This window comes from Juglans regia, chromosome 6 (genome assembly GCF_001411555.2).
Source record: "Juglans regia cultivar Chandler chromosome 6, Walnut 2.0, whole genome shotgun sequence".
Classification (NCBI taxonomy): Eukaryota; Viridiplantae; Streptophyta; class Magnoliopsida; order Fagales; family Juglandaceae; genus Juglans; species Juglans regia.
In genome coordinates, this window is record NC_049906.1 from 15,128,151 (window position 1) to 15,200,239 (window position 72,089).

The 72,089-nt window shown below is 36.2% G+C and overlaps 3 protein-coding genes across 4 annotated transcripts; 1 reads left to right on the forward strand and 2 right to left on the reverse strand.

Annotated features, from left to right (window-relative positions):
• The first annotated feature begins 10,112 nt into the window (after window positions 1-10,112).
• LOC108994555 (dihydrolipoyllysine-residue acetyltransferase component 4 of pyruvate dehydrogenase complex, chloroplastic-like) lies at window positions 10,113-17,980 on the forward strand. Its single transcript, XM_018969802.2, has 6 exons — window positions 10,113-11,227; window positions 11,318-11,509; window positions 11,628-11,715; window positions 11,818-11,888; window positions 12,003-12,086; window positions 17,533-17,980. The coding sequence occupies exons 1-6, from the start codon at window positions 10,301-10,303 to the stop codon at window positions 17,635-17,637; spliced, it is 1,467 nt and encodes a 488-aa protein (XP_018825347.1). The 5' UTR covers window positions 10,113-10,300; the 3' UTR covers window positions 17,638-17,980.
• A 605-nt stretch (window positions 17,981-18,585) lies between these two features.
• On the reverse strand, window positions 18,586-22,612 carry LOC108994525 (ACD11 homolog protein). Of its 2 annotated transcripts, none has more exons than XM_018969772.2 (4): window positions 22,172-22,612; window positions 20,608-20,783; window positions 19,707-19,852; window positions 18,586-18,983 (listed from the first exon to the last, which is right to left on the reverse strand). In XM_018969772.2, exons 1-4 carry the CDS (start codon window positions 22,388-22,390, stop codon window positions 18,877-18,879), a joined length of 648 nt encoding a protein of 215 aa, XP_018825317.2. In that variant the 5' UTR covers window positions 22,391-22,612; the 3' UTR covers window positions 18,586-18,876. The 2 variants fall into 2 exon arrangements, with proteins under 2 accessions (XP_018825317.2, XP_018825319.2); XM_018969774.2 differs by having other exon boundaries at window positions 18,660-18,978.
• A 9,848-nt stretch (window positions 22,613-32,460) lies between these two features.
• Window positions 32,461-37,874, reverse strand: LOC108994541 (protein NRT1/ PTR FAMILY 3.1). The gene is made up of 4 exons (XM_018969785.2): window positions 37,775-37,874; window positions 37,405-37,622; window positions 36,295-36,857; window positions 32,461-33,538 (listed from the first exon to the last, which is right to left on the reverse strand). Exons 1-4 carry the CDS (start codon window positions 37,842-37,844, stop codon window positions 32,641-32,643), a joined length of 1,749 nt encoding a protein of 582 aa, XP_018825330.1. The 5' UTR covers window positions 37,845-37,874; the 3' UTR covers window positions 32,461-32,640.
• Window positions 37,875-72,089: the final 34,215 nt, after the last annotated feature.

The window sequence follows — 72,089 nt, forward strand, 5'->3', positions numbered from 1 at the left end:
GGTGGTGCTGAGAGGTAACAAAGTCAAATGCAACATTTTCACCAGGTTTTGCAGGATTGTAATTTGTGTGATTTGGATTTTGGTTTGGAGTTTTTTACTTGGTCCAATAATAGACAGGATGCTACTTTTACTAAAGAAAAATTGGACAGAGCAGTGGCTTCAAAACAATGGTGCGAAGTTTTTAAAGATGGAAACATTTAAGTCCTACCTATACTATCATCAGATCACTGTCCTATCATGATTTCCATAATGCCACGACTGCAGCAGCAAGTGCCTCACTGCAGAATTGCAAGATATGAAACAAATTGGTATTCTTATGATGATTGTGGAGATGTGATTAAAAGGATGTGGCAAGGTTCTAATAAATATCAAGTTTTCTTTTCTTCAATAATGCACAAGCTCAAATGAGGCATGTCTACTCTGAGAAGGTGGAGCAAAGGCAAGGAGACTCTTATTGATTCCTTTTTGTAGGCCAAATTGGACAGATTACATTTCTTGCAGTAGTCTATGACTGCTGCTTCTATTGGAGAAATTAATCAATTGTAGAGAGAGATTAATGACTTATTGGAGAGAATCAACTTTAGATGGAAACAAAGAACAAATGTGCATTTGCTTCAGAAGGGAGATCAAAATACAAAATATTTTCACTTTTGTGCTACACAAAGGAAGAGAATGAATCATATTCTGAGTATTACTGATGAGAGAGGGGATGTGTATACCAAATCTGAGGATATTGGGCAAGTTTTCACTATCTATTATCAGTCACTTTTCACTTCATCTAATCCATCTAACATTCACTTATGTCTTGCTCATTTAACATAGAAGGTTTCTGCTGAGATGAATGCCAAGTTAAATCAGCCTTTTATTGCAGAAGAAGTTGAAAGTGCTCTTTTTCAAATGGGTCTTCATAAGGCCCCTAGTCCTTATGAATATGGTGTATGTTTTCTTCAAGATCATTGGCCAACAGTAAAAGAGGAGGTTTGTCATGCAATTTTATATTTTCTAAACTTAAAGCAATCAATAGCTGAAGTTAATTTCACATATATTGTTATGATATCAAAGAAGTTCAACCCTCAATTTTTAACTAAATATCGACCAATTAGTCCTTGTAATGTGATTTGCAAGATGATTGCAAAGGTTTTAGCTAACAAATTGAAGTGTATTCTGCTAAGCATAATCTCTCCAACTCAATGTGCTTTTGTGCATGGACGTTTAGTCTCTGACAATATATTAGTAGCATATGAAACCCTTCATACAATGAATAGTAAAATGTATGGCAAGAAGGGTTATATGGCATTGAAGCTTGACATGAGTAAAGCTTATGATTGTGTGGAATGAGTATTTCTTAAGACTGTTTTGACTAAGCTAGGCTTTGCACAAAATTGGATTCAATTGATCATGGAATGTGTATCATCTTCTAGTTTTTCAATATTAGTGAATGGCTCCCCTCAACAAATTTCCAAACCATCAAGAGGTTTAAGACAAGGCTGCCCTCTCTCACCATACCTCTTCATTCTATGTGCTAAATCTTTAAGTTCTCAACTCTATGCTACTGAAAATCAGGGATTAATTTCTGGTGTGCCTATTGCTAAGGGTGTGTTTTCCATGAATCATCTGTTCTTTGCAGATGATAGTTTGATGTTTTGTCAAGCAAATATGGTGGAATGGGAAAGACTGAATCACATTTTAAGCATATATGAAAAGGCCTCTGGGTAGCTGCTTAACAGAGATAAGATTTCTCTATTTTTTAGTAGAAATACAAAATTCTCAATAAGGGAATATATTAAGGAGATTGCTGGTTTAAATGACTCATCCAACGTGGAAAAATACTTGGAACTTCCTAGTTTGGTGGGTAAATCTTGATTTAGGGCTTTTCAGGATATTGTGAGCAAAGTTCAAGGCAAGATTAGAAATTGAAAAATTAGATTTCTATCTCAAGCTGGAAGGGAAGTTCTTATTAAGGTAGTGCTCCAATTAGTCCCAACATATTGCATGAGTGTGTTTCTTTTGCCTAAAACCTTATGTCAGAAGTCAAACTCCTTAATTTCAAATTTCTGGTGGAGTGGCATGGAAGATGGAAATAAAATGCATTTTGGAAATCTTGACATGTATTATGTACTGGTAAGTAGAAAAGAGGGTGTGGATTTAGGGATCTGGCTGGTTTTAATATGACCTTATTAGCTAAACAGGCACAGAGATTTCTTACAGCTCCAAATTCCCTATCTAGCAGAATTTTTAAGGCTAAGTGCTTTCCATCATCCTCAGTGCTGCAAGCCAACTTAGGGTCAAGACCATCTTTTGTATGGAGAAGTATATGGCAAGCTATAAGGCTTCTTAAGGATGGTCTTATTTGGAGAGTGGGTAATGGTAGATAGATTCATATCTGGCAGGACAGATGGATTCTAAGGGAGAGTTCGTGTATGATTCAATCTCCAATGCGGACTTTGGGGTCTAATGCTTTGGTTGAGGACTTAATTGATAAATAGATTGCTTGGTGGAATGTTCAATTGGTTCAATTTGTTTTTAATGAAGCTGACTTTGCTGCAATATTACATATACCTGTTAATGTGTTGGGTAGCCCTGATAAACTGGTTTGGAAAGGGACTCATAATGACATCTTTTATGTTAGAAGTGCCTATCACATGTATATGGAGACAATCTGGAGTCTTAGTGGTGAGACATCTAAAAGAGCCAAGTATGATTTCTGTTGGAAATAATTGTAGGCTCTACCTGTTGCTAATTCTGTTAAGAATTTTATGTGAAGAGCATGTTCAAATTCCTTCCCAACTAAACTGAATCTTTACAAGAGAAATGTGACTGCTGATGCTTTATGTCCTATCTATTTGCTGGAACTTGAATCTACTGAGCATATCCTATGGTCATGTCCTGCTGCTATGGATGTTTGGATGATAGGAGATAAGAATATGTAGAAATTGACAATTACTAATCTTGATTTTGCTTAGATTTTTAAACAGATGATTGACAGGTTGCAAGGAAGGGAGTTAGCATGTTTTGCTTATGTGGCTCAATCTTTATGGCACAAAAGGAATTCCTTAATTCATGAACAATAGTTTACTCATCTCTCATTTTTATTTCAGCATGTTGTCAATGAATGTAATTCATATCAGCAAGCTATGGAGGCCATTTCTCATCAACATAATTCAGTTCCAAATGTTGCAGTTAAATGAGAGTTTCCACCATATGGATATATAAAAATCAATTGGGATATTGCTGTACAAAAATAAGCAAATAGGATTGGAATTGGCATTGTGCTTTGAGATTGGGAAGGGGTTGTGTTAATGAGTTTGATGAAACCCATGCGTTTTTGTTCAAATGCTTATACGGTTGAAGCAAGGGGCTTATTTGAAGCTGTAAAGTTGTGTAAAGATCTTGGCCTACTTAACTGCATGTTTGAAGGTGACTCTTCGCATGTTGTGATCGTGATACATAATTAGAAAGAAGAAGTGGACAACTACAATCCTATTATTGCAGACATCAAACAGATGATGCATGGAACCGACTAGAGGATAAGACATGTCAAAAGGGATGCAAACTGAGTTGAACATGGGCTTACAAGTATTTATACTTCAAAAAAATAATAATGCAAATGATGATGAAAAGTTAGGGTTAATGTTTAATTTGATAAATCATGGATTTTATTTAAGATTTTGTGATGTTATGAGGTGTATTAAGTTAGATTAATCATTTACTAATGATGAAAATTGAGGAAAAATGGAGTTAGGGTTTTGGTTTAGAGCTTGTAGGGTAAGATTACTAATTGAATGTATTGTGTTTTGACAAATATATTATGTGATTTAAGGTTAATTAAGTAGATTGAACATGATTTGATGAAGAAACCGAGAAATAAAAAGCAGGTCTCATTTGGTTACATAGATGAGATGAGATGAGAAATTTGTGAATAGTAGTGAGATAATTTGTTAATAGTAGTGGAGTGGTTTGAGTTATGATTTTTATGGAGTTTTGAGAAATGAGAGATAAAAAATTGAATAAAAAATTAAAAGTTAAACGAGGGTTGGAATATAGTTTTTAATATAATTTGTATTTTATTTGGAAGTTTGGAAAAATTGTAATAATGATTAGGTAATAACTAGATGAAAAAGTTAAAAATTTAAAAATTTGAAATTGAATTTTTTTTTATTTGAAAGGTATTTGGATGTTGAAATGAGATAGTTTGAAAGGTTTGTGAAATCAAATCAGGCCTAAAGGTTCAATTTTGAGCTTAAAGTTTAGGGTAACGTATTAACTTTATAAGATTATGTAGAGTGATGAGATTTATGCCTCGATTTAGAGTGAATTGTGAAAATTGATCTTGAATTGTGCTATTAGACATTTGGGTTCAAGAAGGGAAGCAAAGAATTTGAATATAATTGGTTTCTGTTAGGGTATTAGACAATACCTAAATTATGGAAAATACCAAGATTGAGTGGACTAAGTGAAGTTGTTGATGAACTTCTGAAGATTGAGTGGTGATAGGACTCGGCCATTATAGATTTTGAAGGGTTAAATGTATTAAATAAAAATAAGAGATAACCTTAAGGTCGGTCGGGTGTGAAGATTAATTTCGCACCGGCCAATCAACAAATGCCATGTAGGCATCCTAAAAATAATTGAAATGGACTAGCATACACCTGAAACCTCTCCCTCTCCTTCTCTCTCTCCCTCCCCCATCTGCACTCAAGACGCCGACTATCCCTCTCCTTCTTTCTCTCCCTCTCTCTCCCCCATCTGCACTCAAGATGTGGCTAGCAGATATTTCTACCACCATTACCATATTCTTCTCCAACCTTTTCTCGCTGATTCATTTTTTCCTCAATGTCCATGATTCATTTTACTCTGATTACTTTGATCTGCTTTGTCCTTGGATTCAGATTATGTATAATAGAAGGGCCAGAAATAGAGCAAGACTTTGTCGCAATGGAATTACAGGGGATCCAGGATTGTATTCGGTGTCATTGAAACAAAATTTTCTTGCATATGGAAGAGGTGAGTGAGAATCCAATAGATACTCTCTATCTCTCTCCCAAGGCTTATTGGTTTGACACATAAGTTTGAATGGTTGTTTGAGCTCTCAATTTTGCACAGTAGCAAAATTCTTGGATAATATTTATGTTCCTTGTGTACTGGTTAAGAAATCTATTTGATCCAACCGACTTTATACTGGGTGGAGAGGGAGAGATAGAAGGAGAGGGACAGTTGGTGTCTTGGTGCAGATGGGGGAGGGAGAGGGAGAGAAAGAAGGAGAGGGAGAGGTTTCGGGTGTATGTAGGTCCATTTCAATTCTTTTTGGGATGCCTACGTGGCACTTGTTGATTGGCAGGTGTGAAATTAATCTTCACACCCAACCGGCCTGGAGCGCCACTCTAAAAATAAATATATGAATAGGTAAGAAATGGAAAGAAAATGAAGCGTAAGAAAATTGGTAGAAAATAGAGTCACAATGCATTTTTTATAAAGTTTAGGGGTCAAAATCTAAATAATACAAGTTTAATGGAAAAATCATAAATAATAAAAAAAGAAGGGTCGAATTTTAATTTAAAAGAAGTTATAAGGTTTAGAAAGTAAATATTAAATTAAATTGTATACAAAGAAATCACACATTGAATGGAACTGATAAATGAAACCGAGAATATAAGGCTAAAGGGGTTATCTAAGTAAAACTTTTAAATTAGACATGATTTTTTTTTTTTTTTTAACATGAGGACTTATGGCCTTAAAAATGATTGCATTCGGAATGTTTGTTTCCTTACAATTTATGAAATGATTTTGGAATACATACTGTGTCTTTCTGAGAAATGATGAATTGAGTTATAAAAAAGAAAAAGGAAAATTTTGGTTGACCCTATATGTTGGGAAGGAAAGAATCCCAGTAAAAATCTCTTTGAATAATCTGGGATCAATAAGATTGGAGTTGTTGATGTCAAAAAAATGGCATACCAAGTCGGAGGGAGAGAAAGAGTCATTCCCTGCCTGCTATGACGACTCGGGCCTTGATCAATGTGGTCTAGAGTTGGGGTGCTCATCCGGGTTCCAACTCGGGAACCCGGGTACACTAGGGCCGGAACCTGGGTTTCAAGCCCGGGCCGGAGCCCAGACCAGGTTAGTCAGGGTCAAACTCAAGCCGAAACCCGGGTGGATCTGGGTTTCTGAAACTAGAAGATCTGGGTTGTACCCGGTGTGTGCGTGTGTGTGTGTGTGTTTTTTTTTTTTTAAGCAAGTAAAAAAGTCTTTATTTTATTAAATTTTTTTTCTAAGAAATCAAGTTCATGAAACGTTCTAAAAATACTAAATGCATGTAAAACAAAAGAAACAAACCCAATGTTCATCTATGCATACATCACAATGCTGTCCACTACATATTACAATATTTATAAATTATATTACCAAACACAAAATTACAAGAAATGAGTTACAAAATCAACAGCACAGTATTCTCATCAATGATTTAATCTCATACTAAATAATAAACTATTGTCAATTCCTGCAGCCAAGAAATCAAAAAGCTCATTAACTAGTTTTGCATATTATGTTCAAATAGAATATTAAAAGAGAGTAAAGAAAATGAGTATAAAAATTGATGGTTTTATGGCCATGAGATCTGACACTGTTTTAAAAGCTTCAATTGGATTAATTATGATTTTTCTTCTTGAAAGACAGAAAATGGCACACGCAAGTTTCAAGAATTTTGTGCAAAAGCTGGAATAGATTTGAAAAAGCAGAAGGCAAAATTAACTGCACTGGGAACAAAACAAAAAGAAGAGTTTCACAATAAAAACGATATTTTTTAGAAAATGCAGGCATGGACTCGAATCAGCAGCATATAGATAAGTATAAAAATTAAACATAACCAAAACATAAATGATAAAGAAAAAAAATGAAAAAACAGAGTTCTTGGACAAAAATCGTTGAACCCTTGAATCTACACATAAGTATCATAATCAAAATGTGGCAACACAGAACAAAACAGACCCAAATAAACAAAGTATTGCCGAAATAAATTTTTCTTCCATTGTTCTCAAAACTTTTGTCATTCTTTTTCCTCCAAATCACCGAACCAGGTAGAGAGGCACAGTTCTAAAAGCTCCAAAACTAAATACTCTCTTCACTACCTTATTAATATGATCTACACCATCTCCAAAAATCTAAACTTTAAGCTTAAAAGCAACTTATAAGACCCATATGCAGTCTGGGCACAGAGAATGAGAAGCAAGCACACAAAATTCATCTAAATAAATATTGAATGTCACCAATATCTCTCATGTGTAGGTATAATTTTCTCCATAAACGCCCAATCCACACTGAGAAATAAAAATAACAAGATACACATGCAATAGCGCAAGGATAAAAACTAACCGATTCAGTCATAGAGCAAGCAAAATAATACGCAATAATATGAGGGTAGGAAATGGGGAGTACCCTTTCTTTGCGTGCGGCTTTATTTTGCTCCAACTCTTTGAGGGCGAGGGCGAGGGCGAGGGCGAGGGCGAGGGCTAGGGCACGGTGGGCTTCGAGGGCCTTTGGCTTTAGTTGTGCTTAAGGGAGAGCTTTTTGGCTTCCTTGGCCCTCTTCTTGTGGTGCTCCTTCACCTTCTTTACAATATTGTATTCAGCGGTACCATTTTGCTCTTGCTCTCTCTCACAAACAAAAATAAAACCATCTCTATGGATGATAGCGGTACCATTTTACCAGGTCTAGAAGGCTCGGATGGATGTCGGTGAGAGATGGGTTTGAGAGCTTGATGGGTATGAGTGTATTGGTGGGCGAAGAGATGTACTGTGATCTTGGGTTGGCTAGTTTGGCCGAGGAAGAGATGATTCTCAAAGCTAAGCAGCTGAGCTTCTGCAAGCCATTAGTGAGAGAGTGTACTTGAATCAGCTACTCCTCTCCATCAAGTAACCATTGAGATCATCACGACGACGGCTAGGGTTTCGTAGAATCGTTGCTAGGGTTGAGAGAGGAGGGGAGAGGGGAGGTCCACACAAAATATAATAATAATTCAACTTTTTCAAATCTCAAAATAATAATAATATTAAAAAATAATATTTTAACAATATTTTATTTAAAACTATTTCATCTCATCTCACTATTCAAACTGCACCTCAGCCTCTCCTACCCTTAATACTCAAAAACAAAAAAATTCACATTTTTTTTTTAAGCAAAGCCATCTTTTTTTTTTTTAAAAAAAAAAAAAAATTTATGAAAACATACTCATTTCATTAATGAACCGAAGTTACATATGTTGACTTATCAATACATGGAGAATCCAGACTATAAGCCAAACTACGCATCAACTCTAGGGCTTTTCCACACACAAATTCTTTTGTGACGAACATTGTCTTAACTTCTAAAAAACTCTCTCCTAATAGAAAAAATGCTCTGTAAAATAGAACTTAAAGGCCCCCTCTGTCCTCCCAGGAAGGAAAAGTATGGGACATTGCTATGGACACCAAATCCAATAGCCTATTTCCATTTTATTAATAACTAAAATAACAAAAACACTACAAATAAAGTACATTAACAACTACAGAGCCACAAACACTGGCGTGAACCCGAATGTCACGCCCATCGTAAGCATTGGCATCTCGAGCTCGGACGGCACGAGCACCAAGCTCATGTACAGACAAACAGCCTCCACTGCACATGCGGCACCTACATACGAGCACTAGTCGTACGACCATCAACCGTAGCATCACCTGTCTCTCTCGAACTGCTCTTGCCCTAGATTGCGTCCCATCCAAAGGCTCAACACCTCACTCAGATCAAAATGAAGAAACCAAATAACAGAAAAATAAAAACACTGAAACGAAACAGATGAACAGTGCACAAAGCGTTGGCAGTGGAACGTGCAGGACACTGGTCACTCTGGGAGGAAAGCCGACGGTCAATTTTGGAAGTCCAAGAGTCAAGGATTCCGGAGAAGCTGAGCACAGCGTCGGCAGAAGGCTCCTCGGTGGCGCATGATGGCCACATGCAGACGAGATCCGAAACTTCATCTCGTGCGTGGGGGCTACGCTCCACTTCGATGGATGTCGGATTCGGTGGTTTTGAAGATCGGCGGCTGGGCATCATCTCGGTGGGGCTCGTGTTGAATGGTGATGGTTGGATAGATCCTAACGACAATCTTCCTTTTATTTTGCCTGAAAAACACAAAAATAAAATCAAAAATTACTATACAAAAAATAAAATAGATAACGGAGAAGGGAGGTAGAAGGAAAAAGAGGGGGAAGGAGCGAAGATCCAACCCCCTTTCGCTAGATCTGAGTTTGGGAGAATTTAGGCTGCGTTTGGTTCCTCAACTCATCTCAACTCATCATTACAACTTTTTCAAATCTCAACACAAAATATAATAAACAATTTAATTTTTTCAAATCTCAAAATAATAATAATATTAAAAAATAATATTCTAACAATATTTTATTATCTCAACTCAACTCAACTCAACTCAACTCACTTCAACATCTAAACACAACCTTAAAGAGAATGGAGAGAGTTTTTTTTCTAGAGAGGGAGAGGCCCATCCATTGTTTTTAATTTCGTACCGTACCGGCCGGTACGGCCGAAATTTTTCGTTTCGGCTGTCCGGCCGGTACAGGTACTAGATATATACCGTACCGGCCAAAATACCGGCCGTATCGGCCGGTACCGGCCGTTTCGGCCTAAATTTCGGCCTGTACCGACCTATATTTCGGCCGGTACCGGCCGATATTTCGGCCTGTGTTTTTTTTTTTTTTTTTTCGTTTTTTCAAACTACAAGTTTATTTTTTGACCCCCAATTTTGGATTAGACTTTTTATAATTTATATGTATGTATGTATTTATATATAATTTATTCATATATAAACTATTATTTTAGAATATAATTGTTATATATATTTATATATATAATTTATTCATATATCGACTATCCGAAACGGTACACGAAACGGTACCGGTATCGAAATATTTCGTTCCAGTGTCTTGACCGGTACGCCATCCGGTACGGTATTCAAAATATTGGGCTATCTCCTTGATAGGTAGGTACAAATTTAAAAAAAAAAAAAGAGTTCAAAAATCATAAGAATACATAAATATGGGGATTGAATTCTTTATAACGAACTTTGAAAACATTGGGCGATGTTACCACAGTGGAAAGGACAGGTTAGCTCCGACGCTCCCAACATCCCCAACCAACTCCTCACCTCGTCTTCTCCGTCCTCCCCCTACTCTTATTTCCTGTCTCTCTTCCCCTCAGTCCTCGCCACTCCAAAGCACAGGCATTTTCTGATTCTCTTTCTCTTCCGGCAATGGCCTCCTCCTCCTCCTTCCTCTCTCGGCCTCCTCTCTCCAAGGCCTCCATTTCCTTCTCCTCCTCTCTCTCCTCTGGCTCCCTCCCACAGTTGTTTCTACCCTCCTCCTCCTCCTACTCGCCCTTTCCCTCCAATAATTCTGCGCGGAGGATTCTCACTGTCCGTTCCAAGATCAGGGAAATCTTCATGCCGGCCCTCAGCTCTACTATGACGGAGGGCAAGATCGTCTCCTGGGTCAAGTCCGAGGGCGACCGGCTCTCCAAGGGCGAGAGCGTCGTCGTCGTCGAGTCCGACAAGGCTGACATGGACGTGGAGACCTTCTATGACGGAATCCTCGCCGCCATCGTCGTCCCCGAGGGTGAGTCCGCCCCCGTCGGTGCCCCCATCGGCCTGTTAGCCGAAACCGAGGAAGAAATTGCTGAAGCAAGAGCCAAAGCCGCCTCCAAGTCCCCTCCTTCTACTCCCAAAGCCGTTACTCCCAGCCCCCCGCCTCCCATTTCCAGTCCAGCTCCTGCAATTGCTCAGCCTCCGCCTTCGCCAGCTAAGCCAGTCTCGGACGGCCCGATGAAGATCGTAGCAACGCCGTTTGCGAAGAAGCTGGCTAAGCAGCACAAGGTCGACATCGACTCGGTGGTGGGGACTGGGCCGTTCGGCCGAATCACACCGGCTGATGTGGAGGCCGCTGCGGGAATTACGCCTTCGAAGAGTATTGGAACCAATGCAGGTTCGAAAATCGCCGAGCCTGTTCCATCGAAACCCGCCTCGCCTGTGACCACTCCGCCTCCGATTCCCGGCTCTACGGTCGTGCCCTTCACGACGATGCAAGCGGCAGTGTCGAAGAACATGGTGGACAGCCTCTCCGTACCAACTTTCCGCGTCGGTTATCCAGTGACGACCGATGCTCTCGATGCTCTATATGAGAAGGTACTTTGGGTCCCAATCATTATTTGATTCAATTGCGTGATCGGTGTCGGAAATTAATTTTGAATTGAGGACATGAGATTCAATTTTCAGGTGAAACCAAAAGGTGTGACCATGACTGCGCTGTTGGCCAAGGCTGCAGCAATGGCACTGGTTCAGCACCCAGTTGTCAATGCGACCTGTAAAGAAGGAAAGAGTTTTGCGTACAATAGTCGCATAAACATTGCGGTTGCTGTGGCTATCGATGGTGGGTTGATAACCCCTGTTCTTCAGGACGCAGATAAGGTAGGTGATGGGCGTCTCAGGTGTTTAATAAATCTGATTAGCTTAATTGGTATTAGCTTTCAGGCTTTTTCAAGTTTGGGTTAGTGTGTTTGTTGATTTCATTTGTTTGATTTGGCAGTTGGATTTGTATCTGTTATCTGAAAAATGGAAAGAGCTGCTGAAGAAGACCAGAGCGAAGCAACTTCAGCCTAATGAGTATAATTCAGGTAGGTACTTCTTGTCATTTTTTTCATAGAATCTTGACTTTAGGTTGTTCTTAATAATTTTAAGAAGCAAATACCACAAATTTATACTCGAATGCCATGCAGGGACTTTCACTTTATCGAATTTGGGCATGTTTGGAGTGGACAGGTTTGATGCTATTCTTCCTCCAGGCCAGGTGGGTGATGACAAATCACAGCTAGACTATTTTGTTTGGCCTCCATGAAATGATGAGAAATTTCTACCTATTATAATTATTTTTCTTTTACTCAATATTTGGAATGATGTTCAGGGGGCTATCATGGCTGTTGGAGCATCGAAGCCAACTGTCGTGGCCGATGCAGATGGATTTTTCAGCGTAAAAAGTAAAATGCTGGTGAGTTTACTCCTCGTATATTTCTAAGTTACAGAATAATTTGTTTCATACTCAGAAGCTTATCATTTGGAAGGCTATATGAGGATTGAAGTCAGATGTCTATCACTTAACCCTCTGCAATGGAAGTTTTAATAAAGGGAAACATACACATTCTACCCTCCTACTGCCAGACATTTTTCACTTTATGTATCCCAAACTACTAAAACTTACACATTTTTCCTTCTAGAGAAAGTTGCAATATTCACCCTATGTTAACATTCAGCAGTCAAGATTGTAGCAAATCATCATTTTTTCATCCATCTCAATTGCTAGAATTGGTAGTTTGTTGTGACATATCAGTTTTGATAGTTTGGTGTGCACAAAGGTTAAAATGCACAAAGTAATATATAGGATATCATGATCTTAATGGTCAGATCTTAACAGAGGGAGTAAAGTGTAACATTTGTTTCAACTATGTGACAACTCTAGTTTAGAGGTTATGTTGCCATTAGGGCTGCAAACGGGCCGGTCCGGTCCGGTCCGGCGATAGACCGAAAATTTTCGGTCCATTATTTTTCCGGACCGGACCGGACCGAACACCCAAAGGGACCGGACCGGACCGATACCGGTCCAGTCGGTCCGCCCTCTTTTTTTTTTTTTTTTTTAATAATTAATAAAAAAATTTATTTAAAATACTAAATTAAATTAAGTGACTTATTAATGTGGATTATGTAACAAACTCAATAAAAAAATATTTTATATGGTTAATGATAATAAATTAGATGAAAATTATATTATTAATTTATATAATTACTATATAATTAACTAATTGATATTATATATTTATTAATTCATAGAATATTAACAAGTGTTAATAGTATATTTAAAATTTTATATTGTTAATAGTGATAGGTTAAATGAAGATATATATAAAATATTGTTAATTTATAGAATATTAACAAGTATTAATAATATATTTAAAAATTTATATTGTTAATTGTACAATTATTATACTTATAAAAAAAAAAATTGTACAATTATTATATATAAAAAATATATTTTTTTAAAATTTTTCATTCGGTCCGGTCCGGTCCGAAAAAACTGTGGACCGTGGACCGGACCGAATGATTTCGGTTCTCTAAAATATGGACCGGACCGGACCGGTCTAAGTCTCGGTCCGGTCCGGTCCGGACCGAAACGGTCGGTCCGGTCGGTCCGTTCGGTCCGACCGGACCGTTAATCACCCCTAGTTGCCATAGTAACCATAGTTTGGGGGTTAAAGTATGTTCATATAGATTTCTCTCGTTCAAAGTTCCAACAAATATCTTGAGCATCCTTCATAAATTCAGTAGAAAAAAGAGAAGGATTAGTATTAAGGCTGGCCCCTCTTCTTATCACTCTCCTTTCTCTGTTTTGAACCTTGAGTTTAGCTTTACATCGATGGGGCTCAGTTAATTTTGGAGCCTTTTCAAGCTAAAAACCACTTGAAAACCGACCGCCCATATTAGGCTAAAACGCCTCTTGAAGCAAGAATACAGTATTGGCACCCATTCTTTGTGAGGTCCAGTTTAAAGAAGTAGCTGTTGGGCCTAGGCTCAAGTGGTAATGGGTGGGCCAGCTGAGTTTTGGGTAAAACCATACCAACACCGAAAATTGTCCAATGTAAAGAAGAAATATGTGTGCTACTGTGATTCTTTTTTTTCTGACAAGTCTACTGTGATTCTAATACTGAAACGTGGCAAAAACCAGTTTGTGAGCATACTCCCAATAATTTATACCATGATAAGAACATGTACCTGTTAGAAATCTTTGTAGTGGTAAGTTGTACCATGATTCATGTTACGGAAACAGTATCCAGTTCTGGACTACCAGAGCAATTGGTGTAATATAGATACATCTTTTGCAGTTTACAATGCTAATTGTTTTTTTTCTTAATTTGGTCTAATCCGTCTTGTGAAATTTCAAAAATATGTTTTATAAGTAATGAAAATTTTATTGAAGAACACGAGGCATAGCCAAAGTACACTAGAGGTATACTAGAGAAACACCTAATTGGAAATAGTTGGAAAAAAAAAAAATCTACCAGATGCATTGCCTATCCTGTCTTGCTTGTGAGACTGAAATAATGGAAGAGAGCGTGTTCTTGAAGATATGCCATTTTCATCTTCCTGCATTTCAGAAAAGAAGGTGATTTTTTTCGAAACCCCTATCTTTTATAAGAGAACAGCAGACAGACAAGTGATAACCATTTCATATTGGAACCTTGCTCAGCATATTAGGAGAAGTAGCTTCATCTTTTTCTGTTTGGAGCATGTCACTAGCATGCTGATCTAAATTAGGTGTTGAACAAAATAGGTCATCACTGTAGAAATATTACATGAATTTCTTGTATCACTAGGTCATCAAGCATAGGCTATGCTCTTGTATATGTCCTGTGTACTTGGGCTATTGCTTATCCCTATAATCAATAAAATTTTGTTTACCGATAAAAAAAAAAAAAAGATCTTTCACAAATAATTTCTTAAATAGAATAACCCATTGCATCAAGAGTCTATTCATCTTCCATTAGGACTCGAAGGGAAAGTAAACAACTCGGAGAATTTAGGGGATGCGGGTTTTGGGAATATCTTTCTCATTCGTGTTATGTTAGGACTACATTCACTTTAGTCAATGGTTTTTTTTTTTTTTTTATTAATTTAGAAAGAAACCAGAGGAACTAATGAAGAGCTTGCCACGGGAATCGAAGGCAAAACAATATTGTAAATCATTTGATAAACAAGGAAAATCATTTTTGCTATATTTTTGCGAGTAAAATAAGTTTTATTAGTGATTAATAAAAGATTAAATATATAATAAGTATACAGGGGAGGGGGTATAAAACAGATACACCTAGTGGAAGAAAGAGGATATCAAGAAAACTCTGGAAAGTAAAACTAAAGGCGGCAATTTTGCTGCCACTCATTGGTAAAGTACATTGAAGAAGAAAGTCTTGATGTCTTTGGTGATTCTAGAAATATTTTTGAAGCTTTGGATGTTTCTTTCCCTTTACATACAGCACATTGAGCAACTGGAATAATTTTCCACAAGGTCTTCCTATGATGGCTGTCAAACTTCCCGGTCCAACACGCTAACAGGTCTACTACCCGCCTAGACATCACCAAACTCAACACAGAGACTAAAAACAACATACCACAATGTGGTAGTTACAGCTTACCTCACAATGGAGTAGGAGAGAATTCACGGATTCTTCATCCTGCTTGCACATACAACAACACCGTTCTATCATTGTCAAGTGTCTTTTTCTTAGAATGTCAAGAATGCAGATCTTCTCGAGTGCCGCTGTCCAAACATAGAAAGCTCACTCTCAGGGGAGATTTCCTCCTCCAAATAGTCTTTCACAAAAAAGTAATTCTGTCGTGTGGGACTAGTTCATTATAAAATGACTTGACCTCGAACTCCCCCTCTTGGTTATGATCTAACACATCCTGTCTTCCTTACCCTGACCTACTCTGAGAGAGTATAGCCAGAGTTGTCAAACTTGTACTGCTCTGTCAAACGCCACTTCCCATTGAGGAGATCCAGTGAAGAGTTGTCAGTTATCAGCCAATGATGCATCCTTCTCCCTAAGAATGTTGAAATTGAAAAGGATCGGGAAGGCCAAATCCTTCTCCCTATTAGGAGGTTGATTGCACACTAACTTCATTATAGTCCTTTATTTTTTTTTAGTCTCCCAAATCATATTTGAGGTCCTGGAAAATTGCCCCACAGTTTCTTCAGATGTTCTTCCAAAGCCCACATTAACCATTCACATCATTTGAGCTCCTACCGCCCCAATTGTTGTTGCACTTTATTTTTATTGCCACCCTCCGATGTCATTTGAGCTCCGACCACCCCAATTGCTGTCATACTTTATCTTTATTACCGCTGTCCATGAGCTACCTCTTTCATTAGCATAGCGCCAGAGCCACTTCACTGAAAGGGCTTTATTGAATGTAATCAGTCCCCTAATACCCAATATGCTTCAGACTGGGTAGCACATCTTGGATAAAATCACTAGTTGGAATTTCACCTCCTCCCCCTAACTGTCCCATAAACAATCCCTCTGAAGCTTTTCGATGTGGTCTACAACACCTGCCAAGAGGGGAAATAGTGACATAGAAAAGGTGGAAATATTTTGGAGGGTGCTATTCTTCAAAGTAACTCCACCTGCCCTAGACAGATACAGCCCCTTACATCCAACTTGACATTCCCTGTTTTCCACTCTTAGATTGACTTAGCCTTAAAGTGAGCTCCCAATGGCGGGCCTAAATATGTCATCGACTTGGAGGACACTTGACATTCCAAAAACATAGGCCAAGCTGTCAACTTCCACCACCTTGCCAACTGGAAGTAATTCATACTTAGCCAGGTTAGTCTCTAAATCTGAGACTGCTTCAAAGCACATGAACAAGCATTATACAGAACTCAAGTGCTCATGGTTTGCCTCACAAAAAAAAAAAAAAAATGAATGTCATTGGCAAATAATAGAAATGAGATAAGGAGCTCTTCCTCGTTGTGGTCGCCACTGAAACCTAAATGAAGTCCCCCATTAACTGATGCTGAGATCATTCTACTAACAGCTTCCATAATGCTAACAAACGAGAGAAAGAAGGGATGCCCTTGTTCCAACCGGTTGACTAGGATCATTCTATTTTTGTTCCAAGTTTTTTTACGAGTTAACTTTTTGTTGTGGGATGAAGACATGTTTGGGCTTTTAAAATGGACATGAGTTGAATAACACGAGAGGGTTATTTTTTCTCTATCTATGTAAAGGGTGACAACTCCATAACAGTCACTAAGAATTACTGGGATTCGAGAATGGAGTGAGGTTGTAGCAGGACTGTACCTGATGTGGGGGCAGAGAGTAAATTACGAACAGACCCACACCCTTCCCAGTTGCTGTCATCCCATTATGTTAGGGGTTGGGTGGGTTACAAAGGCAGGCATAATGTTCAGAGACGTGTAGTTTGTGTCTCTGACATTTGGTGAATATATATTTTTATTAATCTACTTTGTATTACTTGGCATATTATTACCGAAAGGAGCTAATCTTTGTGAGGGCCAAAATTAATTCTCCAAGTATGTTATTTGTTTTTTCCCAAAGTATCCGAGTTTGTTATTCAATTGTACAGGATTGGACATTTAAAAGAACTATAACTAAACGTTCTACCTGAACCTCATCCCAATGCACCCATTTGAAACTACACTTACTCTGGATTTGTAATACAATGTCTTGGAAGTTGAGTTGTCAGCTTAAGTTTGACTTTGGTTTTTGGAGATACTTCTTTTAATCACAGACTGGATTGTCCCTATGCCTTTCATGAATGTTTTAATTAGCTTTCTGCATTTAATTTTGTCAATGAAACATGAAACAACTTCTCTGCTGAATAGAAGAGTCAACTGAGTTGGCATGTGAATTGTTTTACAGGTGAATGTAACGGCTGATCACCGGATTGTTTATGGAGCTGATTTGGCTGCCTTTCTTCGGACATTTGCAAAGATTGTTGAGAACCCAGAAAGCCTGACATTGTAGGTGACGTATCAGGTTACAAAAAATTGAAACCTGTTTACTTTCAGTATCTACTTCCGTAGTGGTGATGGATGATAGTGGTGTCTACTGGATACAAAGTCTCCCTAGCACTTTTGTTAACGTACTTAGTTGTATTTCATTGTGTTTTCAAAAGTTTCCGGCACTTTTGCAGACATTGTTGAGTAGATTTTGATAGAGGGGAATGACTTTGAAGTTTTTGATACGATTCACCAGTTTTGTTAGGAATTGAGTGATCTTATAAGTTCATTTTCTCAGCATTGTGGGATCATGAAATATTCATGTGCATTGGCAGTTAATAAAACCAGTCAAGGTGGCGTTGGAGCTAGTATATGGATTCTGCTTTGTCATTCGAGTACTTGTGCAAACCTCTAGCAGTTTAGTAGGTGTCAATTATGATACCTAAACATTGAAGATGATTTTATTGCCATTTTCCATCATGCATTTTCTGGGTGAGTGAAAAAATTCTTTTGGATTGTAATTAATTGCATGTGGATGATAGAGAAGAGGTTAGGCCTAGTTATTCGAGATCTCATGGAGATTATGGAAGCAAAGGTCAAGACTGCGGAAGGAAAAGGTTTAGGAAACTGTCCATTTTACCATTTGATACTGCAGCAAGGAAAAAAAAAAACACTTAAACAGCCCTTATGATAGGAACCTAAATGATAATTGGCATTTGACTGCTCTGCCTTATAGCAAGACTGAGCATTCAACCAATTAATAGATATATGTTCTATATATCTTTACCATTGCCTTGTGACAACGTTTTATATACAGATCACTAGATTTTATTGTCCTCCGAATAAACTAAAAACTTGAGAATGATTGCCAACAAATACAGCAAAACTGCTTTAGGTGCTGTTTGGATAATGAGTTGAGATGAAAGTTGAAAGTTGAATAAAATATTGTTAGAATATTATTATTGTTTTGGGATTTGAAAAAGTTAAATCGTTTATTATAGTTTGTGTGAGAATTTGAAAAAGTTATAATAATGAGATAAAATAAAATGAAACACTTCTTGTATCCAAATGAGGCCTTAGTATAATCAAGGTGGAAAAAAAGAACATTAGAAACTGTTATTGTTGAATGGGAAATGCTTTGACAGAGGCTTCATGGATCTCTTAGACTCTTGAGATGCATTAGAACAGCAAGATGCAAGACAGGTTTTCCTTGCAGCCAGAACAAGAAATCTCTGCATTTCTGAAGTCTCACACAAATGTGGAGTCACCAGTCCAAGCTGATATTCCTGGAGAGGTAAAGCTTGTCAATGTACTCTATAACTGGTAGCGAGGCATCGATATACCTTCTCATCTTCTTCCCTGCTGACTGCTCTGCATCAACATTGATGATATAAGTTAGGTCCATTGGGAGGCTGCATTTCTAACATAAATTTGAACAAGTATATCATTATCAGTGTGCCATTAGATCAGGCTGAAAATTACTTGGAAGGATGAAGTGTGAGAAACTTTTTCTTAGCAAACTTCAAACAAAGAAGACAAGGAAAGAAAATGAAGTATAAAGGTTAGAATACAATTAGTTTTAATATGATTAGGTTGTGAACACATTGAACCTTTTCTCTGTGCCAATTAATGCTGTCAAAGGTTTATGGAGAAACCAATGTGTTTAAATTGACTACGGTATGGTTCATTTTCACAAAACTTTTCATCTCATCTCATTTCATCTCATCTTATCTAATCATTACAATTTTTTTAAATTTTCACACAAAATATAATAAATAATTCAACTTTTTCAAATCCCAAAATAAAAATAATATTAAAAAAATATATTCTAATAATATTTTATTCAACTTTCAACTTTTATCTCAACTCATCTCATCTCATCTGCGAAAACAAATGAAGCCTACATGTCCCATGAGTATGAGAGAAGCATACTTTTTTCTATTTATTATCATTAATGGTTGGAGGAAGTTCTTACAAACTCAATTTAGAGGAAAACTATGTTCTTACCAAAATGTGGTATGGTATCCAGTTTTGGGTCACCATACCTCTACTTATCAAAATCACTGTTCTCAAAATTTCGTGGTTCAAACTCACCAGTTTCATTGAGCTTCAGCAGAAGTTGGTTTCTCGTAGGAAGAACACACATTCCAGCAACAACCGCTGTCCGGACTGTCCATGAGTGGTATGGTGCACAAACTTGCCGATAAGCTCTTGAAGCTGCTTCCTTTAAATAGCAATCTCTGATATTGAGAAAAGAAAACTGTTAGATGTTAAATATAATTATAAGAGAGGATGTAAGAGGATATAGTGTTCCTTATCGAAATTTTATCATTTCCAATCACATCGGCTGATATGTCAAATTGTAAATGATTGACCTATGAAATCATTTAAAGTGTGACTGGAGATAATAAAATCCAAGATAAAGAGTAGCATCGATCGAGAGTAAAACACTAAGAATTTTTTTTTTTTGTTTTGTTTGGCTCGGACCACTGTAATTTGCTTGTAGTTGAACCAAAGATTGAATAAGAGGTTTAATTTGTATCGTAAAATCAATGTGTTGCAGCTCCTATCCAATAACTTGGATAAAGTGTCTTCTCATCACAGAGAAATGATAGTTGTAGTCGTGATGTGCAAGCGCCTCACAATCACTTTAATAGTGAACCTCACTCTTTTTCAAAGCGACTGCACTAGGCACTTATGCACTTCACAATTGTATATAGCATTACTCGGTAAAATCCAAAAAAATCAGAAAAACTCTCTTTATCTTCAGGCTAGCTTTTGATAAACTGAATTCAAAGGCTACCAGAAAACATAACTCAAGATCCACATAAAGTTTTCCAAACAGATTGTCATGAGGAAATGAGTTTATCATGAAATATGAGTGTTTTGAACATTAAACAGATAGATAGATAGATGCTGCATCTTATACAAACCAAATTACTATGCTGAAAGAAGAAAACAGATGGCCGGAAAGTATGAAGGGTGTGGAACATACTGATCGGTAGTCAAAAATTGTTCAAATAAAGCTCTGACGAGGTCAAGACCCTGTCTAACTCGTCGTAGATTTCGCGAAAGACTTCCTTGTATCTTTACTGTGTCATTTGCAACATCAAGATCAAGTATGTCTTGTAAAGTGTTAGATGTTCTTGATGCTTCCTTTAGATCACGTACCTGAATGAATCAGAAAGAGCATTAGATTCCGGGAAGTCCATCTGAATGCAGCCCTGATGAACTTCAGAAGGCAAGTTTAATCTATAGTTCTCTCTCTCTCTCTCTCTCTCTCTCTCTCTCTATATATATATATAATATTTGCATATGGAAATGTAACAACTGAATTAAGAGACCCCTTATTCTCTCTCTAGTTGCTTGAAACTGGTGCAAGGTCCTAACGCCTACTTTATTTTTTATTTTACATGACAATATTTCATTTGAATTTAAACTTATGATTCAAATCAAATAATGTCATTATCATATTATCAGTGTGGAAGATGTGTCATCCGCTCCGACTTGTAAATAAAATTTTGGGTAGTAAGGTATTCTTAGGTATTCTGTGAATAGTAATAAGAAACATTTCTTTAATTTACCAAATAAAATAAATAAAAATCCTTGAATTGTATTATTCTTGTTTTCTTTTTCATGCAAATTAAGGGACCATGGCGCTAAAATATATATCTTGATGATCACAAGGCAGACCAATGTAAATCTGAAGTATCCAAGGTGTTATCCCAATCAATGATGACTAACCCATCCAATTCATGACCATTCTAACCAAAGAATACAATCTCAACCGAGAAGAGCCATCCAATCAACGAATACAATTTTCATCATTCAAGTCCATCTCAATTGAGGTAGTCCATCTTGGCTTAAGTCAAATGAGTAACACTAATCCACACATGCCTCTAAATTCTACATAACTTTGACTACGAATATCACAATCTTACATAAAACGTTAATTAAAAAGCTGGCACTTGTTGGTGTTGGCGTCGTAGTTACATTTATATTTATGCTTCATAGACATTGTTACCATATTCATCTTTAAATCATTATTTCAAATTAGTTTAATTACCCTTTTTGATCACTATATGTTTGTTTCTCGTTTGGGTAGTTATTTTAATTTCGATCTTTGATATTTTGTGACAAGATTTTCCTAGTTTGGTTGTTATGAATTGATGCAATAATTAGACTTTTGAATTTTTGGACAGAAGTAAAAAAAAAAAAAAAAAACGTTTTGCCTGTTATTCAAAGTTATTAATTAGAGAAATGCTTTAACTACAAAGATATTTTACAAAAGTAAATTCACAAACTAACTTATTTTAATATAGTACGTTAGATTGTAAAACTATTTTAATTATAAGAAATTATACATGAAATAACATCAATTTATAAATTTACTTTTGTGAAATTTTTTGGTTGTAACATTTCGGAGAAATCTTGGACTAAAATTAGTTTATAATAATTATATCATGATCTTTAATTTGAATCTTATGATCTTCGACCTAATAAGAATATTTTACTAATAACTTATCTTTTCTCTTTATTGGTGAAGAGAATGATCAAACCTTGGAGACGTAGTCGACCTCGGCGAACTTGAAAGCGAAACCGAGGCATCCAAAAAGAACGGACACCAAAGAGCAGGCTTCGCAGAAGGTGTCCAAGCGGAGCTGCTGATCGTCCTCCCTCGATCTCAACATCTTGTCCAGCTCCTCGAAGGCCTCCGCCATGGCCGACAGAGGTGTCATCATCATCGCGTTGTGCTCCTCCAAACTCTCCCCATCCATGTCATTTAATCTCTCTCTCTCTCTCTCTCCTATATAGATTAGGAATGCTTTTTTATTTTTATTCGTTCCACAAGTTCGGCCATATTTGAATGAGTCTGTAAAAGAAAGGTGTAATTTTTGTTGAAAAAGAGACGGAGAGGATTGATTAGTAGTGATGGTTATTGGGAGCAACACATGACAAGAATAAGCGTTTTTGCGTGCAATTATGGGCTTGTATTGGAAAGACGTGGGGGGTTGTGTATTTTTGAGGAATGTAAGGTGGATTGAATGTTTGCTACGGATGCGCTCCGCCTAACAGAGAGAGAGAGAGATCACATGGATTTGGAACAGTCAAATTCTTAATCTCATTTTTCCATATATGCTACATCTTTCGCTTTGTCTTGTCAATGATATGGATGATGTATTAAATCCAAAATAGAATTGTTAGCACCTAAAAATAGCTCAACAAGTTGGAATGGGAGATAAATCCATTCCCATCCCATTGAGGTTGTTCGGGCCTTGATCGGTGTTGTGTTGAGCCCTCGGTGGTGGTCCGGTGCGGCTGTATGGCGTTAGTGCGTACATACATGGCAGTGAACAACAGTAAATATACACTACAACAAATCTCGTTTTTTTCTGAGAGGGACTGTGGTCGGAAAAAGTGTAGATTTTGTGGGAAACGATATGTTTCCCACCAATTTGTGTCGTGGGAGACCCGTGGCATAAAATTGGTGGGAAAAGCTTTCTTTTTCCAATGAACTACCGCGATGGTTAAAACTTTTTTTCTTCGTGGCAAATAAGGTTTCATTCGGTATGATGTGATGGGAAATAACATCTTTCTCTATGAGAAGAGATTGTGGCAAAAAGTGTTTACCCATAACATATTTTTATGGAAAAAGTTACTTTGGTATTTTCAATAAAATGCTTTCCTAGGAAATATATATTCTCTACAAAATATTTCGTTGAAAATACTTATTTACGAAGAAATCTTATCACGTGAAATAATTACTTCCAGCAAAAAAAAGTATTTGCCACGAGTTGCATTCGCGACAAATGCTAAGAGATTTTAAAAAAAAAAAATACATAAAGTAAAAAAATGATTCAAAGCAAATAATAATCATAACAAATAGTATAATATAGACTAAAATAAATATATTTGAACCTTGGAGATCCAAATTCACCCTTATATAAATTTTAAAAAAAACATGAAAAAATATGCTAACGAACTTCTAATGAGAACCCAATTTATACACATACACCACATAACCACACAACTTTACAAGTTACAATTCATGACTCCACAAATAGTGGAGCATCGTTTAAAAAAATCCACTTCATCCCAACTTCAAGGCTAATGGCATAAAAGGAAAATAGACACAACAATTGATAGAGGGTTCTTTTCCCCCATAACTAAATGCAAAGAACAGGTTCTGGTAACTTGACTTGCAAAATCCCTCCAATGCAAAGAACATGTAATTTTGGTAACTTGAACATTTCCAATGCAACACATGCTTGCAAACTTGGGCACAAGAACCTGAAGCGAAATTATTTAGAAAGAAGAGGTGAAAAAGCTAATAACTTGATTACTCCCAAACTAAATAATCTGAAAAGCAAAAATCTTCAGAGTTAGGTGCTTCAGCTTAACAATTCCTAGATCTTTTCTCATGTACTTGTCTTAATAGCTCAAAGAAATCAAGTGACAAAAATAATCTTATAGGATAGAGCAGATTAAAGTGACAAAAATCATCTGTTTTGATAACTTATGATAACATAAGCATTTAAGAACTTTATGTAATTAATAAACTAATGCCTATACTCCTCCGCAGACTAGAAGTGTAGTGTGGATGGCAAGGTCCAAGTAATGAATTCAAACATAGCAAAAAGGGTAAGATAAACTACATAAATCAATTAGGTGTCACAAAAAAAATTCTAGTTTGATACGTAATGGAAGACTTTATTAATAAAAACAAAGGTAGCATCCCACACTTGCAAGAATATATATATAGGAGGAAGGCCTAACCAGAAATAGAAAAAGATACATGAAAAGAGGGGTCACAAAAAACTCTAGTGCTTGAAATTTCAGAGTAGATCAATTATCTCAATATTGATGGGTGAGTGGCCTCAACCCACTGATAAGAAAGCTTTCCATTGATACTTTGGAAAATTGGTTGATACTTGATACAAAAAACACAGTGGCATTTAGTGACGAGAGAGCAAGAATTAGAATTGCAAGTCTCAAGAATGAGGGCATCAGTTTCAAGTTTCAGAAGCCTCAAATTTCAAATGATGTCTCATGGTACAACTTAGAGCATCAAAACAACCACCTATGAGTACGAATGGAAATCACATGCACTATTATCAAGCAATTGCAGAGCTTAACGCCAAGATCATGAACATTATTCTATGAATACCACGAAGAGACAAACAAAACTAGAAATGGAAGTTTCTAAGATATGAGCAACATAAACAATATATAGATATAACAATCTTATATGTTTTATTTTTTATATGAGTATAACAATCATATATTTCCTTTACAATTATAAATATCTGAGAGTTAAGCAGAATATACTTATGAGGACGGTATTGAAATTTGAAATCCCATCATCTTTCAAAAACCTCTGGGCTCCATCAAGGCATTCAGGAGAAAGCTCATTGTTACCAACAGAAACTAGAAGTTCACTAACCTAAGAACCGAAAGAAGGCAAAGAAAATAAGCACCAAGGCATAAAAAGAAATAAAAATCAATTCATGGTAATGTGCCCATACCAAATCTCTAATCTTCAGATGCCCGACATATTCTTCAAAGCACAAGACAAAAAGCAACAATAATTATTTATCACTCTAACAACACAAGTGAAGCCACTCCATTCCATCCACTCCATTGCAATCCAAATAGGCTATCACCCAACCAACAAACCAAGTGTTGCCATTAATCTGTCATTATATCTTCAAGTGTTTCAAAGCAGACCTGCACATAGAATTCATATGCAAAAGTAATGAAATATGTTATTATCTTCTTTAAAAAATGAATGAAATTCAATTTATTAACAAAACTAAAACTTTACTCTGGATAAAAATCGTGCATAATGCACTCACCGGAAGATATAGGGACACCGAGTAGAGAAGCAGTAGAGAACCCAAAAAGAATTTATACATTACACATGCCACTAAAAGTAGAAGCCAGCCTTTCATGAATATAAAATTACAACAAAGGATTACTAGGACAAAAAAACAATTGAAAAACATAAGACTAAGCATCCACATTCTTGCAAAGTAAAAGAAAAGCTTTCCAAAACATGTCAAACCACAACCTATTACAATATCAGTTGACACATCCTTAGGGTAGTAGTTTACCTCTTCAACTGCAAAGTAAAGCATGCAAGTTATCAAGGACCTCATGCTTCTTAAAAATTCTTGCCTAGTAAATTTGAAATGAAGAAAAAGTAGAAAGTTTAGTGCAGAGAGAACTTAACAAATTTCCAAACATCACTGTACGTGGGTTGCTCGTGGTGGTGTTGCGTCTTGGCTGGAGGTGGAGATGATGGCTCACGGCGGTGGGGGAAGGCCACTGTAATCACAAAATCGTGAGTAGTGTGCGGTGGAGACCTGCGAGAGAGACTGTGCGAGGGAGAGAAATGCGAGAGTTAGAGTGAAGCGACGGTTGGTGACTGGTGGAACCGTAGGGTGGTTGAGGGTGGCGATGGCCATGGCTGGAGACGGTGGAGGTGCACGGATCTGCTAGGATCTGAGAGGGAGAGGGAGACAGAGAGAGAGAGTCGGTGAGAGGGTGAGGGGTTGAGGGGGAAGACCCATGGTAGCTCAACAGCAAGGGGAGCCGTTCGCTGTGGTGTAGCAAGGAGGAAAGGCTCGACAGTCGCAAGGAGAGAGAGAGAGAGAGAGAGAGAGAGAGAGAGAGGAGCGAGAGATTTAATTTTATTTGTATTTTCGGCAGGTTGTTATCACCAACATTATTGATAACGCTGCCGCAAATACTAATAACCCAAAATTAAAAGGTTGGTCTATTTGTGGCAAAAAAAGGTCATTGAAAAAAGATAATAATCTCGTCGCAAAAACTCATAACCCACGAGAGGAAAATAATTCTGGTAAGACTATTTTCGACGAGAAAACTTTGCCGCAAAAAACTAGTAACCTTGTGATAAAAACTAATAACCCATGAAAGTAACACATTTTTGGTAAGTTTATTTGTGGCAACTTTTAATAGCCGCAAAAGGTGTTTATTTCGTGGCAAAAAATTGTTTTCCCGCAAAGTTTTACTTGCCAATGTGATTTCGTGACAAAAGGCTTGTATTTTTTCCGATGAACAATTTTTGTGTCATCAGCCCACTATTTGCCACGATCGTATATCATGGAAAAAGAATTCGTGGGAAAAGCTCATATTTTTTGTAATGATAAATGCAAGGAAAATAGAGAGACAGTGACACATATTTTCGTGGTTCGGTGTAACACCTATGTCTGCGTGAGTTTAGGGAAGGAAGAGTCCACTATAATATGTTTGTTTACAGTCCCTCATGATCTCTCTTTCTCATTGCACAATAGAGACTAGAGCTCTATTTTCTGACGGAGCATTATACCAGCCCTCGTCGCTAGAGTCTCTCTAGTGAGGTTGAAGAAGCTGAAAGTTTGCAAGAAACCCCTTTAAGTTGTCTGGTTTCCTCATTTTTATATTTTGTCTCTTGCCTACTTTAAGTCCCTTCACCCTTATTTTATGTCACATTATCTCTCATTTATGTCCATTTCACTCTTTTCCTCCTGACACCCTTCTCAACCTTTTGTCATTTCCCTCACTCTTCTTATTTTTTCATTCCTTTGTCTTCTAATGGAGGCCCTTTGTGTTGAGAAGTCTCACATAGCTTAGGAACAAACTCATCTTGATCTTTATAAGGAGTTATCTCACTCTTCCTATTAGGCCTTTTATGGGGAGAAATGGGTGTCTCTATATGGTATCAAAGTCAGGTTAACCTATGACCGATGATGGGCTCCTGCAACCTACCCACAATGATGGTACCAGAAATACCAATCCACACATGAGGGGGCATGTTGAGAAGTCTCACACGACTTAGGAACAAACTCATCCTGCTCTTTATAAGGAGTTACCTCACTCCTCCTATTAGGTTTTTTATGGGGAGAAATGGTTGTCTCTATACTTTGATTGGTTGAACTTGGTTATTTGGGCTTGTGATCTTTTCTCCCTTCTAGTTGCCCTCGATTCTTAAGGACAATTTGTCTTAAAAAAAGACATTGAGAATATTTAAGATAAAATATGCAATAGAAATGCAAACATCCATAATAAAATAAATTTTGGGAGTGGATCCCTTACTTTCTGCTTGAGTTAGGTGATAAACTTTTCCAAGCGCGAGACTAGCCAAGAAGTAAACTGACCGCGTAAGGTGCGAGCACGAAGCTTGGCCAAGGTGGGAGATGGGCTCGACCTCGTAAGATGCGAGAGCTGAGCTTGGCTTCAACGGGAGATGCGCTCGACCGCTTAAGGTTCAAGCACAGAACTCGACTATGGCGGGAGATGGGCTCAATCGCGTAAGATGCAAGCGCGAGCAGTCAAGTGACCTGCCCACCTAATCGAGTGCTTGGGAGGCCGAGTGGTCCCTAACCTTCCCGCCAATTGACTTGTTATAAAAATGGTGATAGATCAAGCAGCCGAAAGGCTGGACCTGCTTCTTTGGGGGTGAAGGAGTTTCAAGTAGTTCATAAGACTGGACTCCTATTGTTGCTGTGAGGGAGGTTGAGCAATATGTTATACTGGACTCGCCTTGTTCGCTCTTGCTGCCACGAGGGGGGCTAAGCAGTACGTTTTGATTGGACTCGTCCTAAATCTTGTAAACTTTAGAGGAGATCGAGCATCACATTCAGGCTGGACTTGCCTCGTTGGCCCTCACTGTTGCAAAGGGGTCAAGCAACACATTCAAGCTAAACTCGCCTTGTTGGCCCTGGCATGTGTAAGGGGGTTGAGTAGCACATTCAGGTTGAACTCATCTCGTTGGCCCTTGCATGCGCAAAGGGGGTCGAGCAACACATTCAGGCTGGATTCACCCTAAGTCTTTGGAGGAGGTCGAGCAGTGCATTCAAGCTAGACTCACCTCGTTGGCCCTCGCTGTTGCAGGAAGGGTCGAGCAGCACATTCAGGCTAGACTCGCCCTAAGTCTTTGGAGGAGGTCAAGCAACGCATTCAGGCTAGATTGGCCTCGTTGACCCTTCCTGTCACCAGGGGGTCGAGCAGCACATTCAGGTTAGACTCGCCATAAGTCTTTGGTGGAGATCAAGTAACGCATTCAGGCTGGACTTGCCTTGTTAATCTCCGCCGCAGCATTCAGGTTGGACTCACCCCGCTGGCCCTCATTGTGAAAGGGGGGTCAAGTAGTATATTCAAGCTGGACTCACCCTAAGTCTTTGAAGAAGGTCAAGCAGCGCATTCAAGCTAAACTCACCTCGTTGTCACGAGGAGGGCCGAGCAACACATTCAGGCTAGACTCGCTGTAAGTTTTTTGAGAAAGTCAAGCAGTGCATTTAGGCTGGACATGCCTAGTTGACCCTCGCTGTCGCGAGAGTGGTCGGCACATTCAGGCTAGACTCACCCGAAGTCTTTGGTGGAGGTCAAAAAGCACATTTAGGCTAGACTTGCCTCGTTAACCCTCGCTGTCGCGAGGGGAGTCAAGTAGCACATTGAAGTTAGACTTGCCATGTTGGCCCTCGTTGTCGTGAAGGGGGTCGAGCAACACATTCGGACTAGACTCGCCTTAAGTCTTTGTAGGAGGTCGAGCAGCACATTTAGGCTAGACTCGCATCGTCAATGTCGAAAAACGTATATTCATCTGACATTTTTGCTTTCGATGGTGTTGGTGAATTTTTCTTTTCCGATGTGAATTGTTGTTAATGTTCAAATTTGTTTGTTGTAACCCACACAAAGTGGCCAGGGAGCCCGTTGACCCCCTGGGCCCACCTTAGGTAGTTGTCGAACCCGTCAACTAATTCCCGAAGGTAACTCGCACGAGGTGGTTGAGAAGTTTGGAGTCATGTTAACTTCGAAAGCTCGTTCTCAAAAGTAACCCGCTGACAGCAGTTATGGCACGAGTGCAAACACCCGGTGTTTGTTGGTGGAGATGTCGCCTTGTTGACTGGATTGAGGTCGAGTAGCACATTCAGGCTGGACTTGCCATAAATCTTTGGAGGAGGTCAAACAACGCATTTAGACTAGACTCGCCACATTGGCCCTCGTTGTCGTGATGGGGGCCGAGCAGTACATTCAGGCTGGACTCACCCTATGTCTTTGGAGGAGGTCGAGCAATACATTCAGGCTGGACTTGCCTCATTGTCAGTGCTACAGAAGCCAAGCCAGTTAGCACTTATAATTTTAAATCACAAGTGTAAGATTTGCGAACCTGATTCATCCTATAGGATTGCGACGAAGATTCGAGGCGCGTTGGCGGGGGTCTGTGGGCAGCCATGTTTCGGCGACAATGGAGGCCGGCATGCATGTTAATGCCTAGAAGACCATCCCGATGAGGACATGTTAAGTTGTCTGGGAGGTGCCCGTGTGGGGCTTTATATCTGATGTCTCGCGCTGCATGAGCCAATTTTGTAAATGGAATTCATATAAACTTAGAGAGAGAAAAACCGAGACGTTTTAGCCACTGTAAACAATCTATGTTTGAGTAAAATTGCCCGATTTCGAGTCGGGTGCAGATGGGCTTGTGAGTGTTGTCCGAGTTGAATGCATTGGTCGTGATGAGCTGCAGGCCGTGTAAAGATGATGCAGGTGGTGCATGGCCAGGTCGGGATGCAGGGGCGAGTCTGTGGTGGTTGGGCGAGTCTAAGACTCCTCTGACGACCATGCATGGGCGAGTCCAGGCCTCCTCAGGCCGTGCATGGGCGAGTGAGAAGCTAAGATAGATCTTGGACCGATAAAGGCAAGTCTGCGGCCTGCTGGGCGAGTCTGCAATGTGCTAGGTGAGTTCGTGATGTTAGGACCTGTTGTGGTGCCGAGTCGAGACCTGATGTGGTGCTGAGTCAGGACTTGATGTGGTGCCGAGTCGAGATCTGCTATGGTGCCGAGTCCCCCCAAAATAAATTTTTGAACTCTTCATTAGCCATACAAAGATTTCTCTTTTAATTTTAATTTTTAATTATTTCATCAGTCTCGTTTTTTATATTAAAAATTTTGGTTAGCCTATTGCTCAAAATTACTGTATTTTATTTTTTTAAATGTTTAAATAAATTACTACTAATGCAATTGTGTGTTTTTTTCACATTTAAAAAAATAAAACAAAACAAAAACCAAAATGTACTAGGGTACACTTAAGGGACTTAAGTGAGGAGTATCACTTTTTTTTTCCTTTCAAAATTTTTTAAATACCTTTAAATATTTAAAATAAATACATAAATTTATTAATAGTCATTTTTATAATTATTAAGAAAAGAGATTAAAATATATAAGCGATCAAACCTAAGTAAAACCATAGACAATTTAGAATGGATTTTGCTGTCCAGCTGCCTACAACACATATCACATCTATTTTTTTTATTTAATTTTTTTTTTTATTTTTATTAAATTTTTTTAATTTTTTTACTCAGTATCTTTATATTATATACAAAAAAAAATTAACAATAAAAGTAGTATAGTTTTTCATTCTAATATTTTTCCTATTTCTATTGCCAAATGCCAGAAACTGTATCATTGTACCGTACTCTGTCGTCACGCTTCTTTAAAAATTATTGCAGGGCATATCTGGGATCGATAGAATCATGCTTCTTTAGACGTTTTGTCTTTTCCCCCTATGATTCATTATTGCATAACAGATAGAGTCGTGTCATTCACCATTTTTAGAAGATGTGACGTCACAAAGAATAATGGATGACAATTTTTATAGGATCATGCTACAGCCTCCGGGGAGCTCCAGTATTATTTAATATATATTTTATTTATATAAATTTTTTAATATTTTAAAAAAATAAAATAAATTTAAAATATTATTAAGAAAATAAGTAACAAAATATATATTAAAAAATATTTTTTTAATTAAGAAGTAAAATAAAAATTATAAAAAATATTTTTTTTATAATTTTTTATTTTTCTTTATGATTAAGAAAGTATTTTTTAATAATATTATGATTTTTTTAAAAATATTTAAAATAGTCATGCTACAACCCCCGCTGGGGGCTCCTATTGGGCTTAGCATGTACTTTTTTATGTGTATTTTTTTAATTTATTTTTTATATAGATTTTTTTTACATTTTTAAATATTTTTAAAAAATAAAATAAATTTAAAATATCATTAAAAAACACTTCTTTAATCAGAAAGTAAAAAAAAATTATTAAATATTATTTTTATTTTACTTCGTAATTAAGAAAATATTTTTTAATAATATTGTAATTTTTATTTTATTTTTTAAAATATTTAAAATTATTAAAAATACCTATATAAAAAAAACTAAAAAAAACACATAAAAAAATGCTACAGCCCAGTGGGAGCCCCCAGCGGGGCATGTAGCATTTTCCTTAAATTAATTATGGACAAGATTTATTATTTTTTAAATATTTTATAAAAAAAATTAAACTCATATCAATTTATTTCATATATTTTAATTTAAAAAATTAAATTCATCTCATTTTAAAAAAGTTAAACTTATCTCAATGAGACCTATAAAATTATACTATTATTTAGACTCAGTTAAGCTTGAATAATGATACATACAGTCGTGGAGTGCACAAGTGTCGTGCAATCGCTTTAAAAAATAATAAGGTATACTATTAAAAAATTATTTTTTTATGTGGATCCTGTATTTATTTATTTTTTTAAAGTGATTCTATGACGCTTGCATACTCACAACTACAACTATTATTTCTCATTAAACTTATTTCAATATTTAAATACAGTCTAAATTGATAGAAAATTATATTATTAATATTATTGATGTTGTACATTTTAATTTACGCATAATATTTTAATTTATATATATATTTTTTTTTGTATAAATCAAATTCTGTCCTATAGTAGTATGGAATGTACGTCATATAAACAGACTTATGAATAAAGTTTAGGAAAAAAAAAATCTTATGATTTTTTATAATAAATTTATTTATTTAATTCCTTCCATCATTATTCTACATTTCCATCATTCAAAGTACATATTCCCTTCATGATTTTGTTCTCTACAAGCACTATCCTTTCAAAGAAAATAAACTACAAAGTACAAACTAAGGGCTTGCAACTAACTACTCCTAAAACTGCAACTAATTAAACCCTGTTAGCTAACTCCATTCCTCCTTCTTCAGAGCTTCCACCTTCTTTGCTTTTGATCTGAATGGGCTTAAATGTGTACAGTTTCGCACAACAAAGGTAATATATCAAGTTAACAACTTGCAATAACGTGATCAACCAGTAAAAGTACTCCAACTTTCCCTTACTCAGGTTGTCATCCTTCAGCCAGTTTGATCCGTTTGGACCTGCACTGCACTTATGCACTATGGAAACCAGAAGCGAGCTCACATAATTCCCAAAAGAAATGGCCAACCAAAACAGTGCCATGGCTGTGCTCCTCATGCTTTCTGGTGCCTGGTCGTAGAAAAACTCCAGATGTCCAATTGACATGAAAGCTTCTGCCATCCCATGCAGGCTGTACTGTGGCACAAGCCAAAACGCTGATATGGGAATGATGGAATGAGGATGATCGATGAGGCCGCTTGCCATGGCGGCGTTTTTGCGCTTCACTTCGATGAAACCTGCAACCAGAGTGGCCAAGATGGAGATGGCGAACCCAATTCCCATCCGGTGGAGGAAGTTGATGCCGCGGTCGAGGCCGGAGAAGTGGCGGGCTACGGGGATGAAGATGCGGTCGTAGAATACGATGGTGAGGAGCATGGTGCTGTAGGTGAAGACAGACATTGATCCAGCAGGGATTTCGAAGGATTTTGAGAGGTGCCTGTCCATGGTTTTGGCTTGCTGCAGGGAGAATGTGCCCTGTTGTGCGTAGGCTGTGATGAGGAGGATTCCTGCTGCCCATATTGGCCCCATTCGGATCACTGATTTTAGTTCTTCCACTCGATGAACTGTGTTTAGTCTCCATAGGTTGGGTGCTTCCCCATATTTGAGTTGCTTGTCTTCTTCTGTCACTATGGCTGCCTTGTCAAAAAACCTGCTTTCATTTCATTACATTTTAGTAAATGCTTGTCACATATTCAAGAACTTGAGAAGATCTTGATCTCGTAAAAACTATAATCTATTTTGATTTTAAGGAAAAAAATCTTCATCAAAATCTTGCGGAACTCAAGTCACCTGAAATAAGTACTAGTACAACATCATGTGAATTTTTAAGATAACATTAAGCTTCTGTTTTGGATGTTAAGAATTTTTCAGATCATTTGTAAATAGTAACGAAATAATTATAAATAATAATAAATTATTTGTAAATAATACTAAATTAATATAAAAATATCTGAAAATAGTTGTGTTTGAGAGCCGTGTGATGGGTGACTATCCAACACGGTTCGGCGGGCCCTTTTCGTCTACGTTGGTTACTAAACACAGCCTAAATTGTAAGGTTCATTTCATATCTCTATATCATATTTGAGGTCTTTAATTTATACATGAACTTTTTTTGCTGAACTCCAACAAATTAAAGGGTCTGTGTCCTAATAAAATCACTCCATTTAAAGGCTTTTACATCACACACTATATATGTGGCATTATCATTTAAGTGTTACAAATCAAATTATATATATTATATATGTGAATGATGTGTGGCGTAAAGATTTTTAAATATGATTTAAGTAGTTTTTGGGCCCAATTATGGCCACGAAATACCATTTGGGCCACTATATAAGCTGAAAGAAAACCTTATAAAGGCTACCTTTTATGCGGTCCAGAAATAGGATTCAAAATCAAGACCAACCGAAAAAGATAGGGACGGGGGAAATAATAGAGAAAGGAGACAAGTAACTTGTTCTGTTGTCCATGGGTCTCACTGGTAAGTGGGCCGGGGATGACTCGGATTACAGGCAAAAGGACAGAGTGTCTTTTGTTGCTTAGCTAAAAGGCTAGCTATCAAAGAAGGATAGAAATAAAGTCTGCGGTGCTGCCTGCATGCATGCATGCTCACCAAGATCTATGCAAGTTATGGGGTCCCTCCCCCTCATATATCATGTATACCAAGACAAATAGTATTAAGTCATGATCTGTCTGCTTCCAGCTAATGACAAGCAGCTAGCAGGATATCTAATTTCTTCCACAAAAATAGATGATGATAATGGATGCCCCGCCGGGAATGCCCATTAACTCACATCTCTCCGATATTTGTCTCATCCATCATCGGTTTGACTGGTTGGTTCAATACAAACAGAGATAGACACGACGCGGAGTCTACACTGTCCAACAATTTTACACGAAAGTGTTAATATATGATGGCATACAGCTTGTCAGCTCTACGTGACGATGTTTCTATCTTCCTTTAGAATTGGTACCATTCAATTATCAAAGTTCTCTACCGATTCCAATGATCATACAAAAACAAACACATCAGAGAGAAACCAAAACAACTACCAAGTATGTTGAGCCGCATGGCAGCCTTGTTTGTTTTCGTAGATGTGATGAGATGAATTAAGATCGATTAAAGTTAAAAGTTGAAAAAAATATTATTAGAATATATATTTTTTATATTATTTTTGTTTTGAGATTTGAAAAAATTAAATTGTTTATTTTGTTTTGTGTAGAAATTTGATAAAATTGTAATAATTAGATATGATAAGATATATAAAATGAGATGAGATGAATTATGAAAACAAATGAGGTACTTTCTCCATGCCTGATTCCAGAACCTTTATATATATATATATTCATCTTCAAGGGAAAAACAAAATTAAAAGAAAAACATATTGAATACCAGTATTATATATATATATATATATATATATATATATATGACTTGATTGCACATGATATGAGCTTGTTGGGTTTTCTTTTTCAATTTCTTTTTTAACTACTGTTTTTTTTTTTAAATAAATCTATTTTATACACCATTATTGTGTAGGACATAAGTTAATTTACCATGCATGCATGTCGGTACCATTATGTGTGTACGTATACGTTTACCGACACAATTGATTGTACATCAGAACCAGCTATACGTACTGATGTGTGATTGCAATTTAAGCATATAATATGCAAGCGGCAATAATATTGATATTAAAGTTACAGATCAATATGCATGCATGTATCATATTATATATTTCTTTTTAATAAATATTTTTTAGTGAGATAGTTTGAGTTAAGTATTTATTAAATTTGAAAAAGAAGAGAAAAAGAAATTGAATAAAAAAATATTATAAAATTAAAATATTGTTAAAATATAATTTTTCAATATAATTTTTATTTTAGAAATTAAAAAAATTAAATTATTTTTTTTGTTTTGTTTAGAAGTTTGTAAAAATTATAATGATTAGTTTGAAAAAATTATAACGATTAGTTTTAAATTATTTATATATGAGTGATGTTTGGAAAGAAGATGAAATGAGATAAGATAAAAATTATTTCCAAACAACCCAAATCCATCTATGAAACCTGTGTTGTGCCTTATTATAAGGTCATGCTTATAAACTTTGCACGCATGCAGAACGTTATCCTTGCACGCATGACATATATGGTTTTTTCAAAAATTTCAAAATGAAATATTTTATTAAATTAAGAAAAAGTGTGGAGTCGGGATTCAAATTCAGAATCTTTGTTCTGATACACGCATGACATATATGGTTTTTTCAAAAATTTCAAAATGAAATATTTTATTAAATTAAGAAAAAGTGTGGAGTCGGGATTCAAATTCAGAATCTTTGTTCTGGTACCATATTAAATCAAGGCTTATCACGAAATCTTAAACCTAAAGAGAGAGAAATTACTTACTTCATGTGCTTAGTGTGGAGAAGCTTCCCACCCAGGGAAATGGAGGCATCAAGCTCATCATTCTGGTACAGTAATTTAGGATCAGAAACCATGGGCAACTTTCTCTTCCTGTAAGCTGCCACCATCACCTGCACCAACCGAGTAAATGGACTCCCAGCCGGATCCAAGTTCCGGTAAAGTGGGTACCCACCAATAAAGGTAACAATTGAAATAAGCATGGCAATGGTTGGAACTCCAAGGCCCCAACCCCATCCAACATTATCCTGAATATAGACAAGCACTGTCACAGCCACTAATATGGATACCCCCATGACAAAATAGTACCAGTTGAAATATTTCCATGTCTTTGTGTTTTGCTTAGGATCCGCCTCATCAAACTGGTCCGCCCCGAATGCCACAACACAGGGTCGGATCCCACCAGATCCTAGGGCTCCAAGTAAGAGAGATATGTAGAGAATTGCCACCTGTCCGAAGTCAGCTTCTTGACATACTTGAGTACCAACTTCACATGGGGGTGGCCTTAGTTGTGGAAGTACTGCCGATAGTGTTAAGAGAATCATTCCCTGAATATATATATGTTTATGATCAAAAGAAGAAAACACAAAAAGATAGAGAAAAGAATAAAAACATGAGAACTTGGATTGTACATGTATAAATGATTATGGGAGTATTATATCACTATAAGAAAATTATTTATTTATGGCCAATTATTTTCAGTTAAAATAAGTGTGTTTTTGTCGGCAAATATTCATTTTCGTCACAAATAACCTGTTACAAATACTCTTTTTTTTTTTTTTTGTAGCGTATATAATGTTATAAGCAATACTAGATATATATATGAACTATACGACACAAAGCTGATGCAAACTAAAGATACTAGCTAAGTTGTAATGGAACGTTTGTATAAATTAATTTGAGTTGTTTTTAAATAATCTTTAGTGGAAGCCGCCGGCCACTTAGTTCTAATTCAACTAAGTAAACCCATGATCATCATCTGTCTGTTTTCTTCTAGCTATTTGGTTCTCATAAAAAGTGAAAAAGAAGATCACTCAAAGTTGTCACATGGATGTTCTTGAAGGTTTTAGAGAGAGAGAGAGAGAGATGCTTAACAATTTGGTAAATGATGGAAGCAACAGTTACAGTCCAGAAGCGGCCGACATAGGCATCAGAGAGGAAGGCTCCGAGCAAAGGTGTCAAGCTAGCAGTGCCTCCAATGTTGGTAACGGTGTTAGCTGCTTTGGTTAATGGCATATGCAGCTGTGTTGTTAAATAGCTAATCATATTTGCATTAAATCCCACCACAGCCAACTTCTCAGAAACCTCATTTGCTGCACAGATCAAACAAGAACATGAGTACCATCATCGATCATCAAAACCAATAATATCCTCAAAAACCCAAAAAAAAAAAAAAAAAAAAAAGAAAACTTTGTTAACAATATCTAAGGGTACTACTACTATGAAAGCTAAATTAATTAATTACCAAAAATGAAGGGCATTGTGACAAGCCCTCCCTTTTTCCTCGTGCCATGGCCCCCTTTCTTCTCCATCATGATCTTCTTCTTGGATTTCTAGTTTTTCTAGTAGTACTGATTCCCAGAACCCCTATTTATAGGCTACATGTGTGGCTGGCCTTTGAATGAATTATATCGAAGGTGAGAAATGGATGCGTGTAACTTGTCTGCACAGCATTCACCAGCCATCATAAACTCTCTTTCTACTTTTTACCATTGTGTTAATCGGACATCTAGGTGTAGTTAGTATTCATAAATCATTTTATCTTATTTAATTATTATAATTTTTTTAAACTTCTAAATAACATATAAAAAATTATTTAATTTTAAATCTCAAAATATAAAAAAAATAATATAATAATATTTTATTTAATTTTAACTTTTATCTCATCTTATCTCATCTCATCTTATTTATAAAGTCCTGCTAGAGTGCCGTCCAGCAATAACTGCTGGGTATACCCCTAGGCAAAATTCTCCTTTTCAATTTTTTTCATTTTTTTCATTCATATTTTTTTAATATTTTTAATTATTTTTAAAAATATAAAAAATATATTAATAGACTAATAATTATTTTTTTAATCAATATATAAAAAAAATGTAAAAAAAAATAAAATATATAAATAATCAAAATAAAGAAACAAAATAAGACGATGTAATAGCATTATTGCTCATCTCTATAACCATACGAGCGTACTGTGAGTCTGTGACATCTGTGGCCATAAGTAATGAGATGTTTTTGTTTAGTGGTTTTGATGAATATGCGCAATCCTTTGACGAAAACGATGGATAGTGATAGGTGATATGTCTCGACAGAGAAGTTTAACTTTTTTCTCAACTTGTAATATGATAATGATCATGTGCATTGGCGATGTGGGATGTGGGGCCAAGCATGGACCGAACTCCCTTATCTTTGATCTTCTTAGTTCTTATCATTATTATTGAATAATATTTAGATTGTGTTTAGTTGTTGAATTAAATTTAACTAATCTCAAATTAATTATTGATGAAATTTACTATTTTTTTAATTTCTCATAAAAAAGTTAAATTCATCTCAATCTATTTCATACATTTCAACTTAAAAAATTAAACTCATCTCAAAAAAAAAAAAAAAAAAAGTTAAACTCATCTCAATGAGGTTACAAAATATTACTATTTACAACTCAACTCAACTCAACTCATCTCAACATCTAAATATAACCTTAAACCAAAAAATGGCATCACAATTCAAATTAATGTGGGACATTTTAATTAATTAAATATTAAAAAATAAATAATTTAATCACAAACAGATTTTATAAAAAAAAAATTATAAATTAATGTGGTTTAATGTGGTACATTAGATGTAAAATTACTTATATTATAAAATAAATCTAATATATCATATAAAGTCAAATCAATTTATAAATTTAAAAATTGACTAGTTTTGAACCGATATATTTAAATCAAATGAGAGTAAATTTGTAAAATCAACTGTTGGAAAGACTATCGTAGTCATGATTATTATTGGCCCTTATATATATATACTAGGAGTTGTATAACGTGCAAAGTACGTTTGCCCATTTACCTAATTGAAAAGTATGTGTCCAAGAAAATAAAATTGTTGAAAATAATGTTAAAACTGTATGGAAGTTTCAGCTCTACAAATTAACCATATTTGACGGTAGAGATCAATGCATGCATGTCATGTTACCTACAACTATGCAGAAGATATAGTGAGCTTGTATGAAGCTAATCCACCCTCTCTGTTCGTGCTCTCCCTTCTTTTCTTTTTTTTATTTAATTAAGAATATTATGAGATTTAAATTATATTAAAAACTCTAATTACTTATATGGTTTTACTTGCTTAAAAATATTGAGCAAAACTTCATGAAAGATTAATATTTTATAAATTAAAGTTGATTTTAAGTGTATGATATGATATTTATATTTTAAATATCTATTTTAAGTTAGTTTAAATCAGTGTTTAAACCTCCACCGTTGGATCAAATTTGAGGATTCAATATGAAGGACTGAGATTTAAAACCCCAAACTTAGCATTTTCCTCTCACTTTCCCCTTCTCCCTCTCTCTCCTTCCCAGTCGCATGTCTTCCCTCTCTCACTCCCGATCTCCTCCCTCAAGCAACCCAGCGACGCCGTGCACCACCCTGCAGCATCACCGACCACCTCCCTGGCTTTCCCTCACGCTGGCAACCAAACCCCACCGTTGAAGCCCCTTGGAAGCTCCTCCCTCAACCGCACGCAAGCAACCCAAAATGGGTCTTGACGCACGGGTTCTCCACTCTTGTCCCACCGCAACTCAGCCCTAGCTCCACCAAGCACCACCACTGAGTTCCCTTCACGCCATGGATCACTTCCATGGAACCCACCACCCGTAGCTCCTCTCATGCTCTTTCTCTTCATGGGATCCCAAATCTACCGCCGTAGGACTACCACGATGCCACCGTATGCCACCTCTAGCAGCCACGACGCATCTCCCTTGCTCTGTTGTGTGGTGTTGTGTGGTGTGGTGATTTTGTGATGAAGATAATTGTTGTGAGGATGTAGAGGGACATAAGTGGAAGAGGAAAATGTAACTGTTCATACGTACTGCTCATAACGAGATAGGCTCTTTTAAGTATAAGGGGGTTATATATATAAAATCTTTTTCATATCCCTTTAATAAATCAACATTTACATTGTCATACATCTATGTTTTTATGCATATTGTTTAGAGTTATATAATGGACAAGAAAGGATGCATGGAAGGATGATGGAGATCCAAGTAAGTAGGGGTGTAATCGGTCCAATTCAGTTTGGTTTTGGACATATTTTAAAACCGAACGGGTATATACCGGTTTTGAGATTTAAAGAACTAATACATCACCGGTTACATCCCTAAACAGATACTTCTGATTTTACAGGTTTTGGTCCAATTCTGTCTAATTTTTTCGGTATATTATGTAGTATATAATAATATAGCGATAATATATTTTCGTATATTATAATATATATTATAATTTTATTATAGACTATAGTGATATATTATAGTATATTTTAATTATAATATATAGTAATATAGTTTTAGTATAACTACTAACACAATAGGCTATGATGATAATATATAGCTAGCTATTTATATATGATTTTAAAATTTAATATTATATTAACTAGTAATTTATCATATAATACAAAATTATTTTATATATAATAATATATATTATATATAATACAAAAAAATAAAATATATATATGAATTAGTCCGATCAGGTTCTGTCTGGTGTTAGAAAAAATGGAACTGAATCCAATACCAGACCTTACCCACCAGTCCGGTCTAGTTTACCGATTATTTTTTTTTTTTCACCCCTACAAGTAAGGAAGTCATGCAATGAACCAATGTTATGGACGATCCTTTAGTCGAAGCATTATCATAGCAAATTGATATAGGTATTAGAGTTAATTATACAAGTTTGACTTCTAGAGCATGATTTGGTGGAGGAACTAATTGCAAAATTTGACAGACATCAACAAGAATAAAATCAATCGTCGACAAACTGCTATATATTCATATATAATATACTTTCATATAAAATATTGTACGTTATATATAGCTATATATGCATTTATGTATTACAACATATAAAATATTTGCTTCTTCAATATATTTATACTTTCCTTTTACGTTGCTTACAATTTGTAAACTATTATAAATATCGTTGTACAATCATGATTTGGTGAGTTGAAATAAAATAAAATATCATTTCTATTCCCTTTTTTTTTTTTTTTGTTTTCTATGGTATCATAGCTGCAAGGCTAACCCCATTTTCTTCGATCCTACACTTTTTTTTCATGGCTTCTGCGACCCATCAATGGTTGGCAGCTACTCTTAGACTCAAACAAGATTATTATTCTCTTTGGCATGAATAAATATTCGCCTTGGCCGAGAGCCAAGAACAAGTCGGTTTGCTTATTGGAACAACTCCCATACCAGCACAATATATTCCACATCTTGAAGCATTTGACACCAACTCTAAATATTTGCAATGGCAAAAATCTTATCATCTTCTCCGTGGTGGATAATTGGAACACTCACTGAAGAGGCTTTTGTTCTTAGGGGTGCTACCAGTTAAAACTAGATTAAAAAAAAAAAAATTACATGAATAAAAGTAATATAATACATGATATATATAAGAATAATAACTAAGCTATTACAAAATTGAAAGGCTAAACAATTATAAAATTATAAACATAAAAGTATCCAATGGACATTGTATCAACATTACAAATCATTAATACATAATACTGAATACATAATATGTACAAATGATTCAAATTTTAATATTCTAAGAATCTAAAGATAGAGTTGCTTGAGTCTTTGACTGTGACATTTGGGACTGCTTGGGCAGGTAGTCTTTTTATTAACTCATTGAAATTTGAGACTTGAGAACATATTCATATTGCAGCGGAGGTAGACATTGTCTGAGTTTTCTCATGTGTTGCTACAACAATTAATACTAAAATAATACCGATGAAATCTAAATGAATATAAGTAAATCAAAATAATAAAATAAAAACAATAATTATTAGGTGGTCCAAATCCAGACTGATCACCACCCTCCTCATCGTCAATCTCCTTAAAATCTAAAACATCTAGAACATGAATATCATTTCCCATCGTCTAACTCTGTGTACATATCAATATCTCTATAGTTGTAGGAGACAATGAACTACGGAAAGGAACTAATATGCGTCATCCGGTACTAAAGACTGACTCTGAGACAACGGTGCAAATAGGGATGGCCAAAATACATTGAGCTATCTCAAAAAGAATAGAGTATTTCTTTGCTGCCGCCTTCCACCATTCTAATATATCGAAATCAACTTCATTTTGAAAAAGATCCTCTGACAAATAGTGGTCTAACTCTGAAACCACCTCCGTAGATTGACAGACTAGTGTGGAATTCTGTGCGAGGTCTTAGTCCACGCCAATCTAGGCTTCTTTGTTGGCCCGGTGTCTAGAGAAGGCGTTAGGGTAGGTGTTGGTATAGTAGATACAATATCACCCTTAATCACATTAAACTCATCATACAATTTAGCCAAAGTATCTTGGGCCATATCACCAATAAGATTAGCCCATGCTTGATCGTGTGCAAGTCTCAAACCATATAACGTGCTTGAAATTTTCAGACGGAGATCAAGAATAATAGCCATATATGACAAAATACTTAGTCTACTCAAATCTCCCCAATACTTGTCATATTTGACCCTCATGGTCAATGTCATCCCCCTCATCTTTAGATTGGAATCCTTACACATATCATCTAATTCTTCTTTCATCCTATATATTTGTTGACAAAACTCATGAGATGCAGGGTATAAAGAACCAGATAACTTCAATGTGACATCGTAAAAAAGTCTGAGAAAATCAACAAAGTAGAAACTACCACACAATCATCATCATTAGACTTTCCTAATCCCCCATGCTCATCAAAGTATTTGACATATTGAATGTCTTCATCATCCAATAATCGAAAGGCTGCCTTATATTTTTGGGCAACCTCCAACATCAAGAAGGTTAAGTTCTATCTGGTAGGAATATTAGTACAAAGACCCTTCTTCGATGTTCTGCCCATAGTATTCGCAACAACCTTGAATTTCTCTAATCTAGATGGAGATGACCTCACAAATTTCACAGCGACTCTAACTCATGCAACCGATTCATCAACATCTTTCAACCCCCCAGTCACAATTATATTCAAGATATGTGCAGCATATCTAACTTGCAAATATTCATCACTAATGAATGTCTTATTTGCCTCTCTAACATAAGTTTTCAGATATCTCAATGCGACATTATTAGATGAGGTATTATCAATCGAAACTGTCAAAACCCGTGCCAACCCCCACTCATTTATTACGGCCTCCAAGGCCTTCCCAATCGTCTCACCTTTGTGATCAGTTATTTGATAAAATTTAATAATCTTTTTGTGAAGAATCCAATTAAAATCAACAACATGAACAGTCAAAGACATGTAATTCATATTTTGGACATAAGTCCAAGTATCGGTAGTGAGGCAAACTACCAAACCCGCCAATTGGCCCCACAAAACATCTTTATATTTTCTGTATATCTTTTTAATATCCTTTACCACAGTGTGACAAGAAGAAAGCGTAAATCTAGGTTCCAATTTTTGGACAAGTTCTTAGAACCATCTCCTATCCACAAACTAAAAAGGTAGCTCGTCTATGATAATCATACAAGCTAACTTCCTTCTACACTCATCGGCATTATACTTCGTATACCCCTTCAACATTGGACCCCCACTACTCCCATCCGCCATTTTTCTTAGTCCAATATCAGGTCTAAATTGACTTTTCTCCAGTAAGGATCTTAATATTAGACTCTTCTTGCATTATTCCTCTAAATGGACCTTTAACTGTGATGTACCATGTTTCCTATAGTGACATCCATATATTTTTCCATAGTAATTACATTTAGCTTGGGGGTTATTGAGGTCACCACCCTCTAGTTTGGTAAAGTGAGACCAAATTACGGAAGCAGATTTCTTGTCTTGTGTGGGCTTGGGGGTGGGGCCAAGTGTACTCCCAGGGATTGTTGTAGGGATAGGTTCTAGGGCAGGGGTACTGGTAAGGGTATGAGAGCTATCACTGAAATCCATTTGAGAAAACATTCTTGATTTCACAACACAATAAAAAATTATAAAATCAAGCAACACAAAACATAAAAAAAATCATAATAATACACCACAAATGAAAAAATAAGGCAAAGTGCAAAACCAACACAATTTAGAGGTTTCGGATATAAACCCCTAAATCAATTTAGGGTTTCGGATTGGACCAGACATGTAGCTTTCGGTCCGGTCTGGTCGATTTAATCAGTCCGGCCCAATATTTTTTTATTTTTTTTCTTACTTTTTTTTTAAAAAAAAAATTATTTAAAATACTAAATTAAAATTAAGTGAATTATTAATGTGGATTATATAACTAACTCAATAAAAAATTATTTATATGATTAATAATAGTAAATTAGATGAAAATTACATTCTCAACTTATATAATTATTATATAATTAATTAATTGATATCATACATTAGTTAATTGATAGAATATTTATTTGTTAATAACATATTTAAAATTTTATATTTTTAATGGTGATAAGTTAGATGAAAATCACATAATTAATTATACAATTATTATATAAAAAATATATATAAAATATATATATATTTTTAAATTCGGTGAGTTTGGCCGGTTCGGGGTGGGAAACCCCTGGTTCGGTACCGTACCAAAAAGTCTTGGTCCTCTATTTCAGGGATCGAGACCGACCGGTCTTGGTCCCGGTTCAATCTAGTCCAAACCGAACCAACCGGTCCAGTTGGTTTCTCCTTTCCGGACTGACCAACTTTCACCCGTAGTTGCAACAACAACACACTTTCATCCACAAAGACTCCTCCACTTCCCTCAGCAACTACCTTCGACAATTTAAAGGCATATGTGACAATATTGCAGCCATTGGTAGTCCTGTTAGTGACAAAAGAAAGTTACTTTCTCTTCTCAATAATTTAGGCACTTGATATGAGCCAATTACTTGAGACCTCATATGCCAACGTTTCGTGAGATAATACCTTTACTCCAAAGCTACAAGACTCTTTTCATGCTACAGAAAATACTTTTTGTACTGCCTTTTTTAGCCATAAAAATCAAGGTTCCAGCACTAACAATTCTTGTAGAGGACGTTAATTCCTTCTCTTCTAACAGTAAAGGATTCCAACCCAACTCCCAAATAAGTCTCTCTGCCCCTCCTACCTCGAATTCTTAGCAACAACCAAACAAGGACCACAAGATAGACCTCATCTCCCACATTTGTGAGAAATGTGGACACTTTACATTGTAGTGCTGGCACTGTCTCAATCATACGTATCAGTCCTCAGATATTCCCCAAGCTCTTGTTACTTTCACTACGAAATCTGATTGCACCAATACAAGAGTATCCACCCTTATGACTTCAAATGCAAGTATCCTTAGCGATTTACGCCCTTATAATGGGTTCAATGCTGTCATCCTAGGTAATGGCACCCATTTAGCTATTACAGACGCATGCACCACTGTGATAGGTCATTCCTCTCATAAACTTAGACTTCAAAATGAGTTACTTGTTCTTGACCTTGAAATGAATTTATTATTTGTCGGACAGTTAACTAGTGACTATCGTCTAAATTTTGAGTTTTTTTTAATTATGGTTTCACTATTAAGGACAGGAACACCAATCAGGTCCTGGTAAGCTCTACACCATTTCTACCACCCTATAAACAAACTTCTCTATATGATTTTGAGCCATTAACAATGATGTTTGGCATCAACGCTTGGGGCATCCTCATGCTGATTCCATTCAAATTCTACATTGTAAACTTTTCTTTAAAATTGTTGACAAATAAAATTATACATCTCATTGTTATTGTTGGCAAATAAAAGTATACATTCATCCATTAATAATAATATCCATATGTAATTATTATTTCTCAAATAATATTATACATTTATCTATTAATAATAATTATGTCCATATGTCAATATTATTTCCTAAATAATATTTTACATCACCAATTGTTCATTGCTTACATCCAGATACAATGAAAGGAACAAGGTTTAATGCCTAATTAAAAAATACATCTTAACAAAATACAAATAGCTAATAACAGAGACAGGCCTCTGTTTCTAGGATTGGGGTGGGATCAGTCCTTCTTCCTTAGGGAACTCTGCTTGGTCTACATCTGCATCAAAATCTAAAATTTTGATAAACAAAATCACAGTACTTGTAATGAGACCTCTAAGAAATCCCAATAGGTTAAACATCATGATAGTACTTGTAACGACCTGAAACTAGAGCTAAGGAACTTTGTGAAATTCCAAAATGATTTCACGAATTGAACGATCAATTAGGTTTTATTCTATTAGTATAATCCGATCTTGATCCACTATGGAGACATAAATTGCCTTTCTATTTAATTAAAAAACTTAGGAGTATAATTTTGCAAAACTAATTGTACCATTAGACTGGTATAAATATTTAAGATTTTATGGTGCAATAAAAAGTTTCGAGTTTTTTGGATAAATAGTAACCCTTCGAGAAAGCGTCCAGTGGTATTTGGTTCAAAAACTGCTATCAAATCATCATGTAGAATGTCCAAATTTCACATAGGATCACTATAAAATAAATTTATTTGGATACATGGCATAATCCTAACCATCAACTTGGAAACCCTAGGACACTTGTCAAGAGGAGGATGAAGTGTTTAAGCGATGAATCAAACTTGTCATCATGCTCTAATACACCAATCACTATTCCATCTAACCAAACCCTATTTGGTCAACCAAAAGAGGGTTTTTAACCAAATAGGATTTCAAACCTAATGAAACCCCAAATCCTTGAAGGCCAACCGAAACCCTAAAATCCTTTTGGATAACCAAAACTCTAAACGGATCCTAAACCCTAAGCATACTTGGTTTATAACTAAGTTATACCCTCACCCACTCCCTTACATCTTGGTAATTCTATTTGACAAAGAAAAGTTACATTTGAACCAAACCCTAACTGAAACCCTAATTATACCCCAAATGAAACCTAATTCGGTTAGCCCCTTTTTAGTCCCATTGAAACCACCTTTTGTCCCTAGCTTCTTCAACAAGTTTCTCCACCCATAAAAGGCCATACCAAGGCTATCATGCCACCTCATGACTAGCCCCAACTAGTTACTTGATGGCAATTCAAACAAGCCACTATCAACCTCACCCAGTCGATAGTAGCAATAGCAGGAAATCAGCTGCACACTTCAGCTTTTCCTCTTCCATTTTCACAAGCCAACCTCACCTCACATGTCACTCACTCAACCACCAAGTCATCCCTTCATCTATATCCCACGCCCCTTCCATTTGCCTCCATGCTTAGTCACTTTTTCACCCTTTGTCCAAGAGCAAAATCGAGAGAGAGAGCTTGGGAGAATTTCTAGCAGCTTTGTGTTCTTGCATTCCAAGCTCTTGTAAGTTATTTTATATGGCTCAAATGGTCAAATGCATTCTTCGTTATGTTCAGGGCACATTTAACATGGGCATTCAACTACATTCCAATAACAAGCCTAATTTATATGCATTTTTTTATGCTGGTTGGGTTGGCTGGTTCACATTGCAGTTGAATTAACTTGGATTATTTAATTCTGTGATATCTTTGTATTCCGCTTGACTAGCCTCCTACCATCATTTGTGGTCATCTAAGCACTATATACATGACTATGTTTGAGAGCGTGTTATACTTGCTCTTCTCCGTACTCGCCACGCCTCTCCAATCTTCTCAATTAGCCAATATTTTCACTAAACCATTGTCCCGATTTGATATTGAGAAATTATGAACCAAACTCAGCCTCACTATTCAGCATAGTTTGCGAGGCCATATTAAACATAAAATTGATGACGACTCTTCTACTAGTGTAAAAGATAAAACAAAACAAGTCATTAATGGCAATATCATGGCAACAAACCACCCCATCTCTACAAAAGAAGAAACGAATCAAGTCAATGACATTGATAACTTTTCAAATGAGGAAGGCACCACTACAATAAGATAAAAAGCTAATCGTTGGCAAAACCTTTTGGAAGGGATAAGATATATCGGGCCCAAAGTAATTTTTCAAGCCCAGCCCAATGTGAGGGACTCATTAAGAGGGAAGAAAGAAAAAAGGAGAGGACGACGAGCTAAGGAAGGAAACAAGCGTCAAGAGGAAAAGTTGGGATGTGATGTAAAGAGAAAAAGATGGGACATAAAGTAAGCAAGGGGCAGAGGACAAAGAAAATGGACCAAACCACTTCAAAGGGGGGCTTCTTCGACTTCAACTTCTTGGGCTTCTTCAACCTCTCGGCAAAGACATTAGTGGGAAAATCTCCATTGTACAGGGAGGAAGAGAGACCATGAGAGACTGTAAATAAGCATATTATAGTAGATCTTCCCCTCCTCAAACCCTTGTGGACGTAGGCTTTACCCTGAACCACATAAATCTGTGTCCCCGTCTCTTATTTTCCCTGCTCATCTCCATGTATGTATGCACTGACACCATATATCCACATCGGACGACCATCAAGGACTCCACACTACACTGATAAATGCCTGAATAGTCTCAATGGGCCGAAAATGAATCTTTCTCCCCTTCCGGCTTGTTGTGCCTTTTTAGGCGTTAATAGTTGGCGTCATCTGTAAGATCTGAGTTACTTTCTACACCGGATGTGGGAGAATGACGATTTTTCGGCGTGCTAAATAATCAAAGTTTTCCGTATAAGTATTCCCAACCCTCCAACTTTTATTTTTATGAGCATTTTGCAAAAAATGGCGAGCGGACCTTTTCTCGGCTAAGCAAAAAGACAAGTTACTCGCCAATTGAACTGCAAATACTCAATGTACTTTCAAGGCAATGTACAAAAAGGGCAGGATACACCAACTGTGTATGAAGGACATAACAACTGAGGATTACTTAAGTGCACAGTGCACGTGAAGCGCATGCGGGTGCACCTTAAGTGAACCTAGGGACATTTGACGGCGGCTGGCTTATCACCACCCCTCACGAGCGGCCCTGCGGCCAGGGACTGCAATGGTGGACTGCCAGGTGGGACTGGCCGTGCGAGACCCATGAGCTAGCGAGATCCATCTCGACAGCCACCACAGGGGTCACTGACAATTTCTGACTCTGGTGGTGCTTCCCCATTCCCGAAGCAACAACGGCTGCCGAAGCCACACATCTGAGACCAGCGTCACACAGGGAAAGCAAGAACTCGAGGGATCCATCCCACCAGCCACAAGTGGGGCCTGGGACAACCACCTGCAGCCACCACTTGGGTCGCCATCAATTTCTATCTTCGGTGGAGCCTCCCCCTTCCCAGAGTAACTGTCGCAAGAGCACCCATATATGAGACACGCCGCTCCATAATAAGATCACTGTGTAAAGCCCGCCACCTCCATCATGGCGCACGATGCGCCCTCGCAATCATACCAGGTGCCCAGAGGAAGCCACGAGCAATGAGCCATGACTGGACCCTTATTGTCGGACCCTGGGAGGCTGGCGAGTCACAACCTGCTAGTTGTCGGTGAGCTGGTAACGCCACAGCTGGGTTTGTAGGTACTAGCCATTGGCATGTGGCCATCAACGATAGAGAACGCCAGTGGGACCTTTCCCACTAGCCCCACCACCTCCTCAGCACTCCATCAGTATTCTAGCAAGAAGCTGCACCATGCCATACACATTTTAGCCTTGGAGTCGCAACACCATCTCGGCTCACCAGCAAGCACTATCTTGACTCACCCATGCATGGCAAGTGGAGTCCTAAACTCGCCTATGCATGGCCAGAGGAGTTCCGACTCCCCCAACCAACTTGACTCGTCCCAAAAGCAGGTCCTTACGCGCCCATATGCATCTCAGACTCGTCCTGCAAGCCACAGGACCCCCATCCTCAGTCCAAGATTTGTCTCAACTCTCGACTCGGCCATGAACGGCCAAAGGCATTCCACCTCAATGGACAGTTTCTCCAGAGAAATCCCACACCACCAAGGTCACTGATGGGTGATGACAAACAATGAGATTTACGCAGTGGCAAAAGAATAAAGCAAAAAGAAGAAGAAGAAGAAAGGTCTTTCAAGGAAGAGAATAAATGACAACTAATAACAGGCAATTTTCAGCCAAGCAAAATTTGGCTACAGCAGCTAAACACCCTAGTTTGTCACTCCTAAAGCATGTGAATTGGCTTTTACTAAACACCCTAGTTTGTCACTCTCTAAATTTATGTGAATTCATTTTTACTTAGAAAATTGGTTCATGTGGCGCGAGACACTAGATACGTGGCCCCACTCTAAGACCGCTCAGACATCCCAATATGTCTCCATCGAGAGAAAGAGGAAAACGAAAATCAAGGATGGACCAACTCGGTCAAGCGGAAATCAGAAACAAAGGGCTCGACGCCCTGACTCTTCCCACCAAAACTTGCCGAGGTTCTCCGAGAATCCCACGGTCAGCATACCTCAAGACAATACTTTGCCAGAGCTCACCAGCGCAACATCGGATACACAGCCCCTCTCAGTATTGCGGGCACCTTGACCCGCCTAAACGTGACTGCCCATAGGCATCGCCGGTGCGCCTCAGACGTTCATCACACTCCAACGAGACAAATCAGGTTCACAAATCTCATACTTGTGAATGGGAATTATCCATGCTAACCAGCTTGGTTTCTATATCATGGTTAAGTGCCCCAACTACTTACTTCCCTCACATCTACGAGGGCCAATGAGGCAAGTCTAACCTGAATGTGTTGCTCGACCTCTTCCAAAGACTTAGGGCGACTCTGTCCTGAATGTGATGCTCGACCCCCTCGCGACGGTAAGGGCCAACAAGGCGAGTCCAGCCTGAATCGTTGCTCGACCTCCCTCACGACAACCAAGCGAGTCTAGTCTTACAACCTGCTTGACCTCCCAGGCAGCAACCAAGCAAGTCTAGTCCAACAAACTATTCAACCTCCCTGACGACAACTAGGCAAGTTCAGTCTTACGAAACGCTCAATCACCCTCACGAAAGCCAGGCGAGTTCAGTGTGACGTATTTCTCTACCTCCTTCACAGCAACCAGGCGAGTCCAGTCTTGCAAACTGCTCGACCTTCCTCACAACAACCAGGTGATTCTATTCTTACGAACTACTCAACCTCTCTCATGGCAAGCTGACGAGACCAGTCTTACGAACTGCTTAACCTCCCTCACGGCAACAAGGTGAGTCCCGTCTTACAAACTGCTCGACCTTTGTTATGCCAAAGGAGCAGGTTCAGTCTTTCGGCTGCCCAGCTTATCACCATTTTTAGAACAAGCAACAAGTGGGAAATGTTAGGGACCGCCCGACCTCCCACAAAAGCTTAGCTCCGCGCTCCCATCTTATGCGATTGAGCACATCTCGTGCACATAAAAGTTGAGCTCCACGCTTGCACCTTATGCGGTCAAGTACATCTCCCGCCTAAAGTCGAGTTTCATGCTCGCACCTTACACGGTCGAGCCCATCTCCTGCCAAAGTCAAGCTTCGTGCTCGCATCTTACATGGTTGAGCCCATCTCTCACCATAGTTGAGCTCCGCACAAGCACCTTACACTGTTGAGCATATCTCCCACAAAAGTCGAACTTCGCGTTCGCATCTTACACGTTCGAGCCAGCCTCCCGTTTATCCTGCCAAAGCCATTGCACCTTACACGGTCGAGCCTATCTCTCATCTAATCTCACGCTTGGAAATCTAACAAAAGTGGAAAGCAAGGGATCCACTCTTGAATTTTATTTTGTTATGAATGTCTACATTTATCTTGCATTTTTATCTTAAAGATTTTCAAGGTCTTTTTTAGAACAAATTGTCCTTTCGAATGGTGGGCAACTTGAAGGCATAAAATTTACTAGGCCCAAAGCGGTTTTCTAAGCCCAGCCCAATGTGAGGGTACTCATCATAAAAGAAGAAAGAGAAAAATGAAGGAAGAGAAAAGGAAGGAAGGGACAAAGAGCTGTGGAATGAAAAGGATGTCAGGAGGAAAAGTGGGGGGATGTGACGTAAAGAAGAGAAGATGAGACGTAAAGTAGGCAGGAGTAGAGGATAAAGAATAAGAACCAGACCAGTTCTAAGGAGCTTCTTCGACTTCGACTTCAACTTCTTAGGTTTCTTCAACCTCTCAACAAGGACTTTAGCAGGGAGATCTCTATTGTACAATGAGGATGAGAGAATATGATAGACTGTAAATAAGCATATTATAATGGATCATCCCTTCTCTAAACTCCCATGGACGTAGGTTTTACGCCGAACCAGGTAAATCTGCATGTCACCGTCTCTTATATTTCCATTTATTTACTGCTCACCGCCAAGTATGTACGCACCAACGCCATACAACCACACCGGACCACCGCTGGAGGCTCCATACTATATCAATCGAGGCCCAAATAGTTTTAGCAGGCCAAGAATAAGGTTGTGTTTGGGTAGTAAGGTATTCTGAGGTATTATGTGAATACTAGTGAAAAAAATAATGATAGAATATTAAATAATAGTAAAAAGTACATAAAAATAATAATAAAATAATAAATAATAATGAGATATTCACAATAAAAATAAACAAGGCCTTAATACCTAAAAATACGTTAGTACCCAAACTGAGCGGCCAATATTTACTTCTTCAGTGTATTTATACTTTCTTTTTAGGTTGCTTATAACTTTTAAAATATTAAAAACATCCTTTTACAGTCGGTCGGGATTCGGTGAGTTGAAATAAAATAAAATAAAATATAGTTGCTTTCTTTTCTTTACCTAAAACATGGGGCTCCAACATGCATCCAACCTCGTATTAAATAACCGAGTTCACATTCGTTGATTAAAGTTGATTTAACATTTCGACTTTATATCTTTGTGACCGCCCCTATATCGAACAATCGTCATGCCACCATGCTCTGCCGATACCCAGCGAAGATATGCACCCTGCCTGCCTACTTTACTTATCTTTGTCTAGTCTCCCTCTCACTCTACCACCACTAAAATTGAATAACTCTCTCTCTCTCTCTCCACCTCATTGTCGAGCTTTTCATTGGGTTTGGGAATTAAGCACTCTAGTGTTAAATTGTATTATATATTTTACCTTTTTTTGTGTTGTATTTCTATTTTATCTTTACATAGTACAAATCTTGATTTTTTCGTGGTATTATATAATATATAGTCCAAACTAGCAGCCAAGAAATGGATGATAACACTTATATCCAACTATATATTTTAAGGAGGTAAATTAAACCATTGAAATTAAAAGATGGAGCATGCAACAGGTAATGATGCTCAAACTCTAAAGAAAAAAAGTGTAAAATATGCTACCTCGAACACAACTGATGATATTGATATATGATGTATGGTTTCCAAAATGATCAGGATATATATATAGTTTGGAATATGTGCAAATTAAAAGTGATCAAATGATGTCACCTAATATTAATGCCTATATATAGTTTTCAAGCACCTTGACAAGAAATAAGTTCTTCTAAAAGTTAAAGAAGAGAAGTGCCATCAAATGATGACAAAAATAATAATACAATTGATAAGGAGTCATGGTCATCTTGTCATTCTTGAAAACATGATTTGGAACTTATATTTTTACAGCAATATTACAGGAAGTAGATCGACTTGTTTACATCATGATCATGGTGTAATGACTATTTGTAAAAGACAAGGCTGAGGTTGTGATTTTGCCCCCCATATAATTTGGGAGAGTTAATTTTTAATTTACCTTTATTAAAATCACAAAAAATCTATGTGCACTTCACTGATATAATTGATTGCATCACATTTTTTTAATATAAAATAATTATTTTAGTCAATCACATCAGTGAAATGTGTAAGGAGTACGCGAAAATAATTGCACGTAGCAAAATTCATTAAATTGATCTCCATGCATGTGATTTGAAGTAAATAAATTTGCCGAGATCAATATCTCCCCATATATATATATTGGATACGAGAAATATTAATTAAGCAATTAATATAAATAATGGTCTGGATATTCCAGTAGGACTACTTAGTTCATCAAATATTTATAAATTAGGAGCCATTTACAAATCAAGGAATCTACGTATAATATATATATATATATATATATATATGACACTTGATATAATATTTTAAGTTTCATATAATATTGAGAGAAATTAATTAATCACACTCCAAACAGATTAATTTCATGATCGGTAATTTTCACTTTTCGTGATTTCATAATTATGTCTGTGCGTATTAGAAAATCCTGATCTTGTCATGCATGTTTCACTTGGATTGGATATATTATATATAAGCATGTATATACATACATATCTACATATATATATATATATACATACATACATACATGCATGCATACATATATATATATATATAGCTGCTTTCGTTTCGAAAATATATAATATGCAGTATCAGCATGCAGGGCTTTTAGTCAGGAAAAGACAAAGTATTAATCTAACGTGTCCAAAATATATGCATGCATGAGGCTAGCTAGCTAGCTATGTAAATTGAGCAAAGCCGAACCTTTGAGATATATGTCATGTTTTATCGCACTTTTCTGCATGCGAACTAAGAATAATGACCGACATACATACATACATATATATATATATATATATAAATCAAAACAAAAACGTACGGCAAAGATGATCATGATCATCGATCGCTCATGGACAGCAACAAAACTACAAAGAGCACCGAAACCCAATATATAATAAAAGCTCCATCCGTAGTGCATTCTTTGGGAATATTGACGTGAGGGATGATGCAAGCAAGCATGCATGTAGAATCTTGAGAATTCGAATGGCAAACAAATCCAATTTACAGATCAGACAGTTTGATTCTTTTACGGATCATTCTACTCAGAATTCCTATATATCTTGTCTCATCTCTAGACTCTAGTCATGTAATGCTAGCTTCCAATATTGCAGTAAAGCTGGCGGTTTATGCAGCTGGCCAACCATGCACGCGTCTAAACTTTTCCTGGCATTCCATGATTTGAACCTCGTGATCATGAGTAGATCATTGTCTTCTTATTGACCGCGTGCCTTTTGTTCGTAGAAATAATATTGTGTTTACATATGATCAATACCCTAGAAACCAAGTGGGGTGGGTAAAGGTAGGCCAGGCCTGGAAAAGGACCCAAGTGGTCCTTGCATAATTTGAAAATTGAAATAGATCCCAAAAAAACCCACGACACTTTGACAGTTCCACTCGAAAGTTTAGATTCCTTTTTTATTGATCTTAATTATTTGAACTCTCCAGATAGATTTTCTAAGCATATGAGTGGTATTAATTCATGATAACACAACATCAACACCCATCGATCGCTGGTGGTAGTCTAATTAATGATCTTCGGTCATTTTCTCCGGATTTGGCCGGAGATTAATAAATTAATATTTATGTGTATGTATAGGTCTTGCATTCAAACCTTGTATATATAGCGACAACAGTTTCCTAATTATTGTGGTATATATTATAGAGCAACGCTATATGCAATCGTGGAGTGCTTAAGAGTCGTCCAGTCGCTTTGAAAAAAATAGGAGTTCACTATTAAAAAATTATTCTTTTTTCATGTGGATCCCGTTTTTATTCATTTTTTTTTTCAAAATGATTGCATGTCGTTTGGGCATTCATGACTACAACTGTCATTTCTCTATATTATATCATGTGCTACCGCTGTTTTTTCGACACGTGGGAAATTATATGGTTGAGAAATGCTAAGTGTATTTAAGAAAAAGTTATAAAAAAAAATAAAAATTAATTGTCCACATGACAACGTCTATTGATATACTAAAAATTATAAAATTTGAAATTCAAAATTTGAGTTTAAAAAGAAAAATAATAAAATGAGTCTTGTAAGTAAAGTTATAAGTATTGCATGTATCATTTATTACTCTATATGGTTTTTTCTTTTTCTTTTTATTTGGGGGAGAGGGTTTCGAACTCCATACCTCCATTTTGGAGGTTGATGGTTATGTCAATCAAGCCACAGACTTTTGGCAATTACTCTATATGGTTTGAGTCATTAAGATATGAAATAATATTAGGCCTACCTAGTTAGAGCAATTCCAATGACTTGCATCCGTAAATTTCTGTCTAAAATAAATAATTTAAAAGTTAATTTTTCTATATAATTGAACTTATAAATGACTTTTCAAATGAAATTCATATCAATTTATAATCTACTCTTTATATTATTTTAGACATATTTATGAAAAATGATCAAGAAAGTATATAATAGAAGAGAGAGCGGAGGAGGGGGGAGAGAAAATAACGTAAAGAAAGAGAGAGGGGATAGAGAGGAATTTATAATTAATATATATATATATATGTATGTATATATATATATACACCATTATTGATGAATCGTGCCAATTCAAATGTGGGTTGGTACTCTAGCATTAATGTATTTTGGATTTCCTTTGCATTATATATATGGAGGATGGTGGAGATATTTCGAGGAATTGTTGGCATTTACATATAAATGTGCAAAATGCACAATCTGGGAATGAAATGCTAGCATCTTAATTAAGAGGATTATTCTCGTTCAGGACTATGATCAGCTCCAAAGTACTACTAACCCTCCACTTTTTTCGGAAAGTAAAAACAAAGAAGAAATTAATGAACACCTTACATGCACCTTTGAGAACAGGAACAAGGTTAAGTATATATTCCAATATCTTTTGAGTCGTTGGAGACATTTTTAACATTAATCATGGTACAAAACCTAACAATATTAATAGTAAGTATGTATAATCCTGTAGAAAGAAATGAGATCTTGTGTCTGAAATAACATATATACATGGAGTCACACATGTGTTGATGATCACCTTTTAACCTAATTATATATAAATCGATCCAAAGATTTTAGAGAAAACATCAATACCTAATCTGTAACTTTTAGGGAAGATCGCTTTATGATTAATTCTAGCTTTTGGTTTGTCTGTATGACAAATTGATCTGATATGGATACAAAGTTTGTAGATGTTCTCTCATAGCTTAGATAACGTCAGATGTATATATGCTAAATTAATTGTTTTATTCACATTTTGAATGAAAAAAAAATGACACGTGTCCTAAGTTCATATTTATCTGGCCACATAAACCCAAAACAAATATAAATTTTCTGTTTTGAAAAACAAATTTAAAAAATATTACCCTAAATTTCACTTAAAAACAAACTAGCAACCATCATTAGTGGCTTTCCTGAAGAGGGAGAGCAAAACCCCTCCACCGTGCAAAATGGCTCTTGGAAACCCTACGGCCACATTGGGAGGTGGGAATTCCCCATGGGTGGCTATTAGGGAGGGAAACCTCATCCCAAAATGGCTATAAAGCCGCCCCAAGGAGAGGAAGGTAACCCCTCTTTCTTGTTCGGTAAACACCGGCCACTAGGGGCTGGGTGAGTACCGACATAGTCGGAGTCAGAGTCGGATTCTCTAAAATCCAACTACAACTCTGATTTTGTCAGAGTTCAAATTTGAACTCCGACTTTTGTAGGCTCCGATTCGACTCCGACTTGTAGGAGCAGTATCGGATTACTTTTTTTTAGCTTCATATTTAGTCAATTTTTTTATAAAATAAAAAAATCTTGTGGGCTTCAAATCTTATTTTTTCCAAAAATTAAAAACTAAAACTAAACCATTCATTACTGATTTACTTCTATACTAATATTTAACTTATTTTTATACTATAGTTTCTAATTATATGTTATCATACTATAGTATTACATATTCTTTCTAGTGTCTAATTACATGTTTTATACTATAGTATTATGTGTTATTAACTTATTATATTAGGCTTATTTCTATACTAGATTTATATTCTAGTGTTTAATTACATGTTATTATACTATACTATTACATGTTATTATATTATACTAGTGTCTAACTTATTTATAACTTATTTCTTCACTAAACTTATTTCTATTTTATAATTATAGTTATTTTATTTTAGTAAATTAGTATGATGTGTTATTAATTTATTATAATAGATTTATTAGTTATTTTTATACTAGTATCTAATCTATACTAATATCTAATTACATGTTATTATACATTAGTATTACATGTTATTATGCTAATGTCTAACTTTTTTCTAACATAACTACATTTTCTAATGTATAATTACATGTTATTATATTTTAGTAAATTAGTATTATGTGTTATTAACTTATTATACTGGGCTTATTTTAATATTAGTGTCGGACTTATTTCTATACTTGATTATGTATGGTTGTGATACTTATATGATGTTTACATGTATATACTACATTATTATTAGTTTATTTATATTATCATATAAGTACATTATTTTATAATAATTAGCTCATACTAATATATTATTGAATTTAACTATATAAATATACTAATTTACATGATAAATGTTTAAATAAATCTATAATTATTTTCGTCATGTTTGTGGAGGAATCGTGAATTAGTTTTTGATATCTATTATTTATTATGATGTGTATGTATGTTACATGTTAGTGACTTATTAGTATTCCAGTACAATTAATCTTCGCATCAGCCCACTGTTCGCATTAGCCATAACACACCTGACGTGTGGGCCAGGTTCACTAACCAGTGGACCGATTTTTCCTATTTTTTGCTTCATGTCTCTCAACCCTCATATTTGAATTCCCCCGAACTCCAAATTCAAATTCCCCCTCCCGAACCACCTCATTTCTTCGTCTTCTTCAATCTCAGCTCTCAAAGCCCAGCAACCACTGACCTCAACCCTCTCCACCACGACCATAGCCCTTCCGAGGAGATTAGTCCCTAAGCCCTCGGTCCCTAAGTCCACCAACGCAAAGCCCTCAGCCCATTCGACGCATAGTCGCCCTCAGTCCACCGACGCGAGCCCACCCTCAGTCCACTGATGCAAAGCCACCCTCAGTCCATCTACACAAAGCCCTCAATTCTGCAGGAGGGTAAATAATCTACGATTCTAGGGTTTGGGCATACATTTTTTTCTCTGTTTACTCCATTCTTTTTTCTCTCTGTATTTGCTAGAAACTAATGGTGCGGGGCTGTAGATGTTGCCGATGTTGCCTTTCATGGCATGCATTTCTCTTTTTTATCTCTGTGACAACTCATGTTAAATTATTTATCTAACATGTCAATCATAATAGAGGTTCTTCTATCAGTATTTTCTTTTCATGAACTGCAAATACTTCAAACAAAATAAACAAGAATAATTTATTACCCGCCATCCAGGTTATAAGTCCAAGCTCCTTCATCACATACTAAAATTCTTAGGTTAGGCTTGATATTTGAAGTTTCTTACATTCATATGTAATTCATGATAAACTGTTACTTCATTAATAAAATGCAAGCACATATGACACTTGATATATGTAATTCTCATATATCATAATGTTTCATTTTTACTGTCTAATTTTTAACTGTTCTTTCAGAATACTTCAAATAGTTTAGCTCTTATGTTGTGTGTATGTGTCTAAAACTATATCTATCTTTATGGGATTAAGTAAAATTCAGCATCAAAGATCACAACATTTGACATGCAATGATGTAATTCAAGACTTAAACAACTAAAAGGTTTCATCTCAAGAATCTGGAAATGCATTTGGGACAACTCTCATTCAGTTTATTCATTGAGATAATCTTGAAAGGCATTTGGGAAAAATCATGAAACTGTTATGGCTGAGCAAATTCAGATAATTTCTTTGCTTTGATGATAAAAACTATAGCTCTAAAAATAACATTACTCTTTGCTGAACATGTAATGCTATATTTTAGGAAATAACATAAATGCTTTTGTCTTCACGTCGCCATTTGGGAGATTTTGCTGGAGATAACTTTACACTAAAGCTGCACTAAAATGCTAAGAAAACAGACAAATTATCTCTCTGCCTTATGTAAGCTTTCATCCATAAAAAGTCTTCACAAACTATTGGTTTGGGATCTTACTTGGGGTATCCCACCTCTGCTATTTTACCTTTTCATTTATATTAATCTAATTTTCCTATACAAAAACAAGAATTCATCATGTTATCAAAAAAGATGATGTCAAACAGGTGGTATATTTTGGAGCCTTTTAATGATAGTGTCATTTTTCTTTCAAGTTGCAAACTCTTTCCTGAAGGCTGTTGATTGTTCTAAACGATTATTGGACTTTCTCAGTTTCTACCATGTATTTCTCTGCAGTAATCGGCAGCATGTTTATCATTTATAGGATGTAACCTTTTTGGACGATGCCCGGGGTTTGAAGGTATGGAAGATTATAGACTCTTTTTATGATATGTTCCTGATTGGTCGTGAATTATCATTTCGAAACGTATACTCATTTCCAAATGCTCCTGAAGATTATAGACTTTCAGTTTGTTATTTGAGGGTGCATGGGTACTTTAATTTAATCTAATTGGGTGAAGCACTCACTCTCTCTCTCTCTCTCTCTCTCTCTCTCTCTCAATGATTATATGAGATAATGACATGTATTGATGTCTCGCTGGCTTCCTTACTAAAGTTTAAAGTTTCGATATACCAACAGAAAAACCATTACAGTTGGTTGGGGATCATGAATAATGAACTTTGGGAATTGTCTAAGGGGTGACAACTTAAGCTGAGTATAGTTACAGTTAAACCTTTTTTTAACTTATTTAATGCAGTTTGACATATAATATAGAATAAAATCTAAAGGGCGTTTATTTAGTTTTACCGGTCACATGTGCCTGTTTCACTGGTTTTTGAAAGGATTTATCTTAGTTTGGCATGATAATGAGCTGCTGGTATTGGCTTCCTTGAAATCCAGTTATGTTTAAATTTTATGATGGTCAGGCTTAATCAGACATTGATTAGGCTATATTACTATGTATTCAATAATGTAAATCAGACAGACTCGTGTTTGAACTTGTCTTTGATTTTTCAGAATCATGCACAACATCATCCCAATCATCATCTTTACTTAATGATTTCTTGATGGAATCACCAACGTGTTGATGTTGTTTGAAAACACCACTAAAGACATCCTACACTAAGAAAAACCCTCGAAGAAGATTTTTTGTCTGTCCAAAGTATAATACGGTAAAGCAAATTTATATTTGTCATATTTGCAATTCGATTTCCTGGTTGCGGGGTGTACTTTATCATGTTAATTGAGAGTTCATATTGTGTGCAGGGAGAGGCGAGGTGTGAATTCTTCATATGGATAGATATACTTCAGTTGCTAGAGGAGAATATTTTATTAAGAGAGAATAAGGCTTAGAATATGTGGGATGATGTATTACAGCGCGAGTATGTCATTCGAAAAAAGGGAAGATAAAGTTAGAGAGATAACGAAGAATCTTAAAAAGGAAAATCGAAAGTTATTATGTTTGTATGGGTTGTTACCTTTGAAATAGTATTTGCTTGGTTCAGATAAATTATATGTAAAAAGCACTTTGTATGGTTTGTATGGATTAGATGATTTTTGAATGGAAACAGCTTCTGCACATGGTTTGATGAAAACCATGTATGTAAATATATTTTTGATACATCAACCTTGCTAATGAATGTTTCTTTATTTTTTGAGTAACCTATTCTATATATATTCAGATGTCATAGTTTTATTAAAGTCTGAATGGATTTTTTTTTTTTTTTTTCTATGATTGTGCAATTGAGCCAAAGTAAGAGAACCAAAAGACAATGGTTTCTGAGAAGCAACAACATAACAAAAAACTAAGAAATTATGTTTGAGAGATCAACAATTCAAACACCAGAAATGGTCAATGCTTATTAACATCACAACATCACATTGGTTCCATAATCTTTCTCCAACTTCTATTGTCCTTGTATTTCTTTGGCAACACTAGTTTAAAATTATGTTTTATAAACCTTTCATAAATACAATTCATGCCACAAAAAAAGACTGCTAGACAAGACTCTTCTCTTCAGTGCATGTTATGATAGGATTTGCATTTGGAAAATATGAAGATAGGCAAACAAGAAATTACAAACGTGATTTTACTCATTTGCTTTTTCTCATGAGAACGATCAAAACACATTAAATCAATAGAAAACAAAAACAATTCTACGAATGGGTCTAAATTAGTTGCACTTATATGGACCAAACTGTAAAGTTAACATCAACTCTGTTTTTTTATGACAATGCTGCAGCTAGGGGTGTAAACCGGTCGGTCCGGACAGGAGAAACCGACCGGATCGACCGGTTCGGTCCGGACCGGACCGGACCGACCAAATGCATGGTCGGTTTCGGTCTAATAAATAAGAATGTTTCGGTCTTCGGTCTGGTCTCGGGGTGGAGATTTCTCGGACCAGACCGACCGAATAAAAAATAAAATAAAATAAAATATTATATATATTAATTTATATAATAATTATACAATTAACAATATAAAATTTTAAACATGTTATTAATACTTCTTAATATTCTATAAATTAACAATATTTTATATATATCTTAATCTAACCTATCACTATTAACAATATAAAATTTTAAATATGTTATTAACACTTGTTAATATTCTATGAATTAACTACTATATAATATCAATTAGTTAATTATATAGTAATTATATAAATTAATAATGTAATATTCATTTAATTTATTATCATTGACCATATAAAATATTTTTTTTATTGAGTTTGTTATCTAATCCATATTAATAAGTCACTTAATTTAATTTAATATTTTAAATAAATTTTTTTTATTAATTGATTTTTAAAAAAAAAATGCCAGACCGTATGGACCGACCGGACCGGACTGAACCAATACGGTCCGGTCCGGTCCCTATGGGGTGTTCGGTCCGGTCCGGTGATGGACCGAATATTTTCAATCCATCACCGGACCGGACCGGACCGACCGGTTTACACCCCTAGCTGCAGCAGTTTCTTTGCACTTCCAACATGTTTTCTCAGAGTTCACTTAACCACTTTACTGCTTGGTTGGTAGTCAGATATCTTTTGTTCTTCCTCATCTATCAACCACCTTTTGAATGCTACAGTAAAGTATAATTATTTCAAAAACAACTTAACCCATCATGGAAGCAACTCATGCTCTAATATTTATAGCATGAGATACATTAACATAAAAATAAAAATAAAAACTGTAATAACACTTTAATAACACCAGAAAATAACACTGTAATAACTCTTTCAAGCTGAAATATACACTTTAATGAAATACACACTTTAATAACATTGTAATGAAATATAACACCAGAAATATACATTTTAATGAAATAAACACTGTTATAACACATTAATAACACCATCTGATATACATTGTGATAACAATATACAACAAAACTCTTACACAAATATTGCTTGCAGAACCCATGATAGAACTTTTTTTGGAGGCGCCATCCAATCTTGAAATGAACCAGTGCTACTTGTTCCACAAAACCAAAAGATTTTACAACAACAAAAACTCAATGCACACAGGCATTTTAGAAGATTATGGCCCTGTAGATAAATGATGATATAGTTTGTGCTGTAGCAAAATCAGGCTTTTAAATATTCTCAGCCTCATGCCCTTTTTCATGGGATCCTCCACCCAAGTATTCAGCCATGACCATGAACCATAAAGATGGTGAGAATTTATTATACTATCAAACAAATCATTAACAGTTACCAAAAAAAAAAAAACATTCTAAGAAAATTAATTAGTGGACCTTCTTATGTGTCTGTTCTACTTGGTCATGACTAATGATGTCTATAATGCTTGAATAATAAAGAACAGTATCATCGTTTTTTAGACAAATGCTTGTCAAGTATTGTTCCAAACCTTAAGGTCTCCAGATTAAATATGTATACATCTCCAAACCAGTTGACAGCAGCTAGCCATTGCCCATCAGAGCTGGTAAACATTCTGGTGATTGGAGGCTCCCATGGAGATAGTTGCTCATCATGCAATTCGCGCCATGGTGTAAAGGTATGTACTAGTTGTGAGCTACCCACATCCACAACCTGTAGCATAAGGAAAAGGTCATGAAATAAAAGGGATAAACCAAGAATCTGGAGGCTGAACCTCTCTACAGTATGATCATTATGGCTCTTAGCTTCATCTTTTATTCAAAAAGGAAAATTGTTGGCCAATGTTTCCATCCAAAAAGAGTGAACGAAATTCTTCCAACGTCGTAGATTAAATTACCATGTATTTCTTGAGCATGTGAGAAACACATGCTTTTTTAATAAGATTAAAGAGCCCAGAATAAGTAGTGGTTCAATTAAGCACCAACCCCGCAAGTCATTAAAAATATTTCTTACCAATACTGCTAATTTCTGCAAAAATAAATATGGTGTTCCAGCAAGGGCAACTTGTGAACAGAATCATAGGAACCGTGCAAGTACATGTAAATCATTAAGTCAAATAATCTGGACAACTTTCAAGTAATAGTATTAATCTATGAGTAGGAATAAGCTATAACCTAGAATGCATTACCTAATAAAGGGGGGGCGGGAAGATAAACAAGTATAAAATCTGCACATATGGCCATTACCTAAGAAAGGTAATGAGAGGCAGTACACATTCCAAATAAAAAGTGAGAATTTCCAAAAAGTCATATACTCTGAAGAATGAAATAAGATATAATTAAAAAATATATAGATATATATATATCTATAAACACACAGCTTTCCTCATTATTGCCACAATAAATGGGATCGATTCCCAATCTTTTCTTACCATTTTTCACTCAAATATCCATACAATAAATTTTGAAATGAGAACGAAAAGAAACAAAACCTCTGCATATTGCCTGTCATCAAAGACACAGTTAACCAACGTACACAATCATGCTACCAAAAACCCTCTGCATGTAGACTAGTCGGCTCATGGTACTAAAACACCCCACATCTCCAAGAGGTATAAAAAATAAGCAGTTGCATCTCCACAAAAAACTTTTCCTTTGGCATATTCACAAAGTATACCAAAACTACACCCAAGGGAACAAATTACACCAGATGCATATTGACAAACTACACCCTACCATCTCCAACAGACACAAAATTTTATCACGTTTTGCATATTCACAAACTACACCCTATCCTCTCCAGGAGGAACAAAAATGAAACACTTTGCATATTCATAAACTACACGCATCCCTCTCTGTGAGGAACACAAACTACACCCAACCCTCTCCAATAGGAACAGAAAAGAAACACTTTGCATATTTTCAAACTACACACAACCCTCTCCAAGAGGAACAAAAATGAAACACATCAACAAACACAAACTACACCATGGCCATTACCAACAGACACAAAAAAGAGCAACTTAATTATGGCAGCACATCTGAAAGAAAACAACTATAATGTAAACAACTTTTAAATTATGCATGCAATCTTTAATAGAAAAATGTATATTCAAAGACACATTTAACCAATAGCTGAAGACCTTCTAATTTCCTGATGGCATCAATTATGTGACAATGTTGTTCTGTGTCCCAACACCAATCCCATCATCAAATTGGTGGTGTTGAGATCCCGGGGTGTCACCCAATTGTGTTTCATCATCCAATATTTTTCTACAAGCCTAAGTTAAAAAATAAAAAATAGACAAAGATTAGAAAAAGAATATTAACTAGTAACTGAAATTTAGAAAGTGTACTACCTTTCTCTTTCTTGCCATCTTTTCCATGGGCACAACCTTTCTCTTACTTGGGGGTCTCCCTTTACCTCGGACCACATGGGGGCTTACTATCTTCTTACCCTTATCTGTGACTACGTTCAATCCAACCTTCGTTGATTCAAATCTCGACCCTAATGTTACATCATCATATTTTGAATCAAAGTCATTGACATAGCGCGGGAATGCATTGACAAGCTAATCATTGGGAGATATTTTAGTTGCTAATTTCATGCATCTTTTAACCACCATCTCATACCACCGTGCATCTTCACTGGCCCACAAGTCATCATAACTACTTTTGATCAATGTATATCTCCTATTCTCGTCCTTCATCCAGCGATCCCAGACATATCTATCTGGCAGCACATTAATCCGAGACAACTAAAAAACTTTTTAGTGCATGCCTACATAAAATTTGCCTCATCTCAAACAATGCACACGTACATTTTAATTCGCGCTCCTCTTCATTATAGTAAAGTGTGTAATGGACTATTTTGTTGTAGTCATCAATAGAGATTTCATCCAAGATATCGAAGGTTGACATGCACTCCCTACTTGCTTACCAAAGTGCAATTACAACACATTAGGCCCATTAACTCTTTTTGGAACTCTTTAAACTTTATATTTATGTCAAACTTCTAAAACTACTTCTCAAAGTTGAAAAGGAAAACGTAGTGGATCATTTCGTTACTGGAGTTGAAATCGGACGTTGTCTCTATCACCACCTTCTTTCTTAAAGCATTATCAAATTGGTTTACGAATTCCTTCAAAGTCATACCGGAATGGACATACCCGTCGAAAAAAACATTCATACTTTCTGATCGTTGTATCGTGCTCATATCAGCCCAAAATACATCATTCAAGTAAATCAAAACCCAAAAAGTCATTTCCTCATATAAGGACTCGAGCCAACTATTACCTCTAAGATGATACTTATCAAGAAGTTGACCCCACCTCTCCTCAAATTTTGTATAGGTTTGTGAATCATACAATGCAGCTTGAATGAAGGTCTTCAACCTCGTGCTGAAATGGGAATGAGATCCTAACTTCTCTAGAAGTTTGTGCATTATATGTCATAGACAATATCTGTGACAGGTTTCCGGAAATACAATCGAAATTACTTTTTTCATTACCCGGTCATGGTCCGTTATGATGACTTTGGACGCTTGACCATTCATACAAGCTAACCATATGCGGAACAACCAAACAAATGAATGCGTGTCCTCGCTTGACAGCAACCCCGCCCCTAGTAGTATGGATTGTCCATGATGGTTAACACCAACAAATGGAGCGAAAGGCTTCCCATACCGGTTTGTTCGGTACGTTGTATCGAAAGTTACAACGTCTCCAACATACTTATAGGCCGCTCAATTCCGTGCATCAGTCCAAAACACATTCTGTAACCTTCCCTCATCATCCACGTCCAAGGAAGAAACAAAGTCATCATTATGATCTCTCATTCTTTAGAAATACTCATTAAGGGCATCACCACCTCCTTTACCCAATCTTAAGTGTCTAGCATTGTCAATGAAATTCCAACAATCTCTCTCTTGAAAATCTAGATTCTCAAACCCCGGTCAACAAGAGAAAAATAATTCTTGTTCATTTGAATACCGGCTCTATCATTGAGGTCGAGAATCCTTTAATTGTAGTCATCTAGACACTTGTGAGATTGCAAGAGTCTTGTCTTCTTGGGGCTGACAGTAATGTGGTTGTGCGCATTTTGAGCAGTGGTAGTAACTCATTTGTCATTCTTGTGCAACGTCGCATTTACCTACGCTTTACAATCCGTTTTAGTTATTGCACATGGCTTCGAGATATTAATGTTCTTAGATTGGATTAGCATCAATTCTAACGTTTCGAAATGTATTTCCAACATTTTATTCAATTAATTAGATTAATGAACACGTCAAACACACTTTTTAAAAACATAAAAGACATCAACTTGTCTACTCACATGGTAATCGTTTGGATTTCCAAATGTATTTTGAAGCGTCATTAATGACTGTGAAGTCAAAGTCGAAGGCCTGGGTGCCATTCCATCTTCCTCTTCCCCCATCACACTAATTCTATGAATGTCTTTCGAGACTTTAAAGGGGAAGCACATGATGGTAAAAGAAGAAAAATGAACATTAAAGTCTCATAATTGATAACAGTACCAAAAAAAAAGAATCTAAAAAGTAAAAAATGAAAAAGTATTTAAGCATAAGGGGACACTTTATCATTCCTGCATTCACCAAGATTAACATTATTTTTCAGGGAAAGCATATCTGGACATACATGCAAGCAGAGCATATAGTACTCAATTACAACAGAAAAGGAAATATAGTTGCATAAACTTTTACATAGATACTCACAATATCAGTGCAGCAATGAGGTCAGACTAGGTGTAACTCAATCCAGCATTCAGTTTAGTAAAGTTTCCCAAGGTAAGGTCTTATGAAAAAATTTGTCCCAAGGGCAATAACATTGTTTCCAACAACACCAGAAAAGATCACAATTAGATTGGCAGTCAACCCAAGGCTTGTACTTATTTCAGCATACTCATGCTGGTATTGGAGCTCAACCTACCAACAAAAGTACCAATAACTCATATCAAAGTGTACCAATATGTCTATCTCAACCAAAGAGGTGCTCATCAGTGCAGTAAAATTCAGGCACATGAACCAAATGTATTAACTGTCAAACATCAATATAGACATCAATATAAACATCAATAAATTAAACATATATTCAAAAATGGCATAATCACAAATAGCTAGGAAAAGAGGCACAACAGCAGCAGCAACATCAACTTTGGAGAGAAATGAATGTGTTTGTATTGTTACAGAGAATTTGCTTGTAACAGCAGCATCAAAAGAAAAAATAACAGTAGCAGTAGATTTGGCTTCAAAAATTGTGTTTGTATTAGTGTAGAGAATTTGTAAAGGTTCGATAATGAATATCTAGGAAAATAAAAAAACAAAAGTTGTCCACCTCACTCCTATTTTGCTTGTAGTTAAGAAATACAAATCTTTAGTCTTTTCCTTGTGCTACTAAAATGGATAGACAGTAGACACGGGTCCATGTGCTGGCTATGAAAATGAAAAAGAAAGGTGTTGTGCATACAAGCTTTTTCGATGCATTGATGATGGCATATGTTTATGTATTTTCATTAATTGATGTAAACTAAACTGGAATGAGATTAATTTTGTCATGCAAAGAGAAAGAAAGAAAGAATAGCTTCTCTTTACTTTTTTCCAAGGTAAATATACGCCTCAATACCAATGCCTCGAAGAGGAACTATATTTGCAAAATTGATGCAGGAAGAGTACAAAAAGGGCATTATCTAAACCTTGAAGATAGCATTATTTGTGTTCATAGAAAGGGCATTATCTCATAATTATTTGAGAGATGGATGCTAGAAGAGTACAAAGTCTATTGATAATGCTAATACCCTACTCAACCCAAAAACATAAACCTACACCCTGAATATCAAACATATCAGGACAAACAGTCTACAGAAACTAAACAAATGGCTCTGACATAAATTTGACTCAATATTATCATGCATACTGATATAAATCTCTCTATCACATCACATCTAAGCTTCTACTACCTCAATTTGACTATAAGAGACTTTTATGAATCTAGGAGTGTCATGCATCTCTGAAAACCACCTAGCATTCATGTTAAAACCATCAGTTTTGTTATCCAAGAGCCTATTCATATACATTTGGGATGTGAATAAACTAAAGTACAAGTTTTTGGGCTGGGGATCAAGCATTTATATCAAATCTATCAATTTAATCCTTACCCATAAATCTATAATTCATTGTCTTATATAATTATCTGGAAAAGCAAAATACAATGAATATATTTCAGACCATTTACATTTGTTATTGACTTGCTCAAATGTTTGTGTACGATATGCTTTAGAGAGCCACTACAACACTTTCAACTAATAATTGGAAATTTTTTGTGCATGACATGACGATACTTGATTGAAAAAGGATTGACAAACCTCTTCTATAACAGCAAAAATTCGATAAAAAGAAGGCAAAATATGCTGAGAAAAAGAAAAACAAAGTGGCTGTCTTCATTTTCAAACACCCAAAATCACGACCCAACTCAAAATGAGAGAGTTAGCAACCATGCGATAGACACCCAAAATACGCAAAACCACAAACCAAAAATCAACAGAAGCACTCCAAACTAAAGCCCAAGCATTTTGGGTTGAAATATGCAAGATTGGGAGGGACTCTAGGACAAGAAACCACTCACCTGGCTGTCGAGATGTAAATTCGGATCGTTGATGTCAATTCTGAAGCAGGGAAGATGAGAGAGAGTTATCAACTATGTGACATGTATTTCCCAAATCAATCTCAATTGCCCAAAACAGAAATGAAGCAAAGAAAATCAGGGAGAAGCGCACACACGCACCTGGGATGATGACCAAAATACTGGGAGAGGATAGGGGAGGAGAGGATGGACGAAGCGGGTGGAGGAGAGCATGGGCGACGCGGGTGGTGGTGGGGGAGAGGAACAAAAGGAGATGGGCGGGCGACGGGGAGGGAGGAGAGCTGGGCGACGCGTGGAGTGGCGGCGCTGTGTAGACGGACTCGGTGTCTCTTGAAAGAGAGACGGCGTCGCCGGTGGTGGTGGCAAAGGAGGTTTGAAGCATGCAGGGAAGAGATTCGATGCGGGCTCGAATTTGAAGCGGGGCTAAATTCCAATTGAGAATATGAAAACACTACCGTGCAAAATGGTGTGTTTTGCATTTTTTTTAAATGCCACGTAAGGTGTGCAAAATTGCAAACCGGTACAGTGGTTGCTCCATATCAAAACTCATTGCAGTAATTGTTTACATTTTTTTGTAATCATAGCATTTGTTTTGTATTTTTTATTTTATTTTAACCATAGATGCTTTGGTAGTTACTAAAGACAATTAGGTATATAAATAAATACAAACAAATGTTGTTGATCCACCCACTTGCCGCCTCAGGTAAGGCGCGAGCTAGGAGGCATGGTCAAGTTCAGATTCCATTTAGTCCGAGGGGACAACATGCGGGGGGCATTGCTACTACAACAAATGGGTAGCACGACCTCGATGTCCAAGCTATGAATCGATAAAATTAGGAAAATACTCTAGTTACAAATGAATTATATAAAAATAATTTTATAAACTAATGTGGTATAATGTGGTTCGTAAGATTGTAAAATTATCTTTATTGTAAAATAAATCTAATGAACTATATAAAACTACGTCAATTTATAAAAATATTTTTATATAATTTTTTTTTAGTTGTAACAGTCCTCAATTAGTTATACACAAACATAACACTCAATGTTATCTGAGTTAGGGATTGGTCTTAACTAGACTTATCCTATCTTTTATCATATTTCTTTCCCTAACAACTACTAATTAATTCTAAGATCCATTTAAGTTTGAGCGATGCTACTCCCACAGCTGGGAGCTCCTGTTAGGGCTCTCGTTAGTGCTTTTAGAATGTGTTTTTTTTATATTTTTTTACGTGTTCTTTTAATACATTTAAATATATTTAAAAAAAAATTAAAAAAATCAGAATATTATTAAAAATACTTAGCTAATCATTAAGTAAAAAAAATAATAATAATAATAAAAAATAAAAAAACTCACAGCGGTAGAAACTAACGGTAGAAACTAGCGGAAAGAATAGTATTTTCCTTTAAGTTTATCTATTTTTTTTTCTTTTTAATTTATTTTTACCTTTATATCTATTTCTTTCATATATATATATATATATATATATATATATATATATCTATTCTTTTAATTTTTTATTATTTTTAATAGCCTAGGCCCTACAAATAGGATTTTAACGTACCCTAGACTCACTTTTAATTAGGCCCTTTCGTCTCTAAATGGACCAAATTATTTTCTTAGTGAAATCTGTGAGAATTGGCTCACTTGAGTTGTGTCCACCGAAGAGCTATGGGCCAAGACTTGGGGCATAATTGAAAAATGGGATGAAAAAAAATTATAAATAATAATAAGATGATTTTTAAATAATAATAAAATAGTTTGAGTTAAGTATTTTTTGAATTTTAAAAAATGAGAAAATAAAAATTGAATAAAAAATATTATAATATTATTTT

What these genes read in the sequence shown, in the direction of transcription:
- LOC108994525 (XM_018969772.2), bottom strand. Translation starts at nt 22,390, where the DNA reads ATGGATGGGGAGAGTTTGGAGGAGCACAACGCGATGATGATGACACCT. An exon ending in AGGTCGACTACGTCTCCAAG is followed by an intron (nt 20,784 to 22,171) that starts GTTTGATCATTC and finishes TGATTCATTCAG; the next exon opens with GTACGTGATCTAAAGGAAGC. An exon ending in GCTGAAGCTCAATGAAACTG is followed by an intron (nt 18,984 to 19,706) that starts GTGAGTTTGAAC and finishes ATGTTGATGCAG; the next exon opens with AGCAGTCAGCAGGGAAGAAG.
- LOC108994555 (XM_018969802.2), top strand. Translation starts at nt 10,301, where the DNA reads ATGGCCTCCTCCTCCTCCTTCCTCTCTCGGCCTCCTCTCTCCAAGGCC. An exon ending in TCGATGCTCTATATGAGAAG is followed by an intron (nt 11,228 to 11,317) that starts GTACTTTGGGTC and finishes TTCAATTTTCAG; the next exon opens with GTGAAACCAAAAGGTGTGAC. An exon ending in TTCTTCAGGACGCAGATAAG is followed by an intron (nt 11,510 to 11,627) that starts GTAGGTGATGGG and finishes TTGATTTGGCAG; the next exon opens with TTGGATTTGTATCTGTTATC.
- LOC108994541 (XM_018969785.2), bottom strand. Translation starts at nt 37,844, where the DNA reads ATGATGGAGAAGAAAGGGGGCCATGGCACGAGGAAAAAGGGAGGGCTT. An exon ending in CTTCCATCATTTACCAAATT is followed by an intron (nt 36,858 to 37,404) that starts GTTAAGCATCTC and finishes ATATATATTCAG; the next exon opens with GGAATGATTCTCTTAACACT. An exon ending in CTCCACACTAAGCACATGAA is followed by an intron (nt 33,539 to 36,294) that starts GTAAGTAATTTC and finishes AAATGAAAGCAG; the next exon opens with GTTTTTTGACAAGGCAGCCA.